This window comes from Malania oleifera, chromosome 3 (genome assembly GCF_029873635.1).
Source record: "Malania oleifera isolate guangnan ecotype guangnan chromosome 3, ASM2987363v1, whole genome shotgun sequence".
Taxonomy (NCBI): Eukaryota; Viridiplantae; Streptophyta; class Magnoliopsida; order Santalales; family Ximeniaceae; genus Malania; species Malania oleifera.
Genome location: NC_080419.1, coordinates 26659720 through 26731808, shown reverse-complemented (window position 1 = coordinate 26731808; position 72089 = coordinate 26659720). Strand labels below are relative to the sequence as shown.

The 72089-nt window shown below is 34.9% G+C and overlaps 4 protein-coding genes across 11 annotated transcripts; 2 read left to right on the top strand and 2 right to left on the bottom strand.

Moving 5' to 3' along the window:
* The first annotated feature begins 19298 nt into the window (after positions 1-19298).
* Positions 19299-27970, top strand: LOC131150754 (pumilio homolog 24). Its single transcript, XM_058101689.1, has 17 exons — positions 19299-19754; positions 20000-20053; positions 20839-20900; positions 20990-21071; positions 21164-21287; positions 21390-21473; positions 21932-22046; positions 22934-23084; positions 23305-23418; positions 23566-23637; positions 24869-24919; positions 25034-25084; positions 25623-25730; positions 25820-26032; positions 26266-26340; positions 27173-27417; positions 27526-27970. The coding sequence occupies exons 1-17, from the start codon at positions 19542-19544 to the stop codon at positions 27659-27661; spliced, it is 1950 nt and encodes a 649-aa protein (XP_057957672.1). The 5' UTR covers positions 19299-19541; the 3' UTR covers positions 27662-27970.
* Positions 27971-28582: 612 nt separating this feature from the next.
* LOC131150753 (uncharacterized) lies at positions 28583-30486 on the bottom strand. The gene is made up of 4 exons (XM_058101687.1): positions 30130-30486; positions 29958-30009; positions 29790-29857; positions 28583-29212 (listed from the first exon to the last, which is right to left on the bottom strand). Exons 1-4 carry the CDS (start codon positions 30283-30285, stop codon positions 28652-28654), a joined length of 837 nt encoding a protein of 278 aa, XP_057957670.1. The 5' UTR covers positions 30286-30486; the 3' UTR covers positions 28583-28651.
* A 12490-nt stretch (positions 30487-42976) lies between these two features.
* On the top strand, positions 42977-50537 carry LOC131150752 (uncharacterized). The gene is made up of 7 exons (XM_058101686.1): positions 42977-43636; positions 44721-44918; positions 46371-46643; positions 47113-47215; positions 48410-48528; positions 48643-48819; positions 49465-50537. Exons 1-7 carry the CDS (start codon positions 43334-43336, stop codon positions 50206-50208), a joined length of 1917 nt encoding a protein of 638 aa, XP_057957669.1. The 5' UTR covers positions 42977-43333; the 3' UTR covers positions 50209-50537.
* A 2123-nt stretch (positions 50538-52660) lies between these two features.
* On the bottom strand, positions 52661-65226 carry LOC131150750 (uncharacterized). 8 transcript variants are annotated; one of them, XR_009135599.1, is made up of 9 exons: positions 64885-65226; positions 64663-64793; positions 64458-64535; positions 64276-64320; positions 64153-64197; positions 63994-64045; positions 63063-63159; positions 59991-60164; positions 59645-59883 (listed from the first exon to the last, which is right to left on the bottom strand). XR_009135599.1 is itself a non-coding variant. In XM_058101683.1 (8 exons), coding segments are annotated over exons 1-8 (783 nt in total). In that variant the 5' UTR covers positions 65219-65226; the 3' UTR covers positions 52661-52877. The 8 variants fall into 8 exon arrangements, 7 of the variants coding, with proteins under 7 accessions (XP_057957666.1, XP_057957662.1, XP_057957665.1 ...); XM_058101683.1 differs by lacking the exons at positions 59645-59883; positions 59991-60164 and adding an exon at positions 52661-52878; XM_058101679.1 differs by lacking the exons at positions 59645-59883; positions 59991-60164 and adding an exon at positions 54571-55118.
* Positions 65227-72089: the final 6863 nt, after the last annotated feature.

Below are 72089 nucleotides of genomic sequence, written 5' to 3'. Positions count from 1 at the left end.
GGTGTAATCGCGGTTAGGCAGCCAGACGCGCCCGCGGAGCAATTGGATGAAGTCGGTGAAGATACCGAACAAACACATTACCTCGATGTTGATGCGGAGGTTCGTGTTATGTCTACGGTCGATTTTAACGAATATCCGGGATCGTCATTCGAGTTGTCAGCGTACGAAGCACCTGTTCTTGACACGTTTCCGTAGGGAGGTTGCGAAGACGTCCTGAGTGCGGGACCAGCATCGTTGTTCGCCATTACGAACGACACATTGGACGAGGGCATGAACATTACGAACGATGTTCATCTTGAAGACGAACACATGCACGAGCAGGAAATGGGTTGTAATGCCCCAACCTGGGTCTGCTAGGGAGCATTGCATCTCTCCTCCTCCACCAAGACCAGACAACAGGGGGGCGAGCCTTATCGGACTAATGACTAGCCCCACAAACCAACACGTGTCCTTTTCAGTGTGTTTTGTCCTCACTCACACACTTCCTGAGAGAACTTCCTAGGTGGTCACCCATCCCAAGATTGCTCCAAGCCAAGCACGCTTAACTATGGAGTTCTTATGGGAAAGCTCCCGAAAAGAAAGGTGCACCTTGTTGATATGAGTAGTAACATCTAATCTTTTAAGTCTTTCATCCATGAGGTATCATATGGGTGAAGGGTTAAATGATGTTCCCGATGATGTGAACTTACCCCACCATGACACGGACGACGCAACGTTTGACGCCCAATTCATGGGCAACCTTCCGATGTACGGTCATATTGACCTAGATGCTGCAGATTTAACTGCAGTCGATGAGCTTCCTATACGCGTGACTCGTTGGGAAGAATCCTCTGAGTTGAGTAAGGGGATGCTCTTCGGATCGAAGGATCAGCTGATCGCCGCAGTGCGAATATATCACGCTCGCACCCACCATGACTTCCACGTCGTGCAATCTACCCCTGAGTTGTGGGTTGTTAGGTGTAAAGACCACGACTGCGCGTGGAGATTGCGTGCCATGTATCAGATGATACACCGTTTATTCGAAATCACCTAATATGGTGGTCCGCACACGTGTCTAAATGAACTTCTATCGCAGGACCATAACCAAATCACATCGTCCCTCATTACTGGGGAGATAGTGAATATGATCAGGGGAGATGCATCAACGTCAATCGCTACATTGAAGGAGTTCATAGATTGTCGATTTGGATATTCAATCTCTTATAAGAAGGTTTGGTTGGGCAAACAGAAGGCAATAGCCCAAGTATTCGGTGATTGGGAGAAATCCTATGAAACGTTATTGAAATGGATGGAAGCGATGCACGCATACAATCCTGGGACTATAGTCAGGTGGAGTTCGACTCCTGTTCCAAGTAGCAAGAACATTGCAACTTTTGTATCTGTATTTTGGTCATTTGCAGCATCTATTCAAGATTTTCATCACTGCCCTACCGTTATATATGTGGACGGGACACACTTGTACGGTAAGTACAAGGGCAAACTCCTTATTGCGACGTGCCCCGATGCAAATAGGCAAATATTTCCCCTTGCATTCGCTATTGTGCAAGAGGAAAGCCTCGACACATGGAATTGGTTTCTATGTTGTCTACGTTCCATTAGCGACAGGGATGACATTTGTCTCATATCAGATTGGCATCCAGGGATTATCGCTGCGGTGCAGCGCAATCTTGATTGGCAATGACCACGTGCGCACCACCGATTCTGCCTTCGACATGTGGTCAACAACTTTAATACGAAAGTGTGGAGTGTCAATTTGAAGTAAATGACTGAGCAAGCGGGAAGGGAGCATCAGGTGAGAAAATTTGACAAATGGATGAAGAGGATATTCGATGAGGGTGGAGAGCCAGCCAAGTCGTTCTTTGATCAAATCCCTCCTCATATGTGGACGCAGTGCCACGATAGTGGAAAGAGGTATGGAAACATGACCACCAACCTAGTCGAATGTTTCAACGTCGTCCTAGAAGGCACTCGTAGCCTTCCCATAACAGCCCTTGTGCAACTAACATTTTATCGCGTTGCACATTATTTTAATAGCCGACGGGAGGCTATTCGTAACGCAATATCTGGAGGAAATACGTTGACTCTGCATATATTGCTAACGATGGAAAGAAGGAAGCTGAAGGTGACCAGACATCGAGTCACGACGTTCAACCGATTTAGGGGTACTTTTAGCATCATGACCGCACAGTTGGGACCCCATAAAGGAAACAATGTCCAAACTTTGAGCATCCATAGGCGCGAATGCTCCTGCGGGAAGTGGCAATCTTTACACTATCCCTGCTTTCACCTTCTCGCAGCCTGTGCCGAGACACGGCTAAATGCAAGCCAGTATGTTGAGCCATATTGGAGCACTGCCGAGCACTATGCAACATATGCTGCGGAATTTTATCCAATTATGCATGAGGCATATTGGCCAGCTTCCTCGTTGTCGAATTTGCGGGCAAAACCTGCATACGCTCGACATAAAGGTCAGCCTAGGAACTCACGTATACACAACGAGATGGATGCCCGGGAAAGTAGGAAAAATATCACGTGTAGCATATGTCGTCAAGAAGGACATAACCGCACGAGATGTTTGAGAAGGACACAACCTAGGGATGCAGCTGGACCTTCGCACTGACCTATCACTTATAGGTTCAATGACGTGTCATACACATTGAATTGCCATAAGAGGAGCGAAAGAATGAGTATGGGTGCTGCCATACTACTTCTATCTCTTTGTTTCACACACGTTCCATACGCAATATATGAAGAAATTTGCCTACTCGTAATCCTCGAGTCACGACAAGTTTTCAACTGCCATGCTACTTCCTCCTTCTAAACAAGGCGATTATAAATAAGTCAGCCGCATCCATTTACGTGAAGATTCATGAACTTGGGCTTGGGTAAGGAGAGCCTTATTCCTAGATTCCAAATCTAAGATCCCCAGGTCGCCTTCTTTTTTCGGTGAAAACATCTCCTTCCATGCTCAATTTGCCTTTGAGCAATCGAGTCACTGTGTTCATTAATGGGGAATAGTGCATCTTGAGATGAAAACTAGGTCTGATATTTTCAGTTGTACACATTTAGGATAAAACCTGAGATTTTTGTTTAGTTCCACTGTACAAAGTAGCCGTGACAGATACTTAATTTTGATGATTTTTATTTTTATGCTTTAAATATGCTGTCTTGTTTGCAGGATCAATCCAGAGCCGTCCGATTCTAGCATACTGACTATGGGTGATCATCACCAGTCCAGTCGGGCGTGGACTGATTCGCATGCTGACGTGTTACATTGCCGAGGGGGCAGTCAGAGCATACAAGATAGGATAGGGGCGGACCCCCGCATTGTTGATTGGATACGGGATGCGGGTTTTGATGGGATATATCATATTGGCCATATCCAGTTGGATTGGCATCTTCTGACCGCGTTGGTAGATTGATGGAGGCCAGAGACACACACGTTCCACTTGCCGCACGACACCTTACAGGATGTGGCGGTGTTGTTCGGGCTGCCGATTGATGGGTTGCCCGTCACTGGTCGTACAGCTGGACCAGTACAGGAGGGAGGCACCGGTCAAGGGGGAGCACTTTGTCGCATATACGAGAGATTGTTAGGAGTGGTGCCTCCAGATGGTGAGCTTGTTGGTGCCCGCATTCGCATGCGGTTTCTCGAGGGCGAGTTGTTTCGCCAGCTCCCGACTGCTGCCGATGATCACATTGTAGCGTGTCACACACGTGCCCACATGCTACGATTGATATGTGGGATGCTGTTCTGCGACCTCTCGGGGAGTTATACACACTTGATGTTCCTTCCACTCCTCGTGGAGCAAGCAGAGATATGCCATTATAGTTGGGGCTCTGCGACGTTAGTGTGGCTATACCGAGAGAGTGCCACGCTGCTGAGGAGGACCCGGTTTGCCACCTCAAACTCGTCCAGAGACTACATACGACATAGCTTCCCATCCACTTCACCTAGAGATAGATTATCCAGTACCTATGGGCGAAGATGACAGACATGCAGCCCATCGATGTGACCAAACGCCAGACGCGGACAAGTAGCCAGGTGAGGGCAGACGTAGATGGCAGCCACCCCGACACCGAAGAACACCTCCCTGCGGCACCGAGTAGGCGATATATGTATTTGTTCATTACTTCATTCTTTCATTTGTACATCAGACATATGTTTACAACTTCATTTGTACATAATGTATTTGTTCATTACTTCATTTGTGCATAATGTAATTATTCATTACTTCATTTGTACATCATGTATTTGTTTAGAATATATCATTTGTACATAATGTATTTGTTTAGAATATATCATTTGTACATAACTTCATTTGTTCTTAATTCTGAATCTATAGAGCACGCCTATATAAAGTGCCAAGCAGGTATCATTTAGTATAGTAATTTGATATGTTGAATGTATACGAATCTTGTGAATGTAACGTTGTGAACATACTAGTTCCATTAAATTTGAAGAATGTTTTCTTTGCACATGTGCGTGGATGGATATGCTCAATTTGTAAACAGAACTCTGCCGAAATTAGTATAGTGTTTTGATAGGTTGAATGTATACAAATCTCGTGAATGTAACGTTGTGAACATATTGGTATCAATTGTATTTGAAGAATGTTTTCTTTGCACAGGTGCGTGGATGGATATGCTCAATTTGTAAACAGGACTCTGCCAAAATTAGTATAGTGTTTTGATAGGTTGAATGTATACGAATCTCGTTAATGTAACGTTGTGAACATACTGGTATCAATTGTATTTGAAGAATGTTTTCCTTGCATAGGTGCGTGGATGGATATGCTTAATTTGTAAACAGAACTCTTTCGAAATTAGTATAGTGTTTTGATAGGTTGAATGTATACGAATATCGTGAATGTAACGTTGTGAACATACTAGTATCAATTGTATTTGAAGAATGTTTTCTTTACATAGGTGTGTGGATGGATATGCTCAATTTGTAAAACAGGACTCTGCCGAAAAAATCCTAAAAAGTGCATACCGAGCCATTTGTATTTCTACAACATTTGGTTCGTGGCATCATTGTCTCCTTCCACTTTCTGATGCTTGAGAATTGTGTTACTCAAGATACAAAATTTTCATGAACATAAGAATTTTAATGTTTTGATCACAAACATATTGCTAATAGATTCTTTGGCATGGAGCATTAATCTTTTCTTGATAATAAGATTGATATGGAAAGGAGGGTATTTCTTATTTTTTGAAATATAATTTAAGATTTTTTGTCACTTCATAATTGTTGTTAATTATTACCAAGTTACGAATCTAGATATGAATGAACAGCTTTAATGAAAAATCTTTATTCTCGAGAATGGAATTCGAACCAAAGGAGGGCAAACATTGGAATACTTTGGAATCATTGAATGCAAAAACCAAATGTCAAGCAAAGGCACAATAGAACCAATCATAAAATCAGAAATGTAAAGACAATCCAAAATGTAGAAAGTTAAACTTGAGCAGGAAGGAAATAATAACCTGCGATCTGTAAAGGAGGAAGTTCTATCAACTCCTATCGATAATGGAGGCATATATGATGAAGAAATCAAAGTTAAAAAACATTAAATCCAGGACAGTGTTGTCCCAGCTTTATATGCTAGAAAATGTTAATAGCATAGAAGAAGGAAATAATTTACAAATCTCAAAATTTTGTAGGATTCATTTGGTGAAAGGGTTTTAACAGTCGAAAATGTAAAGAGAATCCAAAGGGGGATTGTCGGAGAAGCAGAATCAGAATCCAGCTTCTCTCAGCTACTCGCTGTCTTCTCATCATTACCACCTACCCTGTCGAACACTGAACTACTCTTCTTCTCTGGTGAAATCCCTGGGTTCTCTGCAGGCTTCAAAATGTCCGTCGGTAGCTTCTGGCCTACTAGCTGAGGCTGCTGCTTATTATCTTGTCCTCTCTTCTTTGATGCTGCTGCCGCTGCCGCTGCCGATTTGGCATTTGTTGCTGCTTGTTTTGTTCTACCCCCATTCTTTCCCACTTCTGGGGCAGCAGCTACCACCTCCACCTTAAAATCTTCATCGCTAAAATCATCGTTTTCATCTTCCCCATCAAATATCTCTGTAACAGTTAATGGCTTTTTCTGTGCTGCAGCCCTTGATAGTTTCTTCCTCGTTGGCACTTGGGGAATTTCATGTTAATTCCCAACATCAAGAACAATAATTTTTGAAATGAGCAGAAGACTCGATAAGTATAATTGTAGTAGTCATTGGAGGAGTAATGAAGAAAATGTTAAGATTTGAAAGTGACGGTCAAAATTCAAAATAAATGTCACAAATCACATGATTTCAATCCTAGGCAACTTATAAATTTAGTAATTATAAGCTATTGGCTTCTACTGGGGGATTTCAACTGTGTCCTTTCAACTGCTAAGAAGGAGAATGGTCGGCCTGTCTCTGATTATGATACTAGAGATATGGGTGATTGCTTCTTCAACTCTAGTCTATCTGATCTAAGATCATCAGGTGATTGCTAATCAGAGATGGATTCTGGAGAATCTGAGGGCTAAGGTTGAATTCCTTTTCCTTGTGATTCTCTATAATCACTCGGTGTGCCTCATTTCCCTGTTTGAAGAGGGGTGTCTAGGAAGACGATCTTTAAAATTTTTCAACATGTGGACTCTAAACCATAATTTTCTGGACATTATCAAACAAGGTTTGGATGCGCAGGTCCTGCAACTACTTCTGAATGAAAAAAAATCAAAAGCTGTTAGACTTGCATCGGCTAACATATTGTTTGTCACTCAGATTGCCAAATGTAGATACTTAAAGGAAAGTGACAAAGGCACCTGCTTTCTTCCATGGCCTGATGAGAAGTCGAAGGAATATGAATTACATCTTAGCAGTTACAAAATTAAATGGGGACCAGACCAATTCCCAAGCTCAGGTAGCTGAGGAGTTCTTCAATGTTTACAACCAGCTGTTGGGAAAGGACAAGGACTGTGAAATGATAGATGGGAAATGAGAGGGACTGTGAAATGATAGGTGGTCTGGGGGTGCTGGATCTGAAAGTCTGGAATCTTTCCTTACTCACAAAAACACTCAGGAATACCCACTCTTAAAAAGACTCTCTCTGGTCCAAATGGGTCAATCAAATCTACCTGAAAGGTTCAAGTCTTTGAGAGGCCAGGATAAAAAATGATGACTCCCCACTATACAAAAAGCTCATTGGAATTAAGAACCAGATTATGTCAAGATGTGCCAACCACCTGGATGCAGTGCTTCAGCTTTTTGAGGTATGGGACCTCGACCATTCTAACTCTTCCATTTGCTATAACTTCTAGAGAACTAAAGGAATTACGGTTCCTTGGTCCATGGTGGTTTGGAAGAGTGGAAGTACCCCTATACATGCTTTCACTCTTTGGCTGGGAATTATAAGGAAACTACCTACTTATGATAGGCTTATTGGTTTTGAAGGAGACCTGTATAGTTCCTTTTGGTTGGTAAGAGAGTTGGTCTAGCCTCTACTGTTTATCTCATATGGAATGCCAGAAATAGGAAAAGGTTTGAAGGAAAATCCATATCCCCAATGGAGTTGATTGTGACCATTCAGAAACATATATACACAGTGGTATATGACAAATTTGGGCTACACATAGATGGTGGAGTTTAACCTCATTTTGGATCTTATTGTATGAATTTTGGATTGTAGTAATAGGTCAAAAGGCCCATAGATTGCTTAGGCTCTCTTAAGATCCTAAGTGTTGACTTTATTGCTTATATTTTTGATGGGGCTCATTTACCCCCTATATCTGCCCAGTGTTCCATGTAAATACTCATTTTGATCAATATATTTACTATTCGATCAAAAAAACAGTATGATAAATTGATGGATCATCGACTCTCTTTGTGCTAGAGATAGCGGCAATAAATGGAACATGTTAACATTTAAATATTTCCTACTCAATAATAAAATATATAAAGATTTCCCTATTTAATTAAATATAATTAGTTTATATTTATAGTGTATATTTTTTTAACTAAATTACAAATTGTAAATTAAGCAAATCTCGCTACTCCGAGTAGCGATATTTAAACGCCAGGCCTATTCTCGCAGAGACGCGTGGCAGAAAAATCTCGTTACTCCAAATAGCGAGATTACGTCAGAGTCATTCTGGGAAATATTTCTCAAAAAAAGGTATTATTAAAAAAAAAAAGATAATCTGGGAAAAAACTCACAAAAATAGTGTCGTGTATAATTTCTCCCGGACCTTGGCCGTGGACTTGACTTGACACGACAGCCATCGTGCATAATAAATGAATGGCTTGCGTTTCCTTTTTGTTGGAACAACAACGTGGGACCTATGTTCCATCCATTAGCTGCGCTCACACTCTCGCAGCCATTAAAATAATAATAATAAAAGGGCTTCTGGAGGGACCAACACTAGTGTAGCGTTTTAAATAGTAGATTTTCTAACCATGTATTCGGACTTAATTTAAATTTAAATGAATTTTAATATAATTTTACGTTATAACTTATTTGGAATCAATACAAAATCAAATTTATGACCTCTTCTAATATAGGATAAGAGTAAAATTTTGTAACATGCATTGAATTTTCAAAAAAATAATACTTCATCTTCTGTATTTTCAAAAATTATTAAAAAATTTCTTAGATTTTAATTTTATTGATAAAATTATTTTTCTATTAATTATTCGTTAATCAACAATTATGTCTGCGTGAAAACAATTTAATTTTAACCATAACAAAATGGTATTTTAAAATGACGACAGTTTGATAATTAAATTGCAAAAGTTAATTAATATAATGTTTGAAAACTAAATGATTCGAAGACGAAAGTTGATTCTCAAATTAATTGGTATATTCGGTCCAAACACTTTAAATCAATAGCATAACAAAATGTTATTATTATTTTAAAATATTTAAAATACATATATAGTAAAAGTTGCTAATCAATCATAAAATACCTTATAATTATAACACTACAAAATATTCATTAATTGTAATTTTTATAAAAAAATAATGACTAAAAACATCATAAAATAAATAAAATATAGTTCAATATTTTTGAATTCAAGTGACTTATCAAATATAGCGTTTAAAAAGATAAACTAAAATTTTAAAATTTATTCATTATAAATTAAAATTACAAAATTTGATGTTAATTATTTTGTATGTAAAATATGAATGGTAAATGGATAAAAGAAATTCAAATTTACAATATGACTAATGCCCAATACAAGCTATTTTTCTTTAAATTATATTTGATTTGCTATAATATATTTAGTTATTTTCATGAAATGTAAATAGCAGTTTTTTTTATAGCTATATAACTATTTAAGTATAATTATTAGTTTTATTTATTTAAAAATAAAAATAATTTAATTATTTATCATGTTTACGTCAACTAATTCACCCAACTTAGTCGATAAGTAAACAATTCACTTATAAGTATAATTTTTAAAAGATATTATAATTATTTGATCAAAATTCCTAACTTAATTTATTAAATTAATGTCATTTTTAAATTTATCAAAATTAAGTGGAAGTGTAAAATTGTCTGATTACGCATCAAAGATGCATAATTAGGTATTTTAATTCATTCATTAAGGATTATATTTTTAATTAAATAACTAATTATTCTCGATATTTTAATATTGTATTCTATTTATAATATTTGAGTTTTATTGAGTAATTTACTAATTTTTGGTATTTTTTTTTATTACAGGGCAACTATTGAAATCTAAAACCGACATTACTTTGTAATTTAGGCGTAACTTTCTCGACCAAGTTCCGATCGAGACAATTAAAAATGTTGTGGGAAACCGATAAAGTGTTCTACAACTTTTGTATTTTGAGTTTTAAAAGATACAGGTTTTAAGATGGTCGAAATTGAGTTTGTGCATTAGGAAACAGAAAAAGAAAAAAGAAGACACAAGAAAAGAAAATAAAATGAAAAAAAATAAAGTATGCAAATTAAAAAGGAACCGTGTGTGTGTGTGTGTGTGTGTGTGTTTGCTGGCAGTAGGCGCTGGAGGAGGGAAATGAAAAAGAAAAGAAAATGAAGGCTAGAAGGTGTGCTGGCAGGAGGCTGAAAAAAAAAAGTAAAACAAAAAAAAAGGAAGGCTAGGTGAAAAAAGGGGAATAGGGTTTTAGGGAAAAAGGAGTTGCGTGGGGCGGAGGGGGTGGCTCTTTGGGAGCTACACCGCTCTGCTGCTGCTGTGAGACCTGAGCCTCTCCTCCTCTCTAGCTCAACCTCAGGCCTCACGGCCAGCCATCCTTTGCTCTCTCTCTCTCTTTCCCCATTTAGATTTTACACTATTTATTAGAATTATTTTTATTGTTGACATCTTAGTTTATTTTTATTTAAAATTAGTGTTGAAATTAAATATTTGTTTAAGCCAATTAATGTGTTGGTTTATTTCATTATTGAAATATTTTGTATTAGATTAATGCTTGTTTAAGTTTTCTCACTTTCTCTCTTGTTATCATTTAGTTGTATTAGTTTATTTCATTGTCATTTTTTACATACTTTGCTGTTATTTTAGTTGTATTTTTTTTTACTTTAATATTATTTTAAATATTTTGTTAGAGTTTTCTTTTAGCTTGAGTTTAATTTATTATTTTACTTTAAGTCATTTTAAATATTTTGACGGAGTCGTTCATTAATTTAAATTTAGTCATTTTTATTTAAGAGTTGTTTAAGTTTATCTATTGTTAGGTTTAGTTTATTTATTCAGTTGAACTTTATTTATTGTTTAGTATAGTTTATTTTCATTTAGTTGAATCTGTTAAGTTCAGTTTATGTTTAAATATTGTAGTATCTATTTATTTCATTCAAGTTACTATTGTATAGGGTCAGTTCATTTCTCTGAAATCATTGTTGAAGTTTAATTTTAATTTATCTTTGTTTTATTATTTGAATGTTTAATTAGTGAGTTGTTTGGTTCATGTTAGGTTCATAATTTAGATTTTTTTTGTTTCAATTCCGTCACAAATATTTCAAAATCCCAAAGAAACCGAATCTGAATCATGTTCAGGAAAAATGTTTTCTTATTTTATTTTTCCTATTTTGCGTTAGTTTAAAATTAATCTGCATTCCCTGAAGAGACAATTTGACATTTTTGGACTAATTATTACACGATTTAACTCCTATACTTGGGATAACCATAATGCTACTCATTTTTGTCATTTTGTTAAAGATAAATTTTATTTTATTTTTCATGAAAATTAACGGTTGACTCACATTAAATTAACAGAAGATTCATTTTGTTTTTTTTTTTTTATTACGCATCGGGTTTCCACGTGTCCATTTTACAGTCCACGTGACTAATCTCGTGCCCCTTGAAGCTGATCCCACAACTCCAAAGGGATGTAAATTTCAGGAATTCAGGGGTAGAAATGAACACAGGAGGGTTTGAACACCCGACCTCATGAGAGGCACTTCCGCAGCTTGCACTACCACCTGAACCACACCCTGGAGGTAAAACTAAATCTTAGAGGGTTTTGTAATAGTTTTCGAAAATTCAGGGGGTGAAGTGTTATATTCTGAAAATGATAGGGTGTTGTTAGATTTTACTCGTTTTAAAAATGAGACCTACATAAAATTTATTGTTTAAAATAATTTCATTGATTAACTAACAAAGCTAATTTTTCAAAAAAATAGTAGCTACATGATATCAATGTTAAAAAATATAAAATGAAAATTAAGAATTAAGAATAAAATTTTAAATTCAAAACTAATAACATACATGATTAATATTTATAAAAAATAAATTAAAAACATTAACAAAATAAATATTTATTTTATTTTTCAATTAAATAAAAATTTAAAAAATGTGACTAAAATGGTAAAAATTTAAAATTTTATAATAATAGTAAAATTATTTATTATTATTTTTAAGTTCTTATTATTCTCAAAACTCACTATTTAGCGTTTTACAAATAATTTTTTTGTACACGATAAACTGAAAAAATAATAAAACATTTTAAATTTAACTCTTTTTCAAAAATTATAAATAATTATGAATTTTTTTAATTATTTTTAATTCACATTGTCATTTTATTTTAACTTTTATTAGAATTTTGTACAAAATGAATGATTTGGTCCACAAAAATTAATTTTTAGATTATTAAAGTACTTTATTAGCAGGTTTTCAGAACAATTAAAAGTTATAAAATTTAATATTTAGTTTTTTCAAGAACAAATGAAAATCAATAATAGCAATGAAAAAATTTAAAAATGTAAGCGCATTATTGTTAGTAGAAGCAAAAAAAAAACAAAAAAACAAAAAACAAAAAACAAAGGAACTTAGTTTTTATTATTTCTTTATTTGTTTGGCAGGTCATAGTAGTAAACAATACAAAACTTCATAATACCATAATTGAAGTCAAATACAAAAATAACATGCAAGTCTTTTTGTTAATATTAATTCTTTAAATATTGTAGTTGTAAAAGTTAATAGAATGATAGTTTCTTACACAATTTTCATAAGTGGACTTGAAGGTGGGATATTATTATAATTGACAATTTATTTGTTTATTTTGTCTTTTTGTAATTGAGTTCATCATTAATATTTATAAAAAATATTATCATATCTCAAACACAATGTTGGTAATTTAAAGTTAATTAAGTGACATACTCAAATTTGATTCGATAGAAAAATATTAAGTTGCAAATTTAATTCAAAATCTCTCAAATACAAAATTATTGAATTTAGTTTTGACTCAATTATAAATTATTAAATTCAAAATCAACTTAATAAAGTTTAATTTAACTATAAATTAAATTTAAAATAATATAATGTATATATAAAATTAATAAAATTATAAAAAGATTGATTAGACTTACAAGTAGTGTTACAAAACTTAAACTCCACTTTGTTAAAATTGATAAACAATCTTGGGAGGATTAGTTATTTGTTATAGTTAAACCTTGTATTTTTTTTATTCAGAAAGTTAGTTATTTTTAGTTAGCTTAACAAATTCTATATATAAGGAGTCTTATTGTTTGTATTTCTTAGTTTTTTCTTGTAAGCTCATTTTGTATTCAAGAAATCTGTTTCTTGGAGTTCATCAGTTTCAGTTCTTGAAGTTTTATATGGGGCAAAAGGAAATATTCCTGTTTCAACTCCACTTAATAATTCTATTTCAGTTGAGGTTCCATATTCTAATTCTAATCCTTCTTCTTCTTCTTCTTTAGTCATCTCTATTATTACTTCTCCTGCTAATCATAATTCTACTGATTCTTTGGTTCATTCTTTACCCCACCATACAATTCCTAAAATATAATATCAACAGAACCTATTCATACTACAACAGCAGAACCACCATCTGCACCTCTCAGAAAATCAATGAGACACACCAAACAACCTGCTTACTTAAAGGATTATTCTTGTACTGTTACTCACATTCCAAGTGCACCTTATGATATATCTCAATATCTTACTTATTCACATTTGGAACCAAGCTATCAGTCATGCATGCTGACAGTCAGTTTTTCTCCTCAAGAACCTCAGTCTTTCTTTCAAGCAGTTCAAGATCCTTTGTGGAAAGAGGCAATGGATAAGGAAATTCAAGCACTTGAGAAAACTCACACTTGGGAGCTTTCTACTTTACCACCTGGTAAATCTCCTATTGGATGTAAATGGGTATACAAAATTAAATTGAATTTTGATGGTTCAATTGAAAGATACAAGACAAGATTAGTTGCAAAGGGTTACACTCAACGAGAAGGTTTAGATTTTCTTGAAACTTTCTCTCTAGTAGCCAAAACAGTCACTGTTAGAGTCTTGATTGCATTGACAGCTGCCAAAGCTTGGCATCTCCATCAATTGGACATCAATAATGCTTTTCTGCATGGGGATCTTGATGAGGAAGTATATATGTATCTGCCTCCTGGTTATGATAGTAAAGGGGGGAGTTCTTCTTCTCCTGTTGTGTGTAAGCTACTTAAATCTCTCTATGGTTTAAGACAAGCTTCAAGACAATGGTACACTAAACTTTCCACCACTATTCAACAGCTTGGTTTCATTCAATCTACTGCTGATCATTCCTTGTTTGTGCATGTGAAAGGTCTTTTGTTTACAGATTTATTAGTATATGTGGATGACATGGTCATCATAGGAAATATTCCAAACTGTGTTGCTGAATTGAAGTTAGTTTTGTATGCTAAATTTGGTATTAAGGATCTTGGTTCACTTAAATACTTCTTGGGGCTTGAAATTGCTAGAAGTGAGAAGGGTATCAGTTTGAATCAAAGGAAGTTTCCTCTTGATATATTAAAAGAAACAGGTATGATGGGATGCAAGCCCGTTAATTCTCCTATGGAACAGCAGCTGAAATTGTCCAAGGATTCTGGAGATTTGTTGACAGACTCGAACAAATATAGAAGACTCATAGGCAAACTAATGTATTTAACTTTGAGCAGACCTGATTTGACATATGCAGTAAATAAATTGAGTCAATTTTTGGCTAAACCAAGGCTTCCACACATGTAGGCAGCTACCAGAATATTACAATACGTCAAGGGAACATCAGGGCAAGGAGTATTTTTCCCTAGTGTTTTAGATTTACAATTGAAAACCTATTGTGATGCTGATTGGGCAGGATGTCCAGACAGTAGAAGATCATTAGCTGGTTATTGTGTTTTTCTTGGGAATGCTTTAATTTCATAGAGATCAAATAAGCAGTCAATGGTGTCAAGGTCTTCGGCTGAAGCTGAATATAGATCAATGGCAAGTACCACCCGTGAAGTAACTTGGTTATTGTATCTATTGAAAGATCTTCAAGTGAAGCATGACAAGTCAGTGCTAATGTACTGTGATAACCAAGCAGCTTTGCATATTGCTGCAAATCTTGTTTTTCATGAAAGATCAAAACACATAAAGGCTGATTGTCATATTATGAGAAATAGAGTTCTTGATGGTACTATCAAAACATTTCATGTTGCTTCTAGAAATCAATTGGCTGATATCTTTACTAAGGCACTTGGTGTAGATAATCATATTAGATTAATTAAGAAGTTGGGATTGATCAACATATATGCTCCTAAGATTGAATATCCAAATTATGTGAAGGAGGATAAAAAATGCAAGAGCATTGCTTTTGAAAGGGGGTGTTAAAATTGATAAACAATCTTGGGAGGATTAGTTATTTGTTATAGTTAAACCTTGTATTTTCTTTATTCAGAAAGTTAGTTATTATTAGTTAGCTTAACAAATTCTGTATATAAGGAGTCTTATTGTTTGTATTTCTTGGTTTTTCTTGTAAGCTCATTTTGTATTCAAGAAATAAGATCAAGTCTATTTTCAGATCTTCTGTTTCTTGGAGTTCATCAGCTTCAGTTCTTGAAGTTTTATACACTTGTTAAATTATTCGAATAACTTAAGCTCAACTTGAACCTTAAAAGAATCGAATCAGATCAAGTTATAGAGTTTAGATAGTTTTGACTCGCTTACTCTCTCATCTAATGAAACAATAGTAATCCATATTTTTGTATGGGTATACGTTTCTATAGAATTTGCCAAAATGATAATATTTTTAAGATTAGTTTGATACTAAATATAATGATTTTAGTTAAATTGTGACCAAGTGTTGTCTTTTTTGACATGAGTCTCGTGATTTTGTCCTATGCAAAGTGTTGCTAAATGTTGAAGTCTAAACCACTTTTTTGTATGCTCAAGATATCTCTAAACGATATAAGTAGAACTTTTATTAGTTCAGCAATTGCTTGTTCATTTAGGGTTTGTTTGATATCGTTGTTGTTGTTTTTTTTTTTCTTTTTGCTTATGTTACTCCATAGTAGAAATACATATTATAAAACACGTTTATTTATGTTCTCAGTTTTATATTTTTGTTGTCAATTTTTAGCTCTTTTCCAAAAAACTAAAAATCATATTTTATGATTTTTAGTTGTTTTGACAACCCATTTTCAGAAATTTTAATATCCATAAATAGTTTTTTTTAGATTAAACTATTCATTTTGTACATTTTAAAATTAAAATTAAAATTAAATGATCATATAAATTCAAATACAATTAAAATAAAAATAGAAATAAATTTTAAAAATAATAATAATGAAGACAATTACAATTTTTTTTTCAATTGTCATGTCCAATAAAATTTATATTATAAAGTAAATTGTGAAAGTAGAACAATTAAGTAAAATAATTATAAAAAAATTTATTTTTATGATAGTACTTTTTTTAATGTGTATTAGTTGTAATTTTATTATTTTAATAACATTTTTATAATGTTTTGATTTAGAGATGAAAATGAGCATTTTTTTATTTCGTTTTAAATTTATATTAGTTTTATAAATGTTAAACAAATATATTGTTAGTTTCTAATTTTTAGTCTCTGTATCCAATTTTTTGTTTTCGTTTCTCTAATTTTAGACAGTGATACCAAACAAACCGTTAACTATTTGTTTGTAAAAAGTATTTATTATCACACAGACAACACATGACATCATTTTAGTCATTATACTAAAGTAGTCAACGGTTGTTTTTTATTTTATTTTTTGGGTTGACGTACTCAAAGGCTTTGTATTTTTTTATATTATTATATAGGAACTCTAGCCACCAACGAGCCCTTCGGACCCCCTGATGCGGCACCAAACTTACGGATCAGCATCCTCTGCCCTCAGGTCTCATTGATCAGGGTAAAGTCCGGAATGCGGACACGACTTCTATGCATCAGTTGGACATCCGGTCAACTCGACTCCCGGGACACATTTCCAAGTCTTTATTTAGTACTATAGAGATATAGATGGCATTATATTTATAGAAAGAAAAAACAAAAAAAAGAGTCTAGAGTCTGGCTTTTTTGTGGGGAATTATTATCGTAGGTGATTCACCATACAAGGAACAAACCAATACTCCTTAGATTCAATTCACTTATTAAAGTATCACGACCAAACTATTAAGATGATTTATGAAAATAGAGATTAAATTTTAAAAATTTGAACTTAGCTCAATCATTTTCAAAGTTTATGTTTTAAAAACTTCGTGCAATTGCTAGGACATTTTTAAAAAAATTATAATATTCAAAGTGTGCCCCCTATACTTTCACTTTTAAATAGTGTTGGTCTTAAAAAAATTATATGATCTTTACATATAACAATATTTTAGGATGACTTTCATATTAGTGTTGGGTGTCCCGCCTTGTGGGGCCCTTGGCTTGAAAGTTGCACCATTATTTATTGTTTCTGTTGGCTTCCCATAAAGGAAAACAGTGCAGCATGCTTTTTTTGTTTGTTTTTGGGCTCCAAGGCCTCACGCACAGTAAGAGTTACTGCCCCTTCATCTCCTTTTTTGTTTTCATCTGCATTTTCCTGCTTGCTGCCATTGGACTCTCGGTTTTTCATCACTAGCTCCCAACGCCTGCAGCAGCCAACACCTGCAGCCAGCACCTACTGCACACCCACCCACCAGCGCTGGTCATCTTCTCCAGTGCAGCTACCTGCTGCTGCTTCTTCTTCGTGTGTCTCCAGCTGCATAGTATTTACAGCATATTGAGATTTCTTTTATTGTGGTCTTTTGGTTGGTTCTTTGGAGCTTTGTTCAGAATATTTGGTGAGACATTTCCATCTTGCTACATTTATTTATACACTCTTGTGTATTTGTAAGGCTTGTGCCTTTTGTATCTACTTTGTACAACATATTTGGTAATAGTAGATTTGGACCGCCGTACCCCGTGGACGTACCTCAACATTTGAGGGAACCACGTTAAATTTCTTGTGTCTCAATTTTTATTGTTTGCATTACTCCATTGATTTACTTGTGGGAATTAGTTCATATATAATATTTTCCCAACAATTAGATGTAATGATATCTATCTAATTTCAACGAGTTATCCATCTATTTTGATTCATTATGTATAGTATAGGAACTCGTAAGATTGAAGTGTGAACACAACTTTATACACCTAAGATTTTCTCAATTTGCATTATTATGAGATTGTGACATCAGACTTAAACTATGATACAAATTGATCTACTTGATAAGCCTGCTAATTATTAGGTAAATAAGTCACAATTTATATTTAATTCATTTAAGTGGCAAATGACAAATAATTTATGGTAGATGACAAATAATTCGTCATTTTTAAATGTGTGTTTTTTCATTTAATTAGAAATTTATTTCGTGACAATAATTGAAATTGTGTTTAAAATTAGAATTTGGTAAATTGTTTGTTAATCATTTAAAAGTTAATCAGAAAAGCAAATAATACTACAACAAGTGTCTTTTAGAAAATGTAGAAAAAATATATATATAAAAGGCAGAACACCATCCATCTGAGAGCACAATGTTTTTTTTTTCTTTTTTCTTTTCTAATTCTAATTTCCATTACTTTTTTTAATTTAGAACATTGAATGGGTGATTTGTTGATTTAGTTTCTACCATTTTTTAGGGTTTTTGAATTTGATAGCTAGGCTCGAGTTTGAGTGGGCCTGTGGGGGTGAGGAGCAGGAGGCAAGCTGACCAACAAAGGTGCAGAGTAGACGAGCTAAAAGACATTGAAGAATAATACGTAGGTTAGGCCAAATTATCAATAGCATTATTGAGTTGGCATATGTGAATTTAGGCATTTGGTTATAGGGGATTGATAGAGATGTCCATGACACAAACTCGATCCATTCGACTCATTTAACATGCAAAAAAGTTATGAGTCGGTTTAAATGAATTGATTTGGTTTGGATTAATAACATTTTATTCATTCTGATAATTCTATTTAGTAGCACCCGAGTAATGTCCTTGACATTTTATAAAGCCTCACAAGAGGAGAGTAGAATTTGACCTTTTTTCACAAAATCCCAATATCTAAATTTGGATATGTCCGTTATTATTTACATAATACAACTAAAATTATATAATAATTTCATAAATTATAATTCTTGTGGCATTAAGGGTTTTGATGGTTGATATTTGGAAAACTAATTTTGCATGATAAAAAGAAAAATGCTAGTTACAGCAAAGACATAAGTTAAAAACGTTATTATATATATTTCGTTGTTAACCAGGTTCGTATTTGATTTAAGTGAAGTTTGATATAATATAAAATAAAATTATATAAAAATTTATCCACCTCCACCTATTCAAATATAAGACGTTTGCCACATATTATAAAAATTGAAATTTATATTAGTTTATAAATTTAAATAAAATTATATATTATATTTTATATAAATCATGCAAATACGAATTTAAAATCTAATCCTAGGCTTCTAAACATAAAAAAAATATATAAAAAGTAATTATAAACATTGTAAGCAAATTAGCCAATACATTTTTTAAAATGGTACTCAGAAGAAGCAGACTCATAAATCTCCAATCCAAAGAAGAAAAATATTGCCCGTTAATTTTTTTAAATCCGTTTTGCGACCTAATTCGATAGTGGGTCTACTCCGAGTAGGCCTCAAAGGATCCGATTCCTTCGACCCGTTACCGTTCCAGCCTTCTCGAGTTGAATCCACAAAAACCCTTGGAAAACCCCAAGCCCAACGAGAGACTTCACACAACGAAAGAGATCTGAGGGTAAAGGCTTAAGCTGAGCTCTAATGGCAGCGAAGAACAAGCAGAGCATCAAATCCAAGAAAAGAAAGCAGATTCCTGATGCGGAGAACTCTGCTTCGAAGAAGCCGAAGGTCGTGAAACCTCTGAAGAAGGATTTGAAGAAACCTTTCAAATCATCCGAACAAAATGCATCACATATTGAGAAATCAGAAGCTCAGGGCCCGAAAACGACGCGAGAACGTCGACTGCAAGCCAAGGTATATTTTTTCTCCTTTTTTTTTTTTTTTTTCACGTATGCACATAGACGTTTTTCGTTATTACGGTAAGCGTTGATGGAGTTTTGTCTTTTTTAGACCCAAATAAATGAAAAATTTGTGATATTTTTGTTGAACTTAAAGTGAATTTCGTTTTTATTTATTTATGGTTCCACATACGTACTATACTTATTTTATTCAAGGCTACATTTTCATTTTTATGGATTCATATCATGGTTTCATTGCAGGAATTGGTGAAGGCTAGGAAGAAAAAGAGGAAGCCACATTATACCCTTGAACAAGTGAGTTTTATCTCCCAACCTCCTTTCGAAACAACTAATAAGCCCCTCTCCATATTACCTTTAATTTACTTCTAGAGCTTTACACATTCCCAATTCGTTTTAGATATATAATTTTGATAGCATTTTTTAATGGCCACGAACAACCAATAATTATTTGCTACGTTTTAAGAAAATAATATTTAAATTTATTGTTACATTTATTAATTTAACTCCAGGCATTCAAATTGAGTTGATTGTGGAAAATAAGTTGTTTTCAGCATGTATATGGACACCATCTTGATTGCTGGCTGTCTATGTTAAATTGCTTCTCAAAATTTTATTTCTACATGTGTGCAAACTGCAAAGAGCCCTTAAATTTTATTTCTCACATGCAATTTTTTTGATGATGAAGCATGTGTTATGTAATATTGTTTCTCAAAATTAATTCTACATGTGTGCAAAGAGCCCTTAAATTTTATATCTTATATGCAATTTTTCTGACGAGGAAGCATGTGTTATGTTATATTTCTTCTCAAAATTATATTTCTACATGTTTGCAAAGAGCCCTTAAATTTAATATCTTAATATGCAATTTGTCTGAAAAGGAAGCATGCGTTAGGGTGTTACTCATAGCTTTTCTTTCAACTTGAGGTGTGTCCCCATTATCATATGGGTCCTCATGTACCTTTGGAAACATATTAAACCTTTTACAGCATCTTGGATACAGCAGTAATTAATTAAGGGATGTTTTTCTCAGTGAATTTATCGTTTCTGTTGGCTGAACCAAGCTTTCTGTTTTTGAAAAGGAGCTTGCATTATTGTGGGAAAAGATGAGGCGTCGTAATATTGCCAAAGAAGATAGATCCAAGTACGAAATTCATTACAATTGCTAGTATTTGTCTTCCATCTTATATGGCATGTTCATACTTTATTTTTTCAACTATTTAAAATCCTTAGGTTGGTGAGTGAAGCTATACACAAGATGAAAGGGAAGATTCCTGAAATTGCAGGCTCCCATGTTTCTTCTCGTGTTCTGCAGGTGATTTCTTACTCACCCTTTCTGAATGTGTTCAGAGACTAAACTTCTATTGGTCATGGTTTTGTGTAACGGCTCCATTTCTTTTACCTCAGACTTGTGTTAAGTACTGTACACAAGCTGAAAGGGATGCTGTATTCGAAGAGCTTAGACCACATCTTCTCACCCTTGCACGCAACACCTATGCAGTTCATCTGGTGAAGAAAATGTTGGACAATGGTGTGTCTTCTGTTCAAATAAGCAAAAAGAATAAACGTTTTTGAAAGGGCTAATTTGTTTGTGTTATCTGGGTCTTATGAATTATTTTCTTGTTATTTGCAGCCTCTAAAAGGCAGCTGGCAGGGTTTATCTCTTCCCTCCATGGGCATGTTGCTTCTCTTCTTCGAAACATGGTTGGATCCGTCGGTATGCTATAAACAGTCTGTACAATTTCTGTTTGTTAATTGTTTTTCTTAGAAGGACTTCGTGACAATTCTTAGTAGTGACATCGCCCTTGTAATAGCTGAAATGATTCACAAGTGTCATGTTTAACTCTTTCAAAATACACAACCAGACACTCATACCCACGTCAAAATATCAACAGTGATTTGTTGGAATCTCGGTTTATGGAGAGTCGATAAATGATACAAGACTTAGTTCCACTGCATTCTTTCTGGCTTTTGTTTTGGCTGGTACTTGGGTCTTGGATCTTGCTTCATGTATGGGACAAAAATGGAGTGAGGGAATCTAAGGGGTACAAGTAGATTAATACTGCTTTATTTGGCAAACTTTGAATTTTATAATATAACTGCTGTAGTTCTAGTTAAGTAGCCATGTACATATTTTTTTGAGCTTGCAGATTTATTACTGTTCTTTCTATGCAGTTATTGAACATGCATACCAATTGGGAAATGCAAATCAGAAACAAGAGCTTCTGATGGAATTATATTCTACAGAGCTTCAGTTGTTCAAGGACTTGGTTTCCATGAAAGAGAGTAGGTAAGGAATAACCATTAGAAATACTTCACGAGCAGAGCTTGTTTCCTTTGATTGTGTGTGTGTGGACGGCCGTGCATGGTCTTATTTCATTTCACTGTATTTAACAAACATGCACTGCAAGTCATTATTACCTGTATGAAATTTCCTGTAGTGCTTGCTATTCTAAAAGCTGTGACATTTTCTGCTGAATGCCACTTTTGTGTTTTGATACAGCAATTTGAGAGCAAAATTTCTGTTCCAGTATAACCACATAGTCACATAAAGTGAAAAATCCGAGTGTGCTTGTATATGTGTATATATAAATTATCTTAGAATAATTTTCTATGGACCTTTTTTTTCTCTCTCATCCGGGAAACCTCAGGAATTTTTCAAGCATCTTCTTATGATTTTCAAATCATGATTCCTTGATATTATTTTTATCCATGTAACCTTTGGTTCAGAAGGGACAAGTCTTTTCTTGTTCTGTACTCTGTTTTTTGTATGAAGATTGCATGGCTGACGTTTAAGTGATTGGTTAAAGGCTTAAAGTGCAAAAGTCACTTGGCAAGAAATGTCAAAAGTCTAATTGATGCAGGTTGCAAAATGTTAATTTTGAGTGATTGGTCAGAGGGCTAGTTTCATCAACCTATTGTCTCTTAAGGACTAGCAACCAGTTGTGCAGTTTCATGATTGTAAGAATATTAGAATTTTCAAAGCTTCTTATTAATATTTTTATTACACTGTCTTTATATGAACTCTGGTTTTTCCATAAAAATAGACAAGAGAAAACGAAAAAATGAAGTGTGAATTTTACTTGTAGTCTGATGGACATGTTACCCTTGAATTTGAAATGATGCTAGTTTTCTTGTTGTAGCAAAGCATTTTCATATTTCTTTATATGTTCGCAGATTATTAGATGTAATTCCAAAACTAGGCCTGCAAAGACCTTCAGTCTTACGACACATGATGTCAGTGATTCAACCAATTTTGGAAAAAGGAATAGTTGACCACTCTATCATACACAGGGCATTAATGGAATACTTCAGCATTGCTGACAAGGTACTCTGCAAGTTCTTATTTGTGCTTTTTTTCTTTTGTCCCCATGTTTTCCTAATAAGAGTCTCTTTGTGGAATAATTTTATTTCTTGAGAGCATCTGTCTTGCCGATACACACACACCCATCTATGCATGCATGTGCATGTTTAATCATCATGGATGCCGTCATCATCTTCTTCTTGTTCTCTGCTTTTTTGTTTATCTAACTCGGTCCTGTTAAAAGTCTTCTGCCACAGATATAATCCAACAGTTGTCAGGACCGCTCCTTGTCCGAATGATCCATACTAGGGATGGATCCAGAATTGGGATGCTTTGTGTCAAGCATGGAAGTCCGAAGGTTTGTTGCCACAGTTCTGTGATTTTATCTTAACCAAAGAAAGGTCTAACACGGTCATATCTTTTGTCTTGTTTTGTTTTGTTTTTTTTTAATTTATTCTACTGACACATCAATAATTCTCATTGTTGCATCCTAACTTTTGTCTAGGAAAGAAAGAAAATTATCAAAGGAATGAAAGGCCACATAGACAAGATAGCTCATGATCAATGTGGGAGTATGGTAAGGATTACTTCTAGTTCTATGATCAGCCAGCTCAATATTAATTTGCCTGAGGACTCTCAATCACTTGTTGCTGGCCTTTAGGCCATGTTTTCTGACTTCCATCCCCATTCATGTTTTTCATTTCTTTCTCTACTGTTGTTGCAGTTGCTAAGAAGCTCCCTTTCTTTTTAGATGACATTCCAAATTGCTGGAAATGAATAACTAAGGGGGTGTTTTGTTCACAAAATAAAAGTGGGAATCTTATTCTTGGTAATGGGATGCCTACCTCATGGGAACATTTTTATTTGGTTTGTGTAATAAGTTTCTTAGGAATATTGGGAGGATGCCCATGTTAGTATTTGATTCAATATGGGAATCCAAGCATTTCAAGAAGATGACTATTGTACCCTTGGACATGTGTATAAACTACATATGAAGAATGAATGTATCTTGAACGCAAAAACCTACTAAGAACTTGTAACTAATCAAATCCATATTGTAAAACTTTCAAACATCATAAATTATAAAAAAAACTCCATGAAATAATCAAATTAACCGAAATCATTGGGGCAATAAGATCTCAAAATTTCAACCATTATACTATATTATTATAACATTATAAGGATATTACTTTCATTTTTTAATTAATTTCAGATTTTGTTGTTATAAAAAATTATTATTTTAAATAAGTAACAATATCATGTAATTATATTATGGGGGCAATAATGTATTGTGGTCCACCCCTTCCTCAGACCCAGCATACGCAGGAGCTTTGTGCATCAGGCTGTCCCCCCCCCCCCCCCCACCCTTTCTTTTTAGTCCACAATATTGAGAGCAATTTGGTCCTAAAAATAAAAGTCAATGATATTTACCCATTGTGGAGGATGGGAATGAGAGTTCTGTTTTGTGGGAATCTTTTGTTCTCACTTCTTAGGGAATGTGACATTACCGCCATGTTAGAGTCTGGCCCCAACAGACATGGGAATAAGATGCCATGGACATTTCATTCTCGAGAATGTTGAAAATGCCATGGACCAAATGCCCCCTAAATTGTTCATGTTTGATATTTCTAGGAAAGCATTATTTGAATTTTGTGGTTTACACCAGGCAACAAATATTTCACGTGACGAGACACATCTATTTCAAGTTTCTGTCTTAAATATGTAAAGTATTTGTTATGTGACTGTGTTGTCCAAACTTCTGGAATTCTGTTCTTTTGAAACTTAAATCTTATACCATTTATTTTCAGATGCTCATTTGCATTCTTTCAATTGTTGATGACACAAAGTTTGTAACAAAGGTCAGTTTCTCTGTGGTTTTCCTTTCTCTCATTTTCTGATTGATAGTTGCTTTGCATAATTAATGAACTGTCATTTCTTGATGGTACTTTTGTATCAAATTCTCTTAATTGCAGGTTGTCATTCGTGAGCTTCAAAAAATTTTAAAGGATCTTGTTTCAGATAAGGTTTGTGCTCTTTTGTGTTTTTTTTGTCAACAGTGGACTTTAATTTCTTAAGAACTCTAATCTTGCTCCGGCCTCCGAGTAGGACTATACAAGAGAAAATTGTCCATTTGCCAATTTGTAAATTGAATGTTCTTAGGCATTCATTACATTCTTAAAATCAAGTAGCAGGATTACTGAAGAAGTGTTCATTTATCAATCTCTTTGACCGTTTTAGAGAAAATTTAAGAGTCCTAAAAATTGAATGGCTTAGCCAAGGATCATATGAAATATTACCATGCTGGGGTGGACTACTAACCGGTTTCTTGTTTTCATTGCATTCTAATGAAGGCCATTACCCAGTTCCTACTAAATAGGCACCTCTGCACCGGCAGGTGTGGTTTGGATATAGTCTAAACCTCCTGCATTTCTGCACAAGTGTCCAATTGCAAGACTTAAAACCTATGCCTTTCACTTTGCAGTCTGTAACTTTTAACATTGCTCCAGGTAATGGCCCCTTCTATTATATTATGACCCTGTTTCCTCCATTTGTTGCTTTCAGAATGGAAGGCGTCTGTTATTGCAGCTACTTCATCCAAACTGTTCTCGTTATCTCAGTCCTGACGACCTGGCTTCTCTCAATTTGTCTCTTCCATCACTCTCTACGAAGGTAATTCTGAATCTGTTTAGAATTCTGTTTGTAGCTACACCTGCATTAGCATATAGGTGTTTATTTTCCCCCCTGTTTCCTATTGTCAGGATGATTCAGAAGTGAATCTGGACTCAAGTGAGAAGAAAAAAATTTCAAAGGTTGGTAAATCTGGTTATGAGGTCGAGGGTGATATTGAGACGACTCTAGCTGAGGCCAGTATAAGTGCAGACACTAGTGATAGCCATCACGTAGTTGGGGGTGGGAAGAAAGACTCTACCCTGCGAAGGCAGGAATTGTTAGTCAATAGTGGGCTTGCTGAGGTTTGTAGCTTTGTGGTATTTTACTTGGATTTAAGCTGGAAGTTTTTCTCCTTTATTTATTTGTTCCCTATTGTCTCCCTCGCAATTTTCCTCAGTGCAAACCATAGCTCTCACACTCCTTAGTCCATATGTTTTTCTCTCCTACTGGCAAGAATTCTAAGCTGTAAGGTTTTGGATCTCTGACTGAATTTGACTTGCTCTCTTGAAAATCTGGTTGTTGGCGTGTCTTGCAGAGTCTAATTGATACATGTATTGAAAGTGCTGGGGAATTTCTTAGATCAAATTTTGGCAAAGAAGTCATATATGAGGTAGTGTTTTTTTTTTGTTTATTTCTGATCTATGTCAATGTTAAAAGTCTAATTCTTTCCAACTTCTTGCGACTTTATCAGTCAAGACTGTTAATTAATGTTCCGCATTTCGGTTAATTTATTGCTGAAGAGAGAGATTTTGTGAGCTTCATTATATAAAGTCATAGACACCTTATGGGAGGAAATATATGAATGAAGGAAGGATTGAGTTTTTGTTTATTATGAGTTTATGGTGTTTGTTTTGTTGTAATCCACTTGTTCCCTGCATTTTATCGGTTTGCTTGGCCCTTGTGGGTCTAATTTAAAGCTGCTGATAAAGAGAAGCTAATTCAGGTTCCCTCTTGGGGTCCATTTAGTCATTTTCGAAAAAAAAAATCAATAATTTGATGCAAGACATTAGGTACATTTAACTTTTTACCCTAGGCTTTTGCTTTTAAAAGCTTCAAATTCCTAGTTTTTAGAAGCCCCCATAAGAAGATTTATAAATTAGCTTTCTAAAGCTCAAAAATCATTATACCAAATGTGTCAAACCCAGTTTTTGCTTTTAAAAAGCAAGCAGCCTTCAGAAAGGGGGCTACGTGCAGCCCTAATTTTATTTTCCTTGTTTTTGCTGTTTTGAATTGTTTCATTAAATTTCTGTTAGCATTTGCTTTCTTCCATTTTTATTCGTTGTTTTGAATAGGGAAAATCCATGTGTTTATGCTCGCTGTATGTTAAAAATCCAACTGCTTCCAGTCATTCTTGATAGCACTCATTCATGTATCACCTTGTTCAGCCACCAGCCCTTTCAATAATGTCAAATCATTGCATCAGTAATTGTTAATGCTTCTAGGTTGTAACTGGTGGTGCTGGCGGCATTCTCCTCCCAACTTTGGGTGACAAAATAAAAGCTTTACATGAAGCTATTGCAACTCTCACTGCAGAGTCTAAATCAGAGCAATCAGAAGAGCATGTCCTTGAAAATTTCCATTCCAGCAGGACCATTAGAAAACTAGTCTTGGATTGTCCCGCCTTTGCCTCTACTCTCTGGACGATTGCGCTAGAAGGGAAGTGTGAAATGTGGGCCCGAGGTCACAGGTTGAACTACATTAACTTACTGCTCTTTGATCCAAAAATACTATATCCAAGCATAAAAAATGGCATGATTTCTGATGTTCCTTTTTTGGTCTAATGTTGCGAATGCAGTTGTAAGGTAGTTGGTGCATTCTTGGAATCCTCAGATAAAGTGGTACGCCAACTGGCCAAAGGAGAACTCCAGCCCCTGATGGATAATGGCATCCTTAAAGTGCCTGAGATCAAGCAATTGACAAAAGAAGGTTAAGATTGTGGAGAATGAAGTGGGGCAGTAATCCCTCTGCATGGATCTGGTGTTGGCGGATCACCAGCTGATTCGTTTCCATTTTTGTTTTCAATTAAAACAGTCACTGACCTTTTTTTTTTTGTTGGTACAACCAAATGGAGAGATCTTGTGTGAAAATTGAGAGCACACGGGCAAAGTTTGTTTTAAATCGGTCACCTACAAATGCAAGTCCTGCTTAGTGCAGGTGTTTTTTTTATTAGAATCCTAATGACACAGTAAATGAAGCAAGTTTTAATATTACCAAATGCTGTGTGTTGCAGCAATCATGTATATTTAAGTATGAAATGGATGGGCTTATGTTTTTAATGGCTTATATTATAAAAGCCACTTCCTAGCTAGCTTTGCACGGTTTTTTTTGTTTGAATTATTGAAAAAAAAACTTATAAAGAGCTATTCTAAGTGTGAAAAAATTATGTAAATATCATAGTATGGGCTCAAATATTAATGTAATAAATTTTGATTAGTGGGTTCTAAATTTTACTGAAAAATTATATTTTAATTATTTTTCTTAATTAAGGCCACCCTTCCCCTATGTGTATTTTAAACTTTTATCTTTTGGTTTTTTGTGCAAATACTAATTTTGCTAAATGTGTACCTTCAATTAGGTATGCTTAATTTTCTATTCACACTTCAAATATTTCCTTATATGATAGAAATAAAGGGGTATTTTTTTGGTTTATTTGAGGACTGCATGATTAATTATTTTCCAATCGCAGTTAATTTTATGTATTCTTTTATGGATTTGTCCGACATCTAATTTCTTGAACATCCTGTTTCTTCTGTCAAGCTCAAGGAGCTTGTGATATTCTGATGTTTGAACTGAATACGAAGTTTACTTAACCAAAGACTCCAAAAAATACAAATGGTGCAAAATGTAGATAAATCCCAAAAAATGACATGCCAATGACATTACACTTGGTTCATGGCATAAAACAGCTATGTGCTTTAAATTCATGAATTGAGACAAACAGATTTGCTTCTAAATGGTCCAGCTTCTGATCCCATCTCAAAAATTGGGTACTCGCATTTCCCTCTTCCATGCTTGTAATTCAGTGTATTTCTCGTTTGCAGAAACCACAGCTCATTCTGAGTTCTATATTTCTGTGATCGGCAATGATGGTAGCTCTGAAACAGATAGTCGGAGGGATTAAAAACTGGGGTTTCATTGCATTCTTTCCATTTCCTGCAGTGAGGGTAGCCTTGCTTTGTACAATCTGATGGATTGAACAGCGGGGATTCTTTTCTTGATGACGCATAATTAGCTTTGAAAAAGCTCTCCATCACCCTTGCCTCTTCCTTAAATCTCTCTCTGATCTCTTTCAAACCCTGCAAAATTTTCTTCGATCTTGAGCGGTCTGTGATGTTTAATTGGTTGTGTTTTGTTGCATTTGTCTTGCTCGAAGGGTTGCGAGTCGCACGGGGGATCGATCCGTTGCACTCTGTGCAATAACTTTTCCATCTCTCAAGGTTGAAGGCTCTTCTCTTTGCGTGGTCAGAGAGACATGCATATGCCTGCAGTTGAAATTTTTTTGTGCACACTGAGGATCATAATCCATAGTAACTTGAAATCCCAAAAGAAGTAAAAAGAAAATTCTCCCTTCTGTTCGTGACACTGACACTACTACAGAGTCTAGCATGCAAATTGATGGTAGTATAAAAACTCCACAACCATTCATTCATTCATTCATCACAGATTAGTAATGAAACCGAAATGGGTATTTAATCTTTGGAATATTTTTTTCAAACATTGCGGTGAATTCGCTGAAAATTAAATGGGTATTTAAATTTCACGTGCTGTGGGAGTAATGTTGAATCTCTTTGGATCACATGGGACATCATCCCTTCTACCCACTGCATTATCTCTTACCTACTCACATAAATTGCATGACCAAAAACTTGGCTTTTTCTCAGTAGTTATGAGCCCTCACACTCCCAATCTTTAATTATAAGAAATTAATTAAAACCAGCAGTTTGATGGAAAATACTCTCCCTATTTCACTGTTGCTTTTCAGAATTGTTGTGAAGCAGTTTTTGATTATTTCGATTTAATGAAATCATATGCAGAAGGAGACACTACTTGCTTAATTACCTCTGAGGCAAGCTTGAAAGCAAACTCAGCCTTGGGATGCTTGTTCTTGTCAGGATGAAGTTGCAAAGCTACACACGAAAATTAAAGACACAAAGTTTTTCTCTATTACCAAATTAGTATACTATGAAAGAGGAAATCATATAATTGACACCATATATGTATGCATACCAAGCTTATGGTATTGCTTCCGAATTATATTCATCCCTGCATCTTCTTCAACCTGAACGCCGAACCCAATATCAAAAATGAAGATTGAAAATAAAGATGCCCAAAAAATGGCTTTTAAGTTGTCGCTTCCATCATAAAATCAAGCCCAGAAAAGAAAAGAAAAGTAAACTACCCGAAGAAGAAGATACCAGTCGATGAAAGGCGATGATATTTTAGCAGTAGAATGGCGGCGATGCCTCCGGGCGCAGGAAACGGCGCAAGCAGAAATGGAGCAGATGTCTGCCACTAACTGGGATTTCGCATCTGACTCTTCTCCCACAACCCCCATTTGATTTTTCTTTTCAAGAAAACGAACGGGGAAGCGAATTTATATGTATGGAGAATGAATTGGGAACTAAAAAATTAATTGGGTATGAGAAAAAAAGATTTGGGTTTTTGCCGATTGATTACCTTTTTCGGTTTAGGGGTTTGAAATTTTGAGAGGAAGATTTCAAGAAGAGGAGAGAAATGAGAAAAGGTGGAGCGGTTAAGAAAAAAGGGGCAGGTTTTGCGGGAGAGGAATTTTGAAAGTGGATCAGTTGGTGGGAAGAAGAGTGATGAGACAGAGTGGTTACCGTTAATCTTGACATATGGCGTTACTCCACACGCTCCCCCACCTTATATTTAGTTATTTGGCTTCTCGGTTTCTTCCCCTCACTGCGTTTGAAACTTAACAAATCATTTTTAATTGATAATTAGGGTTTTGACAGCTAGTTAGGCTGCATGGGGATGCTGACCAAGGAACTATCCTGGTTCAAATCGGTCGTGGTTGGTTCTTGAGTAATTAAGCTATCCTCAAAATGTGTTTTGAGTAAGATTGAGTCTGACTGGTTTAGACTCATGAATAATTTAGATATTGGTTTGTTTCGACTTATTTAAATTTTGGTGGATTTGATTATTTTAAAAGTTTACTGATAAATTTATTTAAAAACTAAAATAGAAGTGTCGATAAAAATGCTCATTTATAACCACTAAATTTGACGTTGGCCTTCACATTTGTACTCTTTTTACAATTTCTTAATTTTCAATTTGACAAACCCTAACAACTGACTCTCTACTTCAAATACCAAGAGTTGAAAAGATAAAAGTTGCAAGCTTATCCTTAAAAGTAGGTTGGTATGATTGAAAGATGTTAACATGGTAGCATCACCACATTTAATGCTTAAATTTCATAAATTTATTAAATAAGTTTATAATTAAATTAAAATTTACCAAAACTCAATAAAGTTTGGACGAATAAGAATGTTCAAGCTTGGTTTAACTTTGACTCAAACCTTTATAATTTTATAAATTTAACCAATAATGTTGAGCATAAAGTTCAACTTGACTGAACTTGATTGAAACTATAATGGACAAGCTTGAACTATTATATTTAAGCTTTGTTTGAGCTCTTCTTGAGCTTGAACTTTATTAAAAATTTAATGAATAAGTTTGAATATGCTAAAATTCAACTCGGTTTGGCATGTTTACTCCCTTCCTATAAGCTTAGGTGCAAAGTTGGTTAATGAGAAACTTAAATTTGATTTGTTTAGTACCTTGATCTGCTTGATACTATGGTTTAATTGTTTCAAAGTGAATATGCACGTTCTAAGTGTTATGATTTGAAACTTCAATATTAGAGGTATTGGCTCAAACTTTGACATGTATGATGGGTCCATACCCTAATTAAGATAAATTATGGGAGTAGATATTTAGGAGTTTTTATCTCCTGCGGTTTTTACTCCATTAATCTCCTACGGACTGTTTTCCACTGAATTAGGAGTGAAACTCAGGCATGATTGTGGCAGATTGTTCGAGTGATTGATCCTCCTCCATGTATATAAATAAGTGTGTGCTGTGAATGAAAATATACCAGCGAAAAACGTGTTAAGGGAAGTGAGCTAGTGTAGGTAGAGAAAGTTGTGAGAGTTGAGAGAGTTTTGAGTGAGAATTTTGTCTTCTCCTCCTCCTCTGTATTTTCAGAAAATACATATTGTAGCTATATCTCCCGTGGACATTGGCTGGAATTAGCTGAACCACGTATATCTTGGCGTCTTTCTGTGTGTGTTTTTACCTCTGATTTCTATCAAAGTTTTCCCAACAATGTAGAAGGGAAGAAGTGGTTATCTCGTTATATAGTCTAGACTAGTGTGTTTGCAAACAAAAAATTTTTTTTAGAGTTTGAGTTACTAGAATAATTACACAAGTTTGGCTTGAGTTTCACAATAACTATCTATGATTCTTTAATTTTTGTATACACATGACTTATTTTTATTACTTTTCATTGTACATTATGTTTTAAAATATTAAATTGATTACAAATGTGGGGAAAAATTTAGAGAGAACTTATCAGTTGAGGCTTGCATTGCATTGTCCTTAGGCTAAATTTTGCCCTTCTAGTATGATGCAAAAGACTTGTCGGCGTCTACCCCTAGGATACAACAATCCTTTCAATTTGTGTGCACTCACTAATTAACATACAAGAACAACTTTGACTTAATAACCTATGTAGATACGAGAAACTGATGAAATAGGAACAATAAAACTATAACCAAGTTCTACAATTTGGACATATGATACAACAACTAATTGGAATTTTTATAACAGTGCAATTAGGATTTATAGAACATGTACAACGACTGAACACTAAGTGACAGTTTCGAGAGCATTGTTTTGAAAAGCGAGCCCTTTGCATGCAATATATGTGTACATCATGCCCAATGAAGGATCATTATTCTTAGGACAAGTTTCGCCCTTCCAATATGATACAATAGGCTTGTTAGTGTCCACCCCTAGGTTATAACTGTCTTTTCAATCTTTGTGCACTCATTAATTGGGATGTCAGGCGCATCATGTCGGTTAAACGTTTAGATCACTGTCCTTAGTATAAATTTTGTCACCTCCAGTATGATGCAATAAGCTTGTTGACATCCAATCCTAGAATAAAACAATCCTTTCGACTTGTGTGCACTCACTGATTAGGAAATGGAAACAACTTTGACTCAGTAACTTGGATATATACGAACAAGGAAATAGGAGCAATAAAAATACAACCAAGTTTCACAATTGGACATATGACACAACAATTGGAAATCTTAGAACACTTGTAGATTGTGATGGTTTTTCAAACGCATTGTTCCAGAAAGTCAAATATAACCTTGTGCGCATGGGAAAGCCTAAGTGCTTACATATTCACTAGCTCAAAAACGAACTCTCATAAAAAAAGAGCTTTTATCACTCTTAAACAACTTATATGTGACAATCCAAATATAGACTCTTGAGATATTATACACAAAAAGAACACATTACATGCTACACATCCACATAGCTAATATCAAAGTGCTAGTGGTCTTGATAATTTATTCTTCAAGAGCGTTTCCACATGACAAAGGACCAAGGGTGCATGACAGAATTTCAATATGAAAGGAGAGACACTTGCAAAGACTTGAAACTTACTAATTGTAGAATTGCACATTAGTGCTTGAACACATCCAAGTGAAAGGTATAATTTGGTAAAGGTTCTAATAGTGTGAGTTCCATAATCTTTTGGTATGTTAAAAATACTAATATAATTTTTTTCTCATGCTGCTGTAACTAGAGGTAAACATTAAAGCCCAGTTGTATCGAAACCAGGCCCAAATAACGTGGGCCTGTGGCCCAGCCCTTAATAGCATTCTAACAGTTGGTCCACTCTTCAAAAAATTGGAACAATATTAGGAATGAGTAAATAACTTGCAATTCAACCCAGCTAGTTCATTACTAATTCAAAATTATCTCAAGTTATGTTTGGCATAATAGTTTTAAAACTTTACATTAAGTTTATATAAACATTGACATAATTTAATGTAATTTTATAAAATTAAAATTAAATTCAAGATATGAAATTTAAGCTTCCAAACACATAAGAGCGATGGAAAGAAAATTAAAATGAGATATGAACTATTTTTTATTATATAATTCAAGTTTTATATGTGTCATCAATGAACATTGTTAATCTATATGGTCCAAGAGAGGGTGGGGGGGGGGGGCGGGAGTGGAGTGGACTCTTTTCGTGTATTTGGACTTTCTCTACAAAATAAAATACTTGGCAAGATTGTAAGAAATTATATCACAATATATAAAGTAAATCAAGCACAAGACGTAAAATAAAGAGTATAGGGAGAGAAAACTTAACACCGGTATTTTAACATGATTCGACACCAAACCTATGTCCACGCCTTAGTACCAAGTCGAGGATTCCACAATCCATTAAGAAACTCCTACACCGGCGGAGAAGCCTTTAACTCGGAAACAAATCCGTACACTTGGGAACAAATCCGTACACTTGGGAACAAATCCCTACCTGCTCACCAAGAGCCTTTGCTTCACCAAGAACCTTCAACAAATGGTTCACAAAGAACCTTAACAACAAGAAGATGATTTACACAAGATGCTCCTCAAATGAGCTGATTGCAAATACAAAACAAATCTCACACTTACTCTCTCAAGTAATGATTCACACAAGATTGAAGAGCAAGAGAGAATGAGCACTTGAAATGAATAACTAAATGCAAAGTACTTAGGTTTTGTAATCAAAGATATTTTTCACTAAGAAAAAATCAAAAATCATGTTGAACAAGTATATGGACTTGTATATATAACAAAAAACCCTTACTAGCCGTTATTGGACCGTTGGGAGCAATTCCTAAAAGAAACTAGCCATTTTCTAGCCGTTATGGCGTTGGGCACGAGACCACTCGTCGACGAGTCCCCTGTTCTCATCGACTAGTCACACTCTGCCAGCAATTGTTATCATTCTGCTCGTGACTCGTCGACTAGTGTCCCCTACTCGTCAACAAGTGCCCTGAATAAGAAAAAGTCATCAACATGAAAGTTGTGCGATTTTATCTTAGCTTTCCAGAGACACTAAGATTGTCCTTTTTGGACTTTTTTTAGAAAAATTTATGCTCCAAATACCGAAAGGTGTTCAGGACTCAAGGTTGCACTACGTTAGTCGACGATTTCTCTGTTTTTCCTTGTCAAAAAGCCTTTTAATGACATTCTTGGACAAAAATATATGAAATATATTAAGTCTAATAAAGTTTTAAACTTATCCAAGTGAGTTTTCCCTTGAATATAAGATATCTTGATTTATGAAAACACATTTGAAAGCTTGTTTCGATATCTTATATGCTTAGTATGTCCTTTATAAAAATATACTTTACTTTTTTAAGTTTTTAGGACATAAAATATGCTTTAACAAAGCCTAGACTAAGTATAAAAATTTTCTTAAAACTAGGATGTTAAAAACTTGTCACTTTGAAAACATATTTTGAGTTTAGGATTATTTTCACAAACTCTTTGGTTTTAACTTTGAAAACTATTAAAGTTGAGTTTGTGACTTTAGGTGAAATCATATTTACTCATGTATCCTAGTATGCATGCATTTGCTCAACTCTTGCTCAGAAATCATGCAAGAATCACACCCACAAGAGCTACAAAACATACTACCTCAAACACTCCCCAATAACATAAAAACTACATTAAACTTCCTTTGGTCGTGCTTGGGTCCTTTCCAAGTACGTGTCCATTTGATCTACCTATTCGAACATCAACTCAGCCTAATCTTTGCCTTTGATCCGGTACTTCATGTATTCGATCCTTGAACCTGTACTAAACATGATCTGCAAAGATGGAATGCATTAAGAACAACATATAGGTTAATATCATCAAAACACATAAACCATGATAGTGTAGCCACCAAGGCTAACATTCTCCCCCTTTTTGATGATGTCTAACCTATTAAGAATCTACTTAATCTTTGCATTTGTATTTATAATTATCATAACTTAACATGTAAAGATAAGCTTACCTAGAAACACTAATGAGTTGTTATCATCAAAACATGACAATTAAGATGTTATACACATCTAATGGTGGAATCCATTAAATCGACAGTGGATGTGTTTGATATACACCTAATTTTCACATTTTATCTTGATTACGAACAAACAAATTTTGAAGTTATAAATATAAAGAGGTCTCACCCAGAATGTAAAAGTTATAGTCTCAATCACAAAACTAACTCTTGAGAGATGTAAATGATAATCACATTATCCACAATGAAGAATGATGAGTTACGAACATATAGTCAAAATTTTAGTTCAAATATTGGGAAATCTACATTCAATGGTTAAAATCAAACTTGGCACCTTTGATCTAAAATTTTCAACAAAGTACATTCTTCTCTCATCATTCTCATCTTGGCTATCCAAGGGTTGTACAGACCTAAACCTTCTACCGACATTTACTTCCCTTTTTAATTGAATTTATTTATATAATAATCCATCCTCCAAAACAACCACAACTAATTAGTAAATGAAACTAGGTTTTTGATGTAGGACAGGAATGGTCTACCTATGTCCTACGATTCAACCCTCACACAAGCATATACACTTAAACACTTTAATTTAAGAATTTAATTATCCGAACATAAACACAATAAATCATGTTTTATTTCACATGTTCAAGGATTTTGAAAAGTTGTATGACTTGTCCAGCAATTAAGTCTTGATTGGTTCTTTCACAAAAGAATCAAGTTATATGTTGAAAAGTTGTTATTTCAAAGATTCAAGAATAAAAGTTCTATGTTAGCAAATTAATATTCATACAATTGATTTTAACTAACAAGTACCAATATTGCAATCTATGGATCAAATGGGCTATTCAAAGTTGTGATTTTAATCTACTAGCAAGGGTTCACAAAATATAGCAAAGGATTCAAACACAAGTCCTGAAGTTACAAAGAGATTGGTTTGGATGACTTGACGTTGTTCAACACGTAGTTAGGTCACACCGTAGGTCCTTTGTACAAGCTTTGAATCACAAGATGAAAGCAGCAATGAAGTATAGATGATGATCGTCGTGTGGGTGTATGAAGATGCTGGCCGTGTGGTGTTGATTGGGGGCCATGAGAGTATTAGATGGAGGAAGGGTTGATGGAGTCGTTGGATAGTTTAGTGGTCTCTCACCACTTGATCTCCAGAGAGAACGCCGTAGCCTCACACTACTCACTCACAAGGAGGGAAACAAACTTTACAAGCTCAAGCAAAGAGATGCTTCTTCAATATTCATCTTCAACTTCATCTCTTGTTCTTATAATAAGAAGGCTATTTATAGGCATAGCCCGGGAGACAAAGCTTTAAACACTCAACAACTTTCAACAACAACTCTCAATAACTTCCAACAACAACTCTCAAAAACTTTCAACAACTATTAACCTAACACAATTAATACTTACTAAAAAACAAGGAACTCCAACTCATAAGTACACAAGTCAAGCTTAGTTGTCTTGCATTATTACAATTCAAATTTGAAATTTAAACACATTCCAAAAGGAAGTCCAAAATCGTGTGGGACCCATTGGAGCCATGTGGGGGCCACATGGGTTTTGAGTTGGACTTTGCTTCAATACTTCACTTGGGTCTTTAAGCACCTAATAATCTTGAAATAACATATCCACGAAAAATATAAATTAACACAATAGCAAAGTCTTCACATAAAAAAAGTCTTCCATCAAAGAAGTAGAAGATCTTCAATAAATCCCATGCGTTCCTGCAAAATAGATATAAATAATAGTGGACATCTAGAGGTCGTCCACATGTCACCATGTTAGCAAAGGAGTGGACATCGGGAGGTTGTCCATGTGTCATCATATCAGTAAAAGGATACATAAGGCATGTTGATCCCCATCATCTCTCCCGGGCCCAAAAGAATTCTTCTCCGAAGATTTAAGGTGATGTACTGGGAATACAATTCTGAAGTGCGATGAAGGAGGTCTTCTTTAAGTATCCAGCTTCTCTCAGTAAGTGGCTTGTCTTTCCACTTGACAAAGAACTTTTGATATGATCCTGCTCGTGTGAACTTTAGCTTGTCATCCAAGATTACATCAAGGTACTCGGGCATGGGTAAGGGAAGAGGCAAAGGCAATTTCGGGTTTTCAGGGTCAAAAGGAGTGGGAAATGGAGTGGGGTCACTTGCAGGGTTAGAATTTGAAGGTTCTATAAAATAAGATGCTACAAGAAAAAGGGTTAGATTTTCAACATTAAAAACATTGCTTATGCTAAAATCAATAGGAATATTAAGCATGTAAGCATCAGAACAAGTTTTCTTGAAAATTTTGAAATGGTCCATCTTGTTAGCATGTAACTTCCTCACCTTTCCTACAGGAATCTGCTCAGGACGAGTATGGACTATAACCATATCACCCTTTGAAAATTCTTTCAACATGCAATGTATGTCAGTGGTAGATTTATAATGTTCATGATTCAAATTAACCTTCATTCTTATCTTAGAGTGTAGATTGTGTATATGCTTTGCAAAAGCATCAGTCGACTCGTTCACTCTAGACTTAAGTGGTATTGGAATAAGATCTACAGGCTTTCTAGGACTATATCTTGTAATAACCTGAAATGAGCTGAGTATTGCGGTCTTATCCACTGAACTACTGAATGCAAAATTGGCCACATGAAGGCATAAATCCCAAGATATGATGTTTTCAACTACCTTACATCTCAATAGGTCTCTAAGGCTTCTATTTACTAGTTCAACTTGACAATTAGTTTGGGGGTAGTAAGCACTAGAACATTTAAGTTTGGTGCCTAACATGGTCCTTAAGGCTTTCAAGAAGTAACCTATGAGTTGTATATCTTTATTTGAAACAATGGTTTTGAGAAACTTATGCTCGATGAGAATCTTGTTGGTTGCTCTATCATTGATGCATGTGCTCAAAGTGTTATCTTTCTTGGGATTAAGGAAAGTAGGGTAGGCAAGTGGACCTAAACTCTTATCAACAAAGTCATGTTCATTCAATTCATTCACTTGTTTTAGCTCCTCATGTTCTATCGGGTTCACTCTATGATGTGGTAAATGAGGTAGAGATGAATAAGGAACAAGGTCAATGATATGTTGATTGTCTCTCGTGGGAGATGACTCACTAGGTGACTCAAAGATGACATCCTTAAATTCAGAACGTAGGGATGATACTTCTATGAGTGTTTCTTTCTCAGAAAGGGCCATTTCAGTCTCCTTAGTAACAACCACCAACACTTCTTGTGTATCTTGACTTTCCTGCTCAAACGACTCTTCACTTATGATATTCAAGGTTTCTCCACTAGTTTCTTTCTTTTCCTTCTTCTTTTTCTCACCATCTTCCTTATCAAGCGCCAAGTTCCTAGTGGGACATTGTTTGGGAATGTGTCCTTGTTTATGGCACCTGAAGTACACTGCACTGCCAGAACTTTGGTGAGAGGATCTAGTTATGGGTGCTTTCCCTTTGTCCATAGGTTTTTGGATTGTGGGATTGCTCCCTTGGGAAGTGACTTGACCTAATTGCACTGGTTGGGACTTTTCATAACTCTGAATTTGGTGAGAGTATGATTTATTGGAAGAGTTATCAAACCGTTTTCCTATGTGCCCTTTAGTCATTTGCTCAAATTCATAAGCTAAACTATAGGCATGTTCAAGGGACTCAATGTCATATGGGAACAGTTTTCTCCTCAGTTCAGGCTTTAATCCTAGGCAAAATTGGGAGGTCTGTTGACTACCAGTCTCATAGACACCACATCTTACAGTCAGCTTATCAAATTGATTCATATATTCTAGAACAGTCATGCTACCTTGACGCAAGTCGTAAAGCTGATCTATAAGGTGCTCTCTATATCTAAGGGGTGCATACTTCTCCCTTAATCTGTCCTTTATTAGATCCCAGTGCTCAATGGGTCTATGGTTTAACCTCGCTTCTTGCCTCTTAACGTTTATTCAATGGAGTTTGGCTTGCCCGATTAGTCTCTTTTTTGCAAACCTCACTCGATGTGAGTCATGCATCTTACACCACTCAAAATAGGCATCCATTTGAGTCAACCAATCTTGGAAGACTTTAGGATCCTTTTGTCCATCAAAGGTGGGGGCTTCTATCCTCATTTCATTATTGTAAGGATCACGACGGTCCCTACAACAAGGTCTCCTAATATGAAGGTCATCAACGTTATAGTCCTCATCATCCCAATGTTGGGCATAGGGCTCACGATGTGGGGGTATCCTAGCAATGTCATCTTGGCGACTCACTCGCCTTTGTGGAGGGAGGTAAGGTCTTTCTCTAGGAGTCATAAGTGGCTCTCTCTCAACATAAATCCTACGACCTCGGTAAGGATTTCCGACTTGAGTAGACATCCTAGGGGTTGGGAAAGGATTTAGAGAGCACTAGGGTAGCCCTTTGGAATGGTGTTTGGTTACACAAGGTAAGGTCAAGTGTAAACATAACATAACTAAGGTCCAAATACCCAAAATTCAGAGTATAGGTGGGCTGTCCTTGGCAAAACCGTCACCCTTATTTTCTGGAAACCCGAGAGCTACTAAAGGATTTTCTACTGCGAACACCTTTCAGTATTTGGGGCATAACTTTTGCTACAGTACTCCAAATAAAGCGATCTTGGTGTGAAAAGAAAGCTAAGAAAATTTTCCACAACTCTTGTGTCTAAAGTTTTTGAAGATGGTAAGGTTTTGATAGTGAAAATCGCACATCAATATGGTAGACGGAAAATGAAGATGTTGGGACTTAGAGGGTTCGCCTAATTCGAACTAGGCTCTGATACCAATATGATGTAGGACAATTCTAGGAACCCTAGTCCTACCAAAGACCCTATCACAAATGTGCACACACCATATACACTTTAAGATGAGAATTTAATTAACCACAATGAACAATATAAATTATATGTGAAAACTACAGATTGTGGAAAATTCAAAAAGTTATAAGATTCATGTAGACTTGTCCTTAAGGACCTAATCAAGTTGGATAAGATAATTACTTGAAAGATGGTAGATTCAAGCCTTAGAATTAAGCCTAAACATGCAAATTATATATCCTTAGAATAAGACACAATCAAGCATTCAAGTATGAGAATCTTTTGGACTTTGAAGAGTTTGTCCGCAGAGATTATTCAAAGACATGCAATGGATATTTTGAAAAGGCTAATGGAAGATAAATATCATATTGGCTATCTAGGGTTTATTTTAGAAGTGATTGAAATGAGCTTATTGAAATTATTCGAAATGATGAACATAACACACTCGAACCTTGCTCGATATCCTGAATGGTGATTCTCAACGCTTCTTGGGGTTGTAATTGATCTGCTTGATTGTTGAAGTAATAATCTCACAAAACAACTACAGGAATGGTAAGATGGAAAATGGAGAATGATAATCTCGTGGCCTCTCATCACATCCCTTCTCCTTTGGAGATTGAGTGGCTATCCAAGGGTTGTACAGACCTAAACCTTCTACCGACATTTACTTCCCTTTTTAATTGATTTTATTTTTATAATCATCCATCCTCCAAAACAACCACAACTAATCAGTAAATGGAACTAGGTTTTTGGCATAATGGTTCACCTCTCCAGTCTCGTTTCTCTATGTTTGGAAGAGGCTTTTGATTTGATTTATTTGGATTTGAATAAAATGTAATATAAAATTGTATTGAAAATTTTTTAAAATCACTCAAATTTAAATTTAAAATTTGAAATCCATACTTTAAAATACAATACTTGTGAAGATAGGGGCTCAACCATTCAAATCCACTTGTAGGCACTTTGGTGCTTGGGATATTTTCTGCCGTTTATTGTGTTGGTTGCCTATAATCACTTTCTCTTTGATTTATGGGGTGATTGGGTATAGGGTTATGAGTATGTCTCTTCGGAGGCTTTGCACAAGATCTCTTAAAAAAATCTAATTAATAATGAAATATTTCATTGTATGATGGTCAAGTAGGCCACCACCATATTTTCTTCTTCCACTTGTGTATAGATTGCATTTCGCCATGAGTAAAGACATTCAATTAAATCAATCTACCCATATAGGTCATCCTTTATATATATAACCCATGCTATCAAAGTGTTATACTCTATTTTGAGAGTTTTTATAACTTTATCATTTGCAAAAAATATGTTGAAAAATGTTAGAGAAAGTCTAACTTTTTTTTTTCTTGGATTATAATCAAAATAAGATTTTTAAATGAAGAGTACATTAATAAATTGATAGATCTAAAAATAACTAAATGAATATTTATTTATTTTTATTCTATCTTTTTATAATTAGTGAAAGTTATTATTGACTTGTCTATAACTATTCAAAATTTTAACGTAAATGCGTGCGTGCTGCACGCAATTAGTAAATATCATTGACAAATTTTAATAAGATATATAAAATTTATTTAATTGCAAATTTTTTTAAACTTTATTTAATTCTTCAAATATTATAAAAAATAGCATCTTATTTTTTAATATTTAAAAAGCTGCATTGGGTAATGGGTAGAACTATTAAAATTACCTTTTAATTTTTTTCCCTAAATGTTAAATTTAATTAAATTGTTAATTATATTATATTCATAATTATTTATAAACTAAATAAAAATCTTTGAAGGAGGCATGAAATTTTTAATTGGCTAATTTGAAGTAAAAATGCATCAAATGCTAGGTATTTTTTTATTTAATAAAAGCTCAATGAGTCTGTATTATACACAAAACTTAATTATATTTTATTTGTAATTTTTTCTTAAATTCAAAATTTCCTACTCCAATATGATATGATCTGCCAAGCAAAAAAAACAGAAAAAAGAAGAAGAAGCTACTTGTGAATCTGCGATATGATCTAGTTAGAAGTTGGGCTGGCTTAAGGTAGGCCCCTCCTGCGGCAAGGCCAGCTGTCCGCGAGCCGCTCACCCAACACCTGGGCCCACCGTTCACACAGGCCTATCATTTAACATATTACTCTTCTCTCTCTCTCTCTCTCTCTCTCTCTCTCTCTTCTCGTGTCCTTTATCTTCCCAACCAGGCACCACGTCACCGCCACCGCCACCTTTATGCGCTGTTCTACGCTCCTATAGCCGTTTATATTTCTCAAAGACGAAATTACCCACCATCTTTAAACTAAAAGGTAGTTACAATCCGTGTAAATTTTTAACAATTGTGGACTTTTTTTGTAATCTCGCATTCCCCGTCCGTTAACTCCGTTACTGGGCTTTTCTCCGTGTTTCGAAACCCCATCCTCCTCTTCCTGATTCTCTTCTTTCGTTGTCTTCTCTCTCTCTCTCTCTCTCTCTCTCTCTCCCTTTCTCTCTCTCTCTGAGTTTCAGTGTGCGCGCGCTAATAATCTGTCCTTCAAACTTGTGTAGAAATTGCACGTTTCGCTAGCTTATGGTCCTTCAAATCATCCGCGGGAATGCTGTTTTTTGATGCTGTAATCGGCTGCAGATGCTCGACTTCCGCGCCATCTTTGTTTTGATGCCCTTAAGACGGTATTTTTAGTGACTATCAAGAGATTTGATGGCGGCGACGACAATGGCGACGGCCGCCGGAGCGGCGATAGTGCTGTACTACGTGTTGGTTCGGAGGTGGTCGGCTAAGGGAGAAGAAGAAGAAGGAGGAGATGATCGGACGGGTGAGTACTCGAAATTGAGTAGATCTGGGAGGAGGAGGATTGCCCGGCGGCCAGCTCAGGCGCCTGCAACGTGGTTCGAGACGATCACCACGTTGTCGGAGACGCTTAGGTTTACGTACTCGGAAACCCTAGGTAAATGGCCGATCGGAGACTTGGCTTTCGGCATTAATTATCTCATGCGGAGGCAGGTACGCCTTTGATTGCCTTTGATTTCTGTTTTTGTTTTATGTTTCGAGTATGTGTGTGTGTGTGTTCTTAGCTTTTTGAACTGCCTGATGTGTGTGATCTTACTAGCGCTGCTGAGTTTGGCTGGTGTACTTGCTTCTACATATGAACTCAAATTTCTATATATGAAGGTTATATATATATATGCATTATATATATATCATTTACTGAACCTCTGACTAGAGAATTGGTTTGTTCTAAATTTAGGATTGCGGGTGAAAGCTTGCTGCACTAGTTGGTGTAGTGAGGAATTGGTCTCAGAATATACAAAAGATTTTTTTTTTTTAATTTTTAAAAAAGGATAAATGGTCCAAACATAATATCAAGCAAGTCGATTGTGAGTTTACTCGTAGCGGTTCTCATCTCTGGCAATTTACAGAGTAGAAAATTCATTATTCATTAGAGAAGTTGCATAAAGATTAAGATGAGGACTCCGTCTCTTTGAGCGTGTAGGATTCATCTCTTCCAACCGGCTAAAACCCTCAGTTGCTTGGGCTGTGATTTTTCCTTGTCAACTTCAATTTCATGCCCTGAAAAATGCAGTGATTATTCCCCTTAGTGTGGCCTGGGTCTTTGAGGTTTACTCGTAGAATGTGGAGGGAACAAGTGTGATGAACAGAAGGCATCGTGTTCAAGCCTCTCTTTATATGCTCCTACTACTCTTACACACTGTTCTGCTTATGTTCTTTACAATATCCTCTGTGGATCCTTTTTCTTTCCACTGTACCATCTATAAAATGCACAGTAACTTCTTGAAGACTTGAACAGATGTTGTAAATGAATCAATGCTGACTTCATGAGTCATTAGGTGCCAAATTTTTTCAAACTAGAAGTAGGGAACCTGCTGAAAATACCGTCTGATATGCACTGAGTGATACATTTGGATTTTGATAATTGTGCTTACACCTTTGTAATCACAATAGCTCTTACATTTAGAATGAGCTTATACTTGTTTTCTTAAAATCATTTTGCTTCTATTGATTTCAAGGCTCTGTCAATGTGCAATCTATGTGTTATGGTGCATAATGTTTTTTGGCCTTTTTGCAGGGTAACTTACAAGTTGCGGGCGTATATGCTGGAGGCGATAGTGTACAGCTAAAAGGCACTGAGATTATTGCTGAGTTGAATAGTTTTTTGAGCTTGTTGACTCTGTGTATGCTTTTTTCAAAGAAACCATTTCCAGTATTCTTGGAATCTGCTGGCTACTCTCAGGAAGATGTCCTTCTTCAGAAGCCTAAGGCAGGGGTATGTTTCGAAAATATATTATATATTGATTACACTTTATAATCACCACATGCAGAAAGATACACTGCCATATGACCATGTGCGTGCACATACAGGGCATCTAAACGCATGGTGCAGTATTACTTTAATGTTGGATGTGTGAGACAACTCTTACTAGTTCATTGGCTCATATAATGTTGATCTAGCACCTTTTAAACCAAAATGATATCTTCTATAAATATTAAGTACTTACCAATTATATTGAATGGTTAACTGTAAGATTCTGTGAACTGTATTTGACATCATTAAGGCTTGCTAGTTGCTAAAACTCTAGTTGTCATATTTTTTAAAAACATTTCATTTCTATATGCATATGTAACTACTGGGTGTAAATTTAGCTTATCTATCTACTTGCTTTGTTTTCCACTGTTGGAACGAGGACTTGGTTCTGTCAGATCTTTTAGATATTATGTTTTGATCTTATTGTAGGCTTTTGGAGTTGTCTTGACTCACCTTTTCCATTTTTTTTGATAATCTGAATCTGAACTCATTCTTCACCCATTAATATTATTTGGATTCCTCCAGACATTGTGCTAAATTTCACTTGCATTAAATTGAAAACCCCATGGTTTTTAGCTTGTTGCCCTTTTCTGTTGTGCTGGACTTCATGTTCCTTTCAAGGAGAGTTTGCATTGGAGTGGTGAATGCTGAGCACCTCGATTGTTGCTTAGACTTCTAGATAAACCATAGCATGGTATCAGGCCTGAAAATTATATGCTCTTCTTTTGTACATTTGCTGCCTATTCATCTATCAGGCTGCGCGATTCTTGCTTCTGCATATAAAATTCTTGATGGACCTTTTTTTTATTTTTTTAAAAATAAAATGCTTTATTTATTCAACCGTTTATGCCTGCTAATTTGAAGTGATCTAAGGCCTCCATGTTATATTTTAATCATCTCTAACAAAAGATCTTTTCTATTCTGAGCAGTGCCTGTATTTTGTGAGAGCTTGATTTTTACATTTTTAATCATTGTCTCTGAGTCTGGATTAGCCCCTGATTGGGGTTCTGATATGGAACACATGTTTATGTTTTTTCAATGCTGAGGACATACCATCCTAGAGGACTCGTCTCATGAGAACTTCTGAAGGAAGAGGAAACAAAGAAATGTTGAAAAGTAGCTGCTTGAATAATAAAAAAGAAATCTAAAATTCAATAAACATCCGAGCAGTATGTTTGTGCTAGCTTCAATCCCTTGTGCAATAGAAAATCCCTCATGGCAATTAGATTCTCTTCAAGTTCCCTTTTTAGATTATCATCAAGTTCCTTTTTTAAAAGAAAATCATCTTATTAAATAAGGATAATGGATGAGGGAACTTTCTTATTAATTCAAATATTTCTAACAAAACCACTTCATTATTTGACACTCGATAAACTTGCATTCTTATCTAATTACCACCAATGATGTTTGCAGCTTCTGAAGCCTGCTTTCACTATTTTGCGTGATAAGAATTCAAAATGCTTCCTTCTATTGATCCGGGGTACTCATAGCATCAAAGACACCCTGACAGCGGCAACTGGGACGGTGGTCCCTTTTCACCATTCAGTTTTAAGTAATGGTGGGATAAGTAATTTAGTTTTAGGATATGCGCACTGTGGGATGGTTGCTGCGGCTCGTTGGATTGCAAAACTTAGCAGTCCTTGCCTAATAAAGGCTCTTCATGATTTTCCTGACTACAATATTAAGGTAGGTGCTACTTTTTCTTATGTCTATATGAATAATGACTGTTTATTATCTTTAAATTTGTCATTGTGTATGGTGTATGCTTGCAGCCTTGATGGGGATGGACATGTGGATTCTACTTGAATCGTCTCCCTCCTTACTATTGATATTATGGATTTGTTACACAACCCATTCATCTTTGCCATATTTTCTCACTTTTTACTTAGCTTTTGCTAATTCTTAGTAGTTAAATTTGATATACATTATTGGCCCACAACCTAATAACCTAAGCTTTAAGCTAAAGTGGTAATCTTACGTTAAATTTTTGGAAATGCTTTCTGGTTCTGTCTTTCCTTGTCTTTCTTGTCCCTTATCTCAACTGCTATGTTCATGTTATGGACGCATTGTTTATTGGTTTTGGATCATGAATATTTTATGTTTATTTCATGAAGTATCTATTTTCCTACATGATATAACCTGTTCCAATTTTTAGATTGTTGGGCATTCACTTGGTGGTGGTACCGCTGCGCTATTAACATATATTCTTCGAGAACAGATAGAGTTCTCCTCAAGTACCTGTGTCACATTTGCCCCAGGCATGTACTCTTCCTCTGGATTTGTTTTTAATATTTTAGCATGAGTTGAGAAATTCTGTTGCTGTAGGTGTAAGTGTGTTTATTTTCTTTGAGTAATTCTTAATAAGAAAGAAAGATATTTGGTTTTGTTGTGTGTTCATGGTTTTGTTCTTATTTGTGTGCAATGTTATTCAATTTTTTTTCGGAAGGGAAAATATATGGAAAAGAGTTGGAATTTAAATGAAGACATAGAATGTGGATTGCCATATTAAGATAACTTTGTATTCTATTTCACATCTTTGCTTATGGATTATAGAAGTGGCAAGAACTATGTATTGGTGGCATAAATATTATTCCAGCTTAGTCGTGTTTCAGATATTGCTGTAAATTATCAGCTTTTAACTTTGTTATGCCTCTTGTTATAATAAGAAAAGAATTGTCACAATGGTTTTTCATTCATATTTTCTTCTCTCTTTCTCAAGAGGAATGTTTAGTTTAGTGTAATTTTTATTTTCAAATACTCTGATTAGAAAATGCTTTCTCTCTCTCTTTCTCAGTAAGGATGGTAGTTTAGTTTTTTATCAGTATTCTTTTTGATTTTAAATTTTTGAAACACTTTGGAATAAAAAATGCAGTGTTTTTATCATTGTTCAATCTCCTCCCTTCCTGTGAATGGATTTTTCCTGGTGTTAATGTGAAGTATATCAGTGATCAAAACCCAATTGGAGTTTTTTGGTCGATTGGAAGTCTACACAGGACCTAGGCTACATAATGAGAGGTATCCCATCTCCCATATCATATCCCCTTCCAGGCTTCCACCCCTCCGAGTATTCAGACTTGAGACCTCATGGAAGTCCTAATCTTTAATCATTTGGATGTCTCCTAAGAGACAAAAATCCAGTTGAAGTTTTTAGAATGCAGTTATTTCTTTTCTGTGTTGATATGAATGCTGGAAACGTTTCCTGCTGTGCCAATAAAGAAGTCAGATAGGACTAAGGTAATGAACTAGAGGGGAAAACAGATTAACAAAGCAAGGGTATTTTCAACTTGCAGGAGTTAAAAGCTCACTCCCTTCTTCTTGTCTTGTTTCTCTCAATTTCTGGTGGAATGTGATTTATGCTGTCTTGTTGGTTACTGCACACACACAGATTTCTTTAATTTTTATTACAATTTTTTTATTTTCTAGTGTGTTAAATTGCCATTGCTTTTCTGCAGCTGCTTGTATGACATGGGATTTGGCAGAATCTGGCAAGCACTTCATAACTACAATTATCAATGGTTCTGACTTGGTACCAACTTTCTCCGCTACCTCTGTTGATGATCTTCGCTCTGAGGTTTTGTCCTTTCTCCTTTATTTAAGAAATATCCTCTTTTCTCAATGATGATGATCTCAATTGTCATTTCTTTAGTTATCAATACCTTTACATCGTTAGGGTGTTAATCATCAGGTCACAGCATCATCTTGGTTAAATGATTTACGTGATCAAGTTGAGCGTACAAGAGTTCTAAATGTTGTTTATCGTTCTGCAACTGCCCTTGGTTCTCGTCTACCATCTATTGCTAGTGCAAGAGCAAGGGTTGCTGGTGCAGGTGTGCTTCTACGGCCCGTTTCCAGCAGCACTCAGGTATCATCTTAACTACACTTAGGTTATGTTTGGTTCGTGTAATGCTATTCTTCCAAATAGAATGGGATGAAATGTAATAAAAATTGTGTAGGGATATAATAACTTGAGGAGAAAAATTCACTTGTGCAAAAACTTGTGTTATTTATCTGCCAATAAGATAGGAATAGATATTTCCATGATCAAATTTGGGAATAGTCATTTCTTGTCTATTCTATGTTATGAATTTTAAAAATTTTTTTGGATTGTCATTTGCTTTATGATGAGTATATCTTCCTTTTTGGGCTATTAAATCCTTATATTATTACCATTTAATTCCTACAAATAGACATCCTGTGAACCAAATGTGGTCTAAGGAGACAATTCACTCTTCAGACTGAAAAATTTCTCCATCCCTTCCATTCTAGAGTGGGTGACGCATTGTCTTTTTGACTACTGTATACACAAGGTCTATTAACTCATTAGTTGACATTGGATGAGCGCTTGTTGATGGCTCCGCTTCTCAAATATGAGTTAATCAATTCTGCTTAAATTATTTCAATCTGGCAAATCACTTGCATAGTTGCATGTTTGCATGTAGTGTTCTTCCCACCCTGACTTTTATTTGTCCATTTTATATTAAGCGCTCTTTTTTTTTGTGACACGTAGGTTGTGATGAAGCGGGCACAGAATGTTGCTCAAGCAGTTGTCAAAACTCGCTCGTCTTTGTCGTCATGGTCATGCATGGGTGCACGTCGACGTACTGTAGCTCCATTATTGAATCCCAAAACAGATGAAATGCCTGAGGCTTCTTTGATCTCCGATGAAGCTCTTGTGGCTGATGTTGTAATGAGAGACTCAGAGGTAAACATGGTGGAATCTGGTTCATTGAGCAGTGGATCCGGACATGACGACACAGATGAAGAGGAGGAACTCATCCCAGTTGATAGAGTCATTGCTACATCTTCCATTAAGATTACTGAAGGTGAGCTGTGGTTTGAACTGGAGAAGGAGCTCCAGAGGCAGGAGGATGAATCTGATGTTCAGGTGCATGAAGAAGAATTGGCTGCAGCAAAAGAAATTACGGAGGAGGAGAATGTGCTGGCTGATGTGGTCGAAACCAAGAAGTCCACATCTTCATCAGATGTTTCCGAGAGCCTCCGCTTCTATCCACCAGGCAGAATCATGCATATTGTTACCACACCTGCATCTGACACTGATTCTGCTAATTCAGGTCACGATGGTTTTACTGAAGAACATATTGGTATCTACGAGACTCCCAGGGATTTATACAGTAAGCTTCGTCTCACAAAAACAATGATTAATGATCACTATATGCCTATGTATAAGAAGATGATGGAGCTATTAATTAGGGAACTGGAAAATGACGAAGCTTGCAGATGTGTCATGTGAAAAGAGAATGAAATGATGTCAAAATAATATATTGCGTATGACCCTGCCTATTTATACTGATCTTCTTGTAGTTTAGTAGGGTTCTTGTTCCCCCCGACAGCAAAAGCTATATATATATTTTTTTCCTTTACTCTTTTTTTTTTGGGTGGGGGGATGTTTTGTACGAGAAGATTAAAAGAAGTGGTTGGGTGCTGAGTTCCTTGGATGGGATTAAATTTATTGTAGTAATGATTCTTTGTGGATGTAATCTTCCTTCCAGAATGTAAAACTGAAACAAAATTCATTTTGTAGAAAAGTATTTTCAACTAGCTAAAACATTTTGGAATTCAGCTTGATGCTTGTTATGGGCTTTCAAAAGCCAAAGACCACTGTTGTAATGAATCTATAGTTGCACATAGTTTTTAAAAGCAAGCTCGGGGAAGTGAAGTACTTGAGTTGAAGCTTTGTAATTGGTAGTGTAAAATGTTTCTGGAGAACAACCCTACTGTAGAAGATCAAAACTTGCCTTAGGAGACAAGAAGAAAGCTTTCTGCATAATTTGGACTATTCAGTTTGCTCGGGCGGAGATGGTAACAAAGACGGGAGACGAATAAAAATGCAGATTTCTTTGCTAAATAGGGTGAATCTGGTATTTCTTGATCATATAGTTATCATGATGATCTTCCTCAACAAGTCAGGGGAATGATTCGATTGGATTTGTTGGGTTTTCCTTTTTTGGGCTCATGATGTTTTGTGTTATCTTCTAGAGTTTTGTTTGTTTTTCACTTATAGTTGTTTAGTTCTTAGTAGTCTTTGATTTTTTGGTTTGATTTATGTTAGTTAAGTTAGTTTTAGGATCTTGGAGTTTGCTTTTGTTGTTCCAAAGTCTCAAGATTGAAATCACGGTATTCCTTCACCATAAGTAAAGAGTTTTCTAATAAAACTTGGAGGTGTCACCCTCTTTTATAAAAAAAAAAGAAAAAAAATAAGAAAAAAAAAAGAAATAAAAAAGAAGATTAATGTTTGTATACTTCTTTTTGAGGTGGATGAATGGTACATTGTTGGAAAAAAAATTAATTAAGAAATAAATATATTCATGATAACTTGAGCGCACACACCATCCTTAGCATGACTTTCGACGAAAACGAAGTTACCCGCTTCCATTGAAGCTAATCATACGACCAACATTACTATCCATGATTTACACAAATTTAATGCGTATAAATAACATGGCTCTGATACCACTTGTTGGGAAAAAAAAATTTATATACGAACAATTCCCACAAGTAAATCAATGGAGTAATGCAAATGATAAATAAAAAATAAGACACAAGAAATTTAACATGGTTCCCTTAAAAGTTGAGGTACGTTCATGGGGCACAATAGTCCAAATCCACTATCACCAAATATGTTATATAAAGTGAATACAAAAGGCATAAGCCTTACAAATACACAAGAGTGTACAAATAAATGTAGTAAGATGGAAAGGCTTCATCAAATATTTTGAATAAAGCTCCAAAGAAACCCCCAGGGTGTGGTTCAGGTGGTAGTGTGGGCTGCGGGAGTGCCTCTCATGAGGTCAGGTGTTCAAACCTTCCTAGACTCATTTCCGCCCCTGAACTCCTGAATTTACCCTCCCTTTGGAGTTGTGGGGTCAATTTCAAAGGGCGCAGGATTAGTCACGTGGACCGTAAAACGGATACGTGGACACTCGGTGCGTAATCCAAAAAAAAAAAAAAAAAACTCCAAAGAACCAATCAAAAGACCACAATAAAAGAAATTCCAATATGCTGTAAATAACACACACAGCCGGAGTAGAGAAGAACAAAGACCTGCACTGGCTGCAGACGTGGGCGTGAGGAGCTGTGAGGCGTTTCCGTCAGTGAAAAACAGAGAGTGGAGAGGGCTGCTTACAGTGAAGACTTGAGCTACAACTAGGAAAAATGGTAAAAAGGGGATGAAAGGGCAGCCGGCACGCTGCGCGTGAGGCCTTGGTGCTAAATGCTGCTTCCTTGGGAAGCCAACCATCATTTAAAAAAAAAAAAAACACTTTCCAATTGTTAGGCCCACAAGGAGGGAAAACCCAACACCCCTCCATCACTGAAGTTGTCACCAAAGACCACTATCACAGATAAATTGTTTTTTCTGTCACGTCCACTGCTGTGGCCTCCTCATCTTCTTCCTCTTTTGTCTTCTTCTTTCACATTCTTTTCAATGATCTCTCAAACAATAATATTGAGCATGCATATTTTGAAGAATTAGAAATTCAAATTTTAAGCGCAACCATGGGATAAAAATTGAAACTTTAATATGAATGTGGCATAAAAACTATATTTTTAGCACAAAGCATGAATTAAAGATTCTAGTTCTAAACCAACTACTAAAATCATAACTTTAACAAAAGGTACAAGGCAAAACTCAACTTAAAAGCCAGTCATGTAACAAAAATTAGTGTTTTCCAACAAGCACATGAGCATAAGATTTCAACTTTAACGTAGCAAATATTCAACCAATACTCAAGGGTATTTTTAGATAATAAGAACATGGAAAAGGAGAATTAGAAGCACACTTTATTCTTCCCTTTTCCTTGTTTATCCTCTTGAAGGTGTCTCTCGCCTTTTTAATTGTGCCCTCCTTGGTTCCCTTGAGTTGAACATATCCTCTTCTTTCTCTAAACATGTGCCACCTCCTCTAGCGCATAAGAATTTTCAAATAGAGCAAAGTTAGAGTTTTAAATTTTAACATCCTTACTTTTTCAAAATATCCTTAAAAGCAACAAAGACTTCCTCCCTTGTTCTATTATTTGGCCATTGTGTCACCATATTCTCTAATAAAATTCGAATTAAAACAAGGATAACACAATTTTAACTAATAATACCTTCAAATCCTGAAATTGAGACTGCAAAGTGCTTCGGACTCACAATTTGTACACTATAACATTGGAAGGGACAACAAGACTCTAATTAACTGTTTTAAATTTAAATTCACCCCTTGATTTCCCAATTAACTCTAAATTAAACCAAATAATGTCAATTTAAAGTGAACTCTAAATCAAATATATAAATTTTATGACTATTCTAATAAGCAAATAGACAAATCTATTTTTGATCCCATATACTTAAAAAATCATGAGCTTACTACACTAGTTAATTCCTAAGCTAATTAAACAAACCTGTTATATTTGAATTTCTAAACAGTTAAGTTACAAACCACTTAAGCGAGCTAACTTGCAAGTTTAGTGAGATGAGTATTGTCTAGCTCAAGTTTGGCTCATTTAGTTTTCGAACTCAAAATCTGAACTTAAACTTGAATCATTCATCTTAATGAATGAGCTCAAACGAGCTATCATCAAGTTGAGCACCGAGTAACTCGTGAACGACTTGACTCATTTGCAGCCTTATGCATGGGTGTTCATTGATGTAATGTAGCTTAATTATTGAATTCCAAAACAAATGACATGCCCAGGGCTTCTTTGGTCTCCAATGAAGCTCATGTGGCTAATGTTGTGATGAGAGACCTAGCGGCAAACACAGTGGAATCTGATTCTTCGAGTAGTGGATCAGGACTTGATGACACAAATGAAGAGGAAGAACTCATCCCAGTTGATAGTCATTGCTACATCTTCCATTGAGATCACTAAAGGCAAGCTGTGGTATAAACTGGAGAAGGAGCTCCAGAGGCAAGAGGGTGAAGCCAATTTGGGTCCATGAAGAAAAGAATTGGCTGCAGCAAAAGAAACCACCGAGGAGGAGAACGTGCTGGTGGATGGAGTTGAAACCAAAAAGTCCACATCTTTGTCTGATGTTTCTGAGAGCCTCCAGTTCTATCTGCCTGGTAGGAGTTTGTGGATGTAATCATTCTTACAGAAAGTAAAACAGAAACAAAATTCATTTGTTACAGAAGCGTATTTGATTATATTAAAAAAGTTTATATTGAAGTTCTTTAGCTAATTAGTACATTGCAGAAGTCAGCTTATTGATTCTTACCAGCTTTTAAATGCCAAAAATCACTCTTGCAATTAATCTAAAAATGCATTTTAGGTTTAAAAGTAAACTCTTTCTAGTTGAGTTCAGGCCTTTTAACCGGTGCTGTATAAAATGTTTTAGAGAGCAGCCCCACTGTAGGAGACCAAAGCTCCCTGTGCATAGGAGACGAAAGGTTTCAGTATTTCATCCATTCATTGTCCCAAGTGGAGTCTGTACAGGAAAACAGAATGCTGAATAAACATTCAGCTAAAATGAGTGTATACGAGTTCTCTCCTATATGATACAGCTCAGAAGGGAGTGGCAAACACATCTAGAAAACAATTGAACATTTTAGCAATTTTGTAAATTCAGATGGGTAGCATAATTTGCCATAAATCTATTTTAGGAATCAGATGTGAAAACATGAAAGCACAGGAGGCAATCTGCGGATAATTGCAATCATGATCGAATCGAAAGACATTGTCCGAAAGCTACAAAATAAATACCAACAATCATATTACACACATGTTGTCTCATTTGCAATTGTCATTAACCCATATGGGAAAATAATGGGCTCAACCCAGAAGCAAAGAGTGACAATTCACAAGCAGTTTTTAGGAGGTCACAATGCCCTCTACCAGTGTCTGACCAATTTTTCATAAGTGAATGCTGGGTGATCTGTATTTACAAGTTTCCCTGCTTTTTTTGCCTCAATATTTATGTGACATTAGGAGAGAGAAAGACTCATCCCTGAAAATTCCAAGTTTTGCTGCTAATTGTAATCTGTGGAATTGTTGGCATCAGCCACCGTATAGAGTCTTGAGGGCTTCAGGAGGCTCCTCTTCCATGATGCCTGAGCCTGTAGTTGCGAGGTACTCACGGATGGTTGTTTTTCTGTCCCCAAGAAAAGTGTGATCTAAAAAATTGTTGTAAGCTGCATCACCCAGATTCTTTGCTGCCAACACACTAAAAAACATTTAATCAAGCTCCAGTGAGTACAGAGTCGAAATGGCATTGCTAATGAAACAAGTCTTGAAAGGTGACGAAGACCAAGAACTGGAATTCAGTGAGAACAGAGTGGAGATGACATTGCTAATGAAATTGTGAAATATGTCTTTAAGGGTGAACAAAAAGACCAGGTACTGATCCCTAGTGTACTGGGGTGTGCAAATAAACTTGTAACTCCTGTGCTGGAAAGGAAAACTGGGCTGGGACAAGTGGAGCATTTCATGGAAGACTTGTAAGTTTAATATAAACATGATTTAATCATTGGATCTTCGAAACTCATAATTTTATACAATAAATAAGAAACTCATACCTTAATCCATGCTTCCAAGTGAATATCCTTGAGTTGTGTTTCTATTTCACAACCTTACGTTTCCTTGTACTTTTTTTAATTTGATGGAAAAGTAGCACAAGCTTCCTAGGATGAGATACGACCAGCCCCAACCTCCTTTATATACTAATCACTTCCATCAAGTGATTAATTAATATTCATAACTTATCATAATTATGACTCCTCAAATTTCGAGAAGTCATTAGAAATCATTATTGTAAATAGACTCTTCATATTTGGGAAACCAATATTATTATAACATTATTATATTTAAAAACCTTTCATATCATGCAATTAAATATAATCATAATTTAAAACCTTTCATATTACTTAAATAGATATAATCATAATTTTATTTGAGACAATTTATTTATGTCTTACATTCTCCCACTTGACTCAAGTGAAATTACTTTACATAGTTGATCATAACACACATACATTAGTTATTCATTATTATGTAGAAAACTTGTAGGAGTCATGGCGGTTCTATATCATCTTTATTAACATAGTTCCTTCCATGCACTACAATACAAGTTCCACTATATATAATGATTTTTTAGCTGAGAGGCATACATTAGGTCCAACTTTAATCCTGTTATCATTATTTCATAACAATTATGTATACAAAATGGAAAACAGAAATAACAGAAACATTTTCATTATCGAGCTCAAATATCAATTGAACAATACACATTAAGATTCAATAATGCCCATCTTTTCAACATGACCAATAAATGTTTTGGGCAGCAATCCTTTCGTCAAAGGATCTGCTATCATACAATCGGGACTAATATGTTCAATTGATACTTTTTGTTTTTGTACGTCTTCTTTAACAGCAAAGTATTTCAATTCCATATACTTAGCACCCTTGGAATACTTATCATTCTTAGAGAAGAAGACAATTGCAGAATTATCACAATAAATTTTCAGCGGCTTGGCAATATTGTCAACTATTCCAAGTCCTGAAATAAAATTCCGCAACCAATTAGCCCGAACTGTAGCCTCAAAGCAAGTTACAAATTTAGCTTCCATAGTGGATGCAGCAATTATTGACTGCTTCGCACTCTTCCATGAAATTGCTCCTCCGGCTAGCAAGTATATATAGCCAAATGTGGGCTTTCTTGTATCCACACACCCAGCAAAATCAGAATCCAAATATCCAACCACCTCAAGATGATCAGACCTTCGATACATGAGCTTGTAATCTTTCATTCCTTGTAAGTATCTTAGAACTTTCTTTGCAACCTTCCAGTGAATCATTCATAGATTACTTTGATATCTTCCGAGCATTCCAACTGCAAAGCTAATGTCAGGCCTTATGCACATTTGAGCGTACATCAAGCTCCCAACAACAAATGCATAAAGTACATCCTTCATTTGCCTCCATTCCAAATCATTTTTAGGACATTGCATGAGACTGAACTTGTCTCCTTTCTGAATTGGAACGGGTGATACTGAGCATTTGTTCATGTTAAATCTCTCTAAAACTTTATTTATATAACCTTTCTGAGACAAACCAACTAGTCCTTGGGACCGATCTCGAAATATTTCTATTCCGATCACATTGCCTCTCCCATATCTTTCATTTCAAAGTTTTTAGAGTGAAATTCTTTAGTCTCATGTAACAAACCAAGATCATTAGTTGCAAGCAAAATGTCATCAACATACAGAATCAAGAATATAAACTTACTCCCACTAATCTTCAAATATATACACCGATCAATAGTGCTTTCTTTAAATCCAAAGGAACCAATAGCATTATTAAACTTAAGATACCATTGTCGGGAAGCTTGTTTAAGTCCGTATATTGACTTCTTAAGTTTACACACTAAATTTTCTTTCCCTTCAACTGTAAAACCCAATGGTTGATTCATATAAACATCTTCATCTAAATTCCCATTTAGAAAGGTAGTTTTCACATCCATTTGATGTAACTCTAATCGTAATGAGCTACTAAAGTCATAATGATTCTGAAAGAATCTTTCTTAGAGACCGGTGAAAAGGTCTCTTTATAATCAATACCATCTTTCTGAGTAAAGCCTTTAGCAACAAATCTGGCCTTGTAACATTCAAGGTTACCACGAGAGTCTCGTTTGGTTTTAAAAACCCATTTACATCCAACTCTCTTGCAGCCTTCTGGCAATTCTACAAGATCCCATACTTCATTTTGTTCCATAGACTTTATCTCTTCTTTCATGGCATCCATCCATTTATTAGAATTATCACAGCTAATGGCCTATGAAAATAAAATTGGATCATCTTCAATTCCTAAGTCAAAATCAGACTCTTGAAGATAAACCACATAATCATCCGAGATGGCAGATCTCTTTTCTCTTTGAGATTGTCTTAACGCAACCTCTTGTGGTTTTTCTATAATAGGTTTACTTTGAATAGCAAGAGTTATAATTTCCTTAATTTCCACCTTTAATGGAACCATACTTCCACTAGTTTCATCATTCTCAATGAACCTAACATTTCCAATTTCAACTATTCTTGTGACATGATTAGGACAATAAAATATATACCCTTTCGATTTTTCTAGATAACCAATGAAATTACCGCCAAGGTCTTAAATTTCAATTTCGACTTAAAATTTCGAAGCTCCAAACGTATGGAAATTTTGATTTCGATGTCAATTTTGATTTCGATTTCAAAAAATAACGAAACCTAGTAGTAAAGCATGGAATTCTTTGTGAAACTTTAAAAATGGTTAAGAAACATAATAATATAAGTTTTAGGACTAATATATTCCAAATTAAATACATATATGTTTTTCATGAGGTGTAAAAGTTGTAAAATAGTATGTGTATCAAACATATTTGTAAGATAATGTACATTAAACATATTTAGTTAATACAAATGAAGTTCATAAATCATTTAAATATTATTTAGTATACAAATAATGATAATTTAGACATGAATGGTTAAATAAAATGTTACTCTATGTTTAATTTTTCATATAATTTCAAAAGCACTTGTAATAATATTTTTTTTCAATAAAATAAGATAGAAATTTCACTTAACTCCTAAATTTCTCATTTGAATTTTGACGAAATTTCATTGTATAGTTACAAGTTTCGCTAAAATTTTGAGATTTCGATAAATTTCGGATGATTTGTTGAGATTTTGACGAAAATTATGCAAGACGGAAATAAACAGCCATTTTGATTTCGAGGGTGACGAAAATCGGAAATTTCGATGAAAATTTCGACAATTTTGTGGAAATTAAAGACCGTGATTGCCACTGATTGTTCTTACATCCAACTTCTTTTCTTGTAGATTATAAACTTTAATTTCTACTTGACAACCCCAAACATGCAGGTGTCGCAAACTTGGTTTCCTGCCAGTCCAAAGCTCAAATGGTGTCTTTGGAACTGCTTTACTAGGAACACGATTTAATACATACATGGCAGTTTTTAAAGCATACATCCATAATGAACTGGGTAAAGACTTTCTCCTTATCATGCTCCTAACCATATCCATGAAAGTCCTATTACGCCTTTCTGATACACCATTCTGTTCTGGTCTACCTGACATTGTGTATTGAGCACAAATACCACGTTTTTCAAGGAATTTAGAAAATGGCCCAGGTAGTTGTCTAGTTTCGTCATACCTTCCATAATATTCACCTCCTCTATCAGATCTAACAATCTTCACCTTTCTGTCTAATTGCCTTTCAACTTCATTTAAATAAATCTCCAAAGCGTTTACCGCTTAAAATTTATCATGTAGCAAGTAGACATATCCGTAACGTGAAAAATCATCGATAAAGGTGATGAAATATCTATCATTATTGAAGGTATTTACGTCAAAGGGTCCACATATATCAGCGTGTATAATTTCTAGAAGTTGAGTGCTCCTTGTGGCTCCTTTCTTTGTGTGTCTTGTTTGCTTTCCTTTAATACAATCTACACAAATGTCAAAGTCAGTAAAATCCAAATCTGAAAGTATTTCACTCTTTACTAATCTTTTCAGTCTTTCTTTGGAAATATGACCTAACCGTTTATGCTACAAGTAAGCAGATCGTTCATTCACTAAACTTCGTTTAGTGTCAATACTATGATGCGAGGTTAAAAAAGTTTCAACATAATGATTATCAAGTTTTAACTTATATAATCCATCACAAAGCATACCACAACCAACCATACAGGTATCCTTTAAATAACTGAAAAAACCTTTATTAAAATTACAAGAATACCTAGAAACATCCAATTTAGATAATAAAACTAAATTCCTATAAATACTAGGAACATAAAAAGTCTCATATAAATCCAAACAATAACCAGTGTCTAGGATTAAACGATAAGTCCCGACAGCTTCAATTGACACTTCTATTCTGTTTCCCATGAAGATAAACTTCTCATTTGGGTTTATGTTCCGGATTGTAAGAAATCCCTGCATCATATTAGAAACATGAGTTGTACATCCAGAATCAATCCACCAAGTATTATAAGGAACTTCAACTAAATTTGATTCAAAACATACATAAGCACAAGGCTTACCCTTCCTTTAGAATCAAGCTTTCTGTTTCAAGCAGTATTTCTAGTAATGTCCAGGTTTTCCACAAAAACGACATTTGTCCTTACTTGATACCTTCTTCTGGATATGAGAAGAGGATTCATTATCCTTTAAAGATCCTTTCCCCTTTCCATGCTTCTTTGCTTTCTTTTCAGCTCCTTGATTGTTCACATAATGAATAGAGTGAATTCCTTTATTGTTTAGTCATGCTTCCTCTTGAACTAGTATACTGTGCAACTCATGCACATTCCATTTATCTTTCATGGTGTTATAGTTCATTTGAAACGGTCCATACTCGGTAATGAGTTTAAAATGAACTGAATAAGAAAATTTTCATTCACATCCATTCCCAAAGTCTTAAGTTTTGCTACAATATTTGTCATTTCAACAACATGCTCATGCATAGTACGTGAACCATCAAACTTCATGGTGGTTAACGTGCCCATTAATGTCCCAGCAAGAGACTTATCTGCTGTTTGGGAACACTCTCTCACAAACTTTAAAAACTCTTTAGCATTTTCAGTTTTGGAAAAAGCTTTCTTGATGTTATTTACAACACTAATTCGCATAAACATCAAACTTAACTTGTTTGATCTTTCCCAATTATTGTAATAGGTTATTTTTTCAGCACTGCTAGAATCAGTAATAGTAGCAGGCTGATCACTTAAGAGTGTTAAATCAAGATCCAATACACCGAAGTGAAATTGAACTTGTTCACTCCAATCAGCAAAATTCAAACCATTAAACATTGGAACAGATGAAGTATGCAAGTGTAACGATTTATAAGATCACAAACATAAATATATTAATGTTTTCCTTTGGGAAAAACACTAATGTAAAGAGCTTTTAAATTATGCTAATTAAAATTTTAATTTTAACATTACTTTGGTAACATTATATGCACTCATTATAAGTATCTATTATCTTTGGATAAATAGATAAAATAATAATAATAATAATAATATTACTAGAACATTATCCTTATGTTATAAGAATAATTAATCAACCTTTGGGTGATTCTTGATATCTTATAAAATATAATATCATTCTAGCATCAAACATATGAGTACTTTATTTAATGATTTAATCACTTTGGTGATTAAAATTAAAAATACTTTATAACATTAAAATGTTAAAATATTGTGAGTAACGTAAACATGTTGTCAAAATACTTATATAGACTCATATTACCGTGCATTAACATTATATATAATTACTATCACATCAGACATTCTGCGCCATCATAATTTTTTTTTTTTAAGAATTATCATGGCAGAATAGAATTAAACACAGTGCACATAAAATAAATTTGGAGACGTGCTGCATCGTGAAATTTTATTAACCAATGCCTTGACTCATAAACTAAAATTTAACGAAATATGAACCTTTAATCATAATAAAAAAAATCATGAGTTTCTAAAACCTAAGCTCTCTGATACCACATGTAAGTTTAATATAAACATGATTTAATCATTGGATCTTCGAAACTCATAATTTTATACAACAAACAAGAAACTCATACCTTGATCCATGCTTCCTAGTGAATATCCTTGGGCTATATTTCTATCTCACAACCTTACGTTTCCTTATGTTTTTCTTAATTTAATGAAAAAGTAGCATAAGCTTCCTAGGATGAGATAGGACTAGCCCCAACCACCTTTATATACTAATCACTTCCATCAAGTGATTAATTAACATTCATAACTTATCATAATTATGACTCCTCAAATTCCAAAAAGTCATTAGAAATCATTATTGTAAATAGACTCTTCATATTTGCAAAACCAATATTATTATAACATTATTATATTTAAAAACCTTTCATATCATGTAAATAAATATAATCATAATTTAAAACCTTTCATATTACTTAAATAAATATAATCATAATTTTATTTGAGGCAATTTATTTATGTCTTACAAGACTCGCCAAAATGAACCTCTAGGAATCATCTCCAAGAGAAGAACACCAACAATAGATGGGGATTAGGCAGGATCGATGTGTTAGAAGGTGCAATTGAGGTTCATTGTTCACCTCAAGACAAGGTGTGCCTAAACTGCAATGAGGCTTAGTCTAAAATACCATACTCCTGAAAGTCAAGCGGACACACAGCATATCAGTGCTCATGCATTTCTGCAAAATGTGCACTTTTTTAAGCTTATGCACTTTGTGTTTCTAAAATTTGGGTTAGATTTGGTTAGTAAATTAGGGCCAGCCAAATTCAGTCAGATGTTTTTATGAAAGCTTATGGAATAATATAATCTAAGTGACTGCCTAAACTCTTAAACCTAAGCCCTTTTCAAAACAACTGGGAGTTACATCTTGGATCATGGACACAATTTGAACTTTGTAATGCTAAGATTATTTTTCTCAGTGTCGCTTACTTGAGCGAATATAAATTTGAACACTTAGAGTGACCAACAAGTAATTTAAAATCAAATTTGATTTTTCCTTCCAAATTTTGTCTGTAACTTTCCTTTTTTTTTTTTCCTTATTTTTAAACATATATATGTATATATATATATATATATATATATATGCAATTTCTTTTATTTATATTACATAAAAAAATATTTCCGAACGCCTATGCCTTAATGCCTCAACACTTGCGCCTTGCCCTATTAGGGTTAAACAGCTTGGCATTATGCTTTCGCCTTTTAAAACATTGCGTACAATGATCCACAATTCCCATGAATAAATTGCACATGGACATAAATATTCTAGGAAGTGTTGCTACAAAATTCCGTCCTCATCTACTATGCTGTAAAATTATCACATTGTATGATTAAAATAATCAAATCAAATCCTAGCAAGAGTGGGGAAAGATAAGATGCCTAAAAAATACAAACCCTCCTATGCATCTGTTTGTGTATCAATGGCTTATGTACAGGTAAACCAAAGTCTTAGATGCCACTGTCCATCTGCAACTAAGGATAAGCATAAGAGGCTAGTATTTTATTTCAAGCTCATACACATCATGAATCATTCGATAGTCCTGTTAAGCAACAATTCAGTTTTATAAAGTGATGACATAGTTGAAACAAGCAGCACTTACCAATGCCGAAGATAGACGTGGCAAGGTAAGATGTCATCTTGCCAAATTTTATGGATGTTATACCGTCCATATCGCTGGAAATATATCTCCTTGCTTCCTGAAATATGTTGGCAGCATAACATTACCATCAAATGCTTTTACAGATTTTAATACATTGGAAGACTGGTGAAAAAAAGATGGAGAAATTGAAGATAAAAAACTGGGTTTTCAACGCACTAGTTGTCATGAGATGTTTTACAATAGCCATTAAAATAAAAAGGGCAAGAAAATTGAAGGATTGAATTAAAATACTGAACACCAAAGCTAGTATTCAGTCCAGGCTTAAGAGATCAGAAGATTTTATAACAAAAACAAAATTCCAACATTCAAAATTGATGAATGCGCTCACAGTGAAGTTCACTTAAATATTTGTAGTGTGCGAGCTATGCATGCATAGCCCTTGTGCTGCCACCCAATGTATAAAGTCACAGCAAATTGGTAGTTCCTCACAACCTAAAAAATGATGCATGGAATAACTGCTTCTCTTAGCCGGTGACTCTATTTAGCCCAATAATGGATGGGATGGAGAAAATGAGCATCTTAAACTCTTAGTCATAGTAAATTAAAAGCTACAACAGCATCTAAAACTAGAAGCACTAGCTTATATGTAACTTATATGTAATAGTAAAAAAAACTAATACGCACAGAGAAGATTGCAAGAACTAATCTTCCTAGAAAGAAACCAAGGAAAGGGTCCACTTTTCCATTTACGGTTTTCCATGTGCTTATAAGAGCACTATTCTCATTCACCAAGTTGCTCAATCCAATTCACAAACAGACAAAAGACTAACTTAGGGCAAACCAAGCCAGGCCAAACTAAATAACTACCATAAATTATGATTATTGAGTAATATTATCTTTCATAACAAGAAGAATTGTAAACGAACGTCACCTTTGCATCTAATTTTGAAATATTCCTCATCACTGGAACGAGCACAAAGGACCTGGATTAATTACCACAAGGCAGCATTCCACGATTAGAATACCTTAAAAACAAAAAGGAAAGAAAAACCAAAGCCAGTTTTTGTTGCGAAGTATTGATTTCACGCACTGCTGGATTACTGAACGGCTTCCCGTCCAGTGTTTCAGGCAGGACCTGTAATAGAAAGCAATGTAATTTTAAAACTATAAGGAGAAGAAGGAAGAGGGGGTGGATCAAGTAAGAATGACTTACAGCTACAAATCGAAACTCGTGTTCCCTCTCAATAAAAGATGGAATCTGACTTGGAGAAGAAACAGATTAAATGATCTCATTTCGCATTCTTAATAAATTCAAACCAAACATGACAGTTCAATTCACTTCTATTATTATTATTATTATTATTATTATTATTATTATTATTATTATTATTATACCTCTGATCTTTGAATCTCAAAAACAGTGACAACCAAGGTTTCACCTTCACAAGGCTCCACACTTAAGCTTGAAATTTCCTGAATATTCACAAGCAGCAACCATAACTAATACATTAAATCAAATTGGTCGCTGAAAATCAGGCAGAAGGGGAAGCAATCGAAATTCGGGCAAAATTTAGGAGCAGAGTTCATGTATATGATAAACCTTTGTCTCTGGTTTGGCGATGCCGCTCTCAAAGAAATCCGCAGCAGTGTGAGCGAAGACGCGTCGAAAGCCTTTCAATCTCGCAATTCTGAAGTTGATGAGATAGGGGAATGTACTCCTCGCGCTCGCCTCTGCTCCATTTAACAATGCACTTACACTCATGTGAATCGAAAACAAATAATACTACATCATGATGAAGACGACGACGATGATGATAGGTACCAGAAAGGAGAGAGCCAAAGCCGCAGACGGAGATATAGCCGCCGTCGGGAGAGAGGAGCCTTTCAAAATCGGATTCGTCGTTTAGTTGATGGAGCTCCGGTTGACCGATCGGAGCAGTTGATCGAACGTCGTTGAGATACGACGCCATTTGTACGGAAGGGAACCGGAGAATCCGAGATAGGCGTTGAGCAGTGGCCGAGAAGCGAAGAGGAGATGGTAAGATGACGGCAGAGAGACTTCTTCTGAGGATTCGCCGCCCGCCGGCAGCTCGCGGCTGACACAGTAAGGGGGAGAAAGGGCAACCAAGTCCAAGGGCATTACTATCGCCGGTCATAAGGAAGATGAACGAGTTTTTTTCGATTTATCTTTTTTTTTTAAATATTTTGAATAATACTTTTTTTGGAAAAATAACTTTTAGAATAATTCTGCCATAATTTCACTACTTGAAATAGCGTAATTTAAACAAATCTCATTACTTCAGAGATTTATTTCGTATTACTTCAAATATTATTCTCTTAAAAAAGACATTATTTAATATAAATTTTATAAAAAAAAATTAAATCGAGAAAAAACTCCTCATCGATTATACGTTTCCCGATACACCAAGAGCAAGGCTTAGACTCTTGAGTTATTAAAATATTTATTTTTTTAATAGGATGGTGTAACCTCCCCTCCTCTGTCTTTCTTTCTTTCCTAAGAAAAGCCAGCATTTACTCAGCTGAACTGATAGAAAAGTAAGCAGTTAATTTAAGAAGAAAGATAAAACAATTCTATCCATCCACTAACCCGTGCGAAGCAAATGAAAGGGAGAGAAAAAGGCACTCTGCCAGATGCTCAAAACCTAAAATTATATTTCAAATAAAAAAATGTCCATCAAATTACATTTCAGTCTAAAATTTAAATTGTACAAGCCGAATAATCTGAAATTTAAAATTTTAATTCTAATTCTAACGATGATTAAATTGAATTAAATTACTTTACCTGGCACGCATTTGTTGAAGTATAAGCACAAAATATATTCTATTTTAGAATTATCGTGTGACTTTATTTATACAAATATAAAGGTTAAAAGCAAGCATGGTTGAATTCAATTTAATCATTATAATTTAATTTCTACGGTTAAAGTCATTATTTTAATTCTAATATAATTCCTACGGTAAAACCGCCATCCCATCCTAAACTAGAGAGAATAGAAGATTTTCAGCAAGCATGCATGGACTTTAATTTTATCCCCATAATCGATAAGTATGCAGTCCTAGCTATGCATGAAGATAGGGGAATATTTTTTTTTTTATTTAATTTTTCAAGACAAGGATAAGATCAGAAATTTAAATTGATTGTGGTCCGCCCGCATCTGGATACCAAACAGCAATATTTTATTTTGATTTTTATTTCATATTGAACCAAAAACGAATGCATCCTCCAGAGTACAAAATTCAACCGTTTAACGAGTAGCAGTAAAACCCTAATGCAATGAAATGGAATGAAACGCAATGTCATGATATCTGTAATTTTTCCACAATTTGCATGCAGTTTCACATTCAATTCCTTTCACAGCTCAAGGCTAGACCGTACTTCTACGTGCAGGAGCGAAGCCACATTCTACAACTTAAATTAAGGCTTTAGACCCTTTGGCAGCATTCCTTACTATTTTCACCACTTTAAAATCAAATGCTACCCTGTAGAATATAAATCAATCCTACATCAACATGTGCGGAAATGATGCCAGAACTATGGCGCACACAACAAGTTCCCTCCCTGATCAGCCGAAGGATTTAAACCACCAAAATCCCATAAAAAATATGATCTACCTATTTTTGCGCCGTGGGGTTTCACCTGGGGGTGGAGGCACGCCAAATACCCAATCAAGGACGTTCAAGTACTTGGATCGAAACACTTCCCTTTCCTGTGAATCGCAATGCATGATGATTGCCGTTGATAAGCTGAAAATCAACCCATCAGCTCTCTTCAAGTTTTTTGATGGGGGCAAGTATCCAACATCTGCCGGGCAAGTGAAGAAGCTCTCAATAGCCCGAGCAAGGAAGTACAGCGATATCTCAATCCGTCAGCTTTTCTTCTCAATAGCCAGGGCCAGCCCAGTTGGGAACTATCATCCAAACACAACCATGGCATTAATAAAAACCACAACCATAGATTTTTCTTGCCACTTAGAAAATTGGGTGGGGGGGTAGGGAGTAACTATACCGTCCCCATTGCATCTGGTAGTGTGCATTTTTCTCTCCCTTTTCATTTGCTTCTGCACGGGCGGGGGATGGTAGGATTGTTTTATCTTTTTTCTTGAATTAATTGCTTACTTTTCCATCAGCTCAGCTGAGTAAATGCTGACTTTTCTTGAGAAGGAAAGAAAGACTGAGGCAGGGCAGGTTACATTATCCTATTAAAAAAATAAATATTTTAATAACTCAAGAGTCTCGGCCTGCTCTTGGTGCATCGGGAAAGTCAAAACACTTTCCAAAACTTCACTTTGGCTCTCTTCACTCTTCAGTGAGGAGTTTTTTCCCGATTTAAACGTTACATCATCCTATTAAAAAAATAAATATTTTAATAACTCAAGAGTCTGGGCTTGCTCTTGGTGCATCGGGAAACGTCAAAACACTTTCCAAAACTTCACTTCGGCTCTCTTCACTCTTCGGTGAGGAGTTTTTTCCCGATTTAAATTTTTAAAAATATATATATTAAATAATATTTTTTTAAGAGAATAATTCCCGAAGTGACACGTGACAAATCTAGCTACTTGAAATAGTAAGATTTGCTTAAGTCTCGCTACTTCAAGATTTGCTTATATCTTTTTTAATATATTTTTTTTAAAAAAAGATAAATCAGAAAAAAACTCAAAGATGAACACCATAAACTGTATGTGGAAGATGATGTATTAGATGATGTATTTCACTACTTGCAAAATGTTTAATTATCAGTTGATGTAACGACCTACTTATCTTAACATATTATTAAGCATAAATAATACAGTTCACCCTAACCCGCGGGTAACAGGGACGCATGTAACATTCACAGCAGAAAACCTAAGCAACAGTAAATACAAAATCACATTTTCAAATCATAAAATACATAATATCAGAGTTACTATAAACCATCACGTTCTGTAATTATATACAATCTCCAAAATATCCAAAATACCAAAAAGTATTTCCTAAGATCCTACAACAAAAACTGTTGATCCTAGTTCAACACTTACCCTCCTAATGGGGTAACACAGACTTAACTCAACGGCAGCCTCGATCCGCCGATCTTTCTGGATTTCCTGAAAAATTATTTAATGTTGTGGGGTGAGACACTTCTCAGTAATGGAAAATAAACTAAATACAGCTATATGACAACATGAATATTTGATGCAATTATACATATACAGTACATTTCATTTCCTTGAAAACATTCATCATACATATTGAATAATCATATACTTTCGTATTTTCTAATAACTCATACAGTTCTCTTCTCTACTCTCTTTAATTTTCTGCATATATATACAAACTGCGTGATTATAAATTCAATTTTTTGTACTTATATAAATTGCGTGGATTGATTGTTTAATTGCTGAAAATTAATTTACTTTTGAGAATTGTAGAAACCGTAAGGGAGTATGTTAATTGATCAAATTATTGCGAAAACCACAAGGGAGTACATTAATTGATCAATACCAAAGCTTATTAATATATTGATTGGTTGCATAATTCAAGTTACATATTTGACATCAATATTTGAGTTTTGGAAGTTTGGTTGAATTTTCTAGTGTGTTTCATGTTAAGAAATCAAGCTCATCTTGTTGAGTGGATTGACATATTCAAAAGCTGAATCTTGGAAGCATTGTTGGAATTGATATATTATTTTATATTGAAGCTTATCTTGATTGATTAAATTAATTCATTGGGTGTTCATCTAAGCTGCTAGAAGAAGTCTTGAGAAACCTACAAAGTATTTAATTTGGTATTCTCATTCATAAAGAATTATAACCAAATTAATTCTCAGCAGGACTTGTGATTTAAATTCAAATCTTAATGTGTGTTTGCTGAAATTAAAAAAAGGGTTGAGAAAGAATTAACTAAAGAAGTTTCTAAAGAAAATTTTTTTATCCCAATTCACCCTCCCTCTTGGGAGTATACCTTACTTTTCAAGACTTTTTCCCACAAGCACAAGCATAAATACACGTGTAATCGGTTCGACTATCAGCTTGACCCATTAATCTAATTAGTTTGGGCAACTTGGTGACTTTCACAAAATTGGTCATTGGGTCATGTTTTAAAATTAGAGTACGTGGTCTTCCTTATATGATTAAAGAGACTAATTTCATCATTTGAACATCTACTTTTTAGGTTCAAATGTAACATCTTTACTATTGAATCAAAGCTTACCTTTAAAAAATTTGAATGTGACACATAGTGTGCAAGGCTTCCACGTTTCTAGGGTTTGTGAAGGGTTAATATGTACCTAACCTTACTTCAATGGTTGGAGAGTCTATTTATATTATTTGAACTCCTTTGATAAATAAAAAATAAAAAATCATGCATCTGTTAAGGGATGACCATTGTCGCAACATCCCATAAAAGGATCCGTAATGACGAGGGGTGGTAATAATATCAATGGTTCAATGGAGTCAACACTAACCTATAACGATTTGAAAATTTATACTATTTTTAAATATAAAAAAAAACTTCAAAACATAACAATATAACACTCATGTAAAATCTGCTATAACATCTCAGGCCCCAAGTGAACACTGGTAATCATCGGGCTTGCGAGCTATGTAACGACTTGCTACTTATAGCATTTTTTTTTTAATTTTAAATATATAAAATATATCACCAATCTGTCTGAAATAGTATTGAAACACCTTAGGCCCAAAACGCACTGAGGAAACTCTATTCTTCATACATTCCTAAACAGTAGTATATAAGAAACTGAAAAACATCTATATACAATACCAGAAAACTATGATTCCCCAAATACATATATACCACAAAATACCCAGTGATATCATCAAGAACCTGGGATCTACCCCGATCTACTGGTACCATAGAACACCTACCCTTCCAGTAAGGGCAGGGTAAGCAATCCTCTACCCGCGAGCCTGATCCGCTTGCCTAGCTGGAGCTCCTGAAAAATAGTAAGTCACTAGGATGAGACAACGCTCAGTAAGAGGAAATATGCTATTACTAGTGTGTGGCGGCTGAGTTACATATTTAATGTCCAGATATAATATTGATACTGTAAAACAAATATGCTAGTATACTGTACAAAACTCTCGTTATATAATTTAAAATACAACCGAGTATTTGAGTTTTCTATTCATACATATTTCAAATATTATAATGTAACTGTTGCCGTGTGATATATCTGTACATACGAACTTCTATTATACCCTAAGATCTGTATGTCATGATTTAACCACTCATGACAAGGTTGTGCAGCCCGTAGGCTAGACTTACTCTGGTTGGCCTACCAGGAAAGTCAATCTATATCTATTATCATCCGTCAATCTAACCCACTGCAATCTTTCCAGACAATCTCCATATCTATCTCGTCTAATCAGCCACCTCAACCCAATTCGCTGGGGAGACTGCAATCTCTCCTAGTGCAATTAGATGAAATCCACATACTATCTGAGTTATGTGATTGCACTCTATTTGTAATAGCAATGGCGTCGTGCTCTGCTGTATGTATCTGTCTATAATTTCCTCAGGGATCTAACACTGTGTAATACTATATATATAAAAATATAAGTATCTTGCTATTTTAACATGATTTCAAAATAACCATAACATTATAAATCTGAACTGAAATATTTAAAATATCTGACTAAAATATCTATAATATCTGTCAAAAATATCTGTAATATCTATCTGAAATATCTGTAACATCTGTCTGTAATATCTGTTTGTAATATTTGTAATATATGTCTGTAATATTTGTAATATCTGTCTGAAGTATCTGTAATATTTTTTCTGAGTGTTATGGTTTTAGAAATCATGTCATTTTGAAAACTACTATAAATCATACTTTTTGCTAATATCTGTATAACTGGATGTCTGTAAAGCTGTTTAATCATCATACTAGTTTGTAGTAAACTCATGTCACACATTTGAGTAATCCAAATCTCATGCTCAATTTTTGTAATTCTACTGTAATACTAATAACAATAGCATTCTGGAAAACTGATCAATAAGCTTATATATATAAATATACATAAACATAATCTTCTGACATACTTTCTAAAATTCCTAACATAGCATATTTCTCTTATCTAATTTTTAAAAAGCCCCTACTATATTCTGGCCTTACACCCACAGGGTTCCCCGCTCAATACCCTGAAAACAACACCTTTCAGAACAAAACATCAGTACTTCTTCGTATACTGCATTTCTTATAACTGTGGTAAAGCTAAACATTGAATAAAAGGTCTTACCTTGAATTTGGATTGAAATCCAAAGCAGCCCCACCAACGATCCACTCCAGCAGACTTGAAGAGAACTTTCCCAAGAGTGTCGTGGTGGCCTTGGATTATCGAACCTACAAGAATTTGGCCCGTAAACTTAGAGGGAAGGTGGGAGAGACGAACAGGAGAGAGAGAGAGAGAGAGAGAGAGAGAGAGAGAGAGAGAGGAATTTGTGCATGAATTTCCATGTGAAAAATGAGGTTTGAGCTATTTATACACTAGCCTTCATCGACGAGGTCAAAAAGGAAGTTCGTCGACAAAAGTTTATCCTCGTCGATGAAATTCAGAATTGAAATATAGCCTCTCGGTATCTTCTTGTCAACGAGACCCGTCCCCATCGACAAGACCCTCATGTGTGCTCGTCGACGAATCCCCTATGTTCGTTGACGAGACCCTATTTAATTTTCTTCTTTTCTCTTCTTCTTCTATTATTAAAATATGAAAATTATCTGGGTCTCTACATTCTCCTTTCCTTATAAAATTTCGTCCTCGAAATTTACTATCTGTACCATACACTATTCTCTGAAAAAAATTGTCTACTTATTTTATTACTTACCTTCGCTTATAGCGAAGGAATACCATGGTTACATTATAAGTTCTAAGAGGTTACACATATAAAATTAAAGGACTACTTACTAACTAAATTAATACATGTACCTACAAAAGAAACATTACCTAACTACTTACATTTTACTTGGTTATAACTAAACCTCTTGGGACAATTACGGGTATTTCT

What these genes read in the sequence shown, in the direction of transcription:
- LOC131150752 (XM_058101686.1), top strand. Translation starts at nt 43,334, where the DNA reads ATGGCGGCGACGACAATGGCGACGGCCGCCGGAGCGGCGATAGTGCTG. An exon ending in TTCAGAAGCCTAAGGCAGGG is followed by an intron (nt 44,919 to 46,370) that starts GTATGTTTCGAA and finishes TGATGTTTGCAG; the next exon opens with CTTCTGAAGCCTGCTTTCAC. An exon ending in TTCCTGACTACAATATTAAG is followed by an intron (nt 46,644 to 47,112) that starts GTAGGTGCTACT and finishes TCCAATTTTTAG; the next exon opens with ATTGTTGGGCATTCACTTGG.
- LOC131150753 (XM_058101687.1), bottom strand. Translation starts at nt 30,285, where the DNA reads ATGGGGGTTGTGGGAGAAGAGTCAGATGCGAAATCCCAGTTAGTGGCA. An exon ending in GAAGCAATACCATAAGCTTG is followed by an intron (nt 29,858 to 29,957) that starts GTATGCATACAT and finishes TTTCGTGTGTAG; the next exon opens with CTTTGCAACTTCATCCTGAC. An exon ending in CTTTCAAGCTTGCCTCAGAG is followed by an intron (nt 29,213 to 29,789) that starts GTAATTAAGCAA and finishes TTTCAACTGCAG; the next exon opens with GCATATGCATGTCTCTCTGA.
- LOC131150750 (XM_058101679.1), bottom strand. Translation starts at nt 65,218, where the DNA reads ATGACCGGCGATAGTAATGCCCTTGGACTTGGTTGCCCTTTCTCCCCC. An exon ending in TCGCCAAACCAGAGACAAAG is followed by an intron (nt 64,536 to 64,662) that starts GTTTATCATATA and finishes GTGAATATTCAG; the next exon opens with GAAATTTCAAGCTTAAGTGT. An exon ending in CACGTCTATCTTCGGCATTG is followed by an intron (nt 55,119 to 63,062) that starts GTAAGTGCTGCT and finishes AATGTTTTTTAG; the next exon opens with TGTGTTGGCAGCAAAGAATC.
- LOC131150754 (XM_058101689.1), top strand. Translation starts at nt 19,542, where the DNA reads ATGGCAGCGAAGAACAAGCAGAGCATCAAATCCAAGAAAAGAAAGCAG. An exon ending in AACGTCGACTGCAAGCCAAG is followed by an intron (nt 19,755 to 19,999) that starts GTATATTTTTTC and finishes GTTTCATTGCAG; the next exon opens with GAATTGGTGAAGGCTAGGAA. An exon ending in TTTCTTCTCGTGTTCTGCAG is followed by an intron (nt 21,072 to 21,163) that starts GTGATTTCTTAC and finishes CTTTTACCTCAG; the next exon opens with ACTTGTGTTAAGTACTGTAC.